General features: G+C 39.8%; 1 long non-coding RNA gene across 11 annotated transcripts; it reads right to left on the bottom strand.

The window, feature by feature from the left end:
- Positions 1-35909: 35909 nt before the first annotated feature.
- On the bottom strand, positions 35910-64852 carry LOC111882183 (uncharacterized). 11 transcript variants are annotated; one of them, XR_008230137.1, is made up of 9 exons: positions 64410-64845; positions 64051-64104; positions 63438-63563; positions 62190-62358; positions 62014-62098; positions 61801-61920; positions 61592-61690; positions 36511-36581; positions 35910-36095 (listed from the first exon to the last, which is right to left on the bottom strand). It is a non-coding gene; the product is annotated as an uncharacterized LOC111882183 (long non-coding RNA). The 11 variants fall into 11 exon arrangements; XR_008230135.1 differs by having other exon boundaries at positions 61592-61687; positions 64410-64843; XR_008230136.1 differs by lacking the exon at positions 36511-36581 and having other exon boundaries at positions 64410-64843.
- Positions 64853-72089: the final 7237 nt, after the last annotated feature.

Genomic DNA, 72089 nt, shown 5'->3' with positions numbered 1-72089 from the left:
AGAAGTCTTGAAGAAGAAGAAGCTGTATGCTAAGTTCTCCAAATGTGATTTTTGGATTCGAGAAGTCCAATTCTTGGGTCACGTGGTCAACCAAGAAGGTATAATGGTTGATCCGGAAAAGATTGAAGCTGTGATGAAGTGGGAACAACCGAAAAGTCCCACGGAGATCCGAATATTTTAGGTTTAGCCGGGTATTACTGAAGGTTTATCCAAGGCTTTTCTTCGATCGCTAGTCCATTGACAGCTTTGATTTACAAAGGAGCTACTTATGCTTGGAGTGATAAGCATAAAGAAGCATTCGAGAAGCTAAAGAAGAAGCTATGCGAGGCACCAATTCTTTCTCTACCCGATGGGGTTGAAGACTTCGTTGTTTATAACGATGCGTATGGTGTTGGATTGAGTTGTGTCTTGACCCAAAGAGATAAGATGATTGCGTATGCATCTCGACAGCTAAAAGAGCATAAAAAGAACTACCCGACTCATGATTTGGAGTTGGCAGCGGTAGCTTTCGCTCTGAAAATATGGAGGCATTACTTCTATGGCACGAAGTGCAAACTTTTTACTGATCATAAGAGTCTCCAATATCTTTTTGGTTAGAAAGAATTGAATATGAGACAACGACGCTGGTTGGAATTACTTAAGGACTACGAGTGTGAAATACTTTACCACCCTGGCAAAGCAAATATTGTTGCTGATGCTCTCAGTCGGAAAGTTAATCTTGAAAAGAGAAGGCTAAGAGTGTTGAGAATTGAAGTTGTCTCGACTATTTTGGAAAGTATAAAGAAACCTCAAAGCAAAGCTTCTGAGAAGAATGACTGGAAGGAGGAACGTTTGGGCAAAACGTTGGTGTTCGGTGTAAACAGTCACGGACTAAAGGTGTTCCAAGATCGGATTTGGATACCTAAGACAGGAGGAGTCAGATGTCTTTTGATGGAAGAAGCTCACAAAACCATGTACTCGATTCATCCCGGTAGCACTAAAATGTATATGGATCTGAAACCCTATTACTGGTGGCCGACGATGAAGCTCGACATTGCGAAGTATGTGGCGGAGTATGTGACTTGTGCGCGAGTCAAGGCACAACATCAGAGACCATACGGGAGTTTAGAACCGTTACCTATACCTATGGGTAAGTGGGAAGACATTGCTATGGATTTTGTCACTAAACTGCCCAGAACAAAAAGTGGTCACGACATGATTTGGGTGGTCGTTGATCGATTCACTAAGAGTGCGCATTTCATAGCAGCCAATGAGAAATGGTCTATGGAAAAGCTTGCGAATTCTTACGTGAAGGAAATAGTGAGGCTTCACGGTGTTTCGTTAACGATTGTATCGGATCGTGATAGCCGTTTCACCTCACGTTTTTGGAAAAGTCTACAAGAGGAATTGGGTACCAAGTTGTGTTTAAGTACGGCTTACCATCCGCAGACTGATGGTCAGAGTGAACGGACGATACAAACACTTGAAGATATGTTAAGAGCATGTACCCTGGAATTTCTAGGTAATTGGGATGAACATTTACCATTGGTAGAATTTTCCTATAATAATAGTTTCCACTCGAGCATAAAGATGGCACCTTATCAAGCTTTGTACGGACATAAGTGTCGTACGCCGTCTTGTTGGCTTGAGGCTGGGGAAAAGCAGTTTATGGGACCAGAGATAATCCATCAAACTGCTGAAAAGTTGAAAATAATTAGGGAAAGAATGTTAGCCGCTCAGGACCGTCAAAAGAGCTATGCTGACAAAAAGCAAAGACCGATGACTTTCGAAGTTGGAGATTCGGTTTTGCTTAAAGTCTCGCCGTGGAAGGGACTTATAAGATTTGGTAAAAGGGGAAAATTGAGTTCAAGGTTTATTGGACCGTTTAAAGTTCTTCAGAGAATTGGGAACCAAGCTTACAAGCTCGAACTACCAGAAGAACTGAATGGAATTCATAACACTTTTCATGTGTGTTATTTGAGGAAGTTCACGGGAGAAGTTCCCGACATAATTCCACTTTCGGAGTTGAGAATCGATAAAAACAAAAGGTTGATTGAAGAACCAAAGGCAATCGTTGATCGAAAGACTAAGAAATTGCGACGAAAGATGGTTGAGTTAGTGCTTGTCTTATGGAAACACACGAATGGGCCAAATCTCACCTGGGAGACGGAGAGTGACATGATGGGTCGCTATCCGCATTTGTTTGTTGATGTGTGATTCCGGGGACGGAATCATTCTAAGGTGGAGAGAATTGTAACGCCCGTGTTTCTGGGCTTGCCATTTTTAGCAATGTAATACTCTAGGTTAACCTTTGTAACCTAATCTGAAATAATAAGAATGTGTTATTTGTGAATTATGTGAATTATGTGTTTATTTTCTTGATTATTATAATTTAATGAATTAAAAATAAAATGAGCGTCAAAATTTAAGTGTAAAATAAACTCGATATCTTTGCATAAAGATGTAGTGGCCGAAACGAGGTTTCCGAATATATATAGAACGCCCAAATCTGACTTCGTATGAGGAAGTTATGATTTTCTGAAGTTTTGACTTGGCAGTGTGCAACCCAAATACTCGATTTGAGATCGAGCGGTTTTTAGACAAAACAATCTAAACGAGAATCGAAGATCTCGTTGTTGGTAGCGAAACGATAAAAAGTTAGGCGAGAACGGACATTGGACGAAGAAGTTATGAATTTATAACGAAGTTTTCCTGTCCCGGACTACTAAAAATAAATAATAATAATAAATTCAAAATTAGCCGGCGGAGTCTAAACGAAAGTTGTAGAGCGTGGTCTCACCTACTCGTGGATATAAAGAACTTCGAAAACGGAGTTTGTATGAGGGAGATACGAATTTTTGAAGTTTATTAGTTTATTTATATTTAAATTTAATTCAAACTTTCGATATTATCCGAAGGGAAGTCTCCGGACTCATCCGAAGTACGCCCAGCGTACAGCGAAACGTGACGAAACCAGCACTCGAGTACCTCCGATGACGTAAGCGCTGATGATCCGAGGCGTACGCCCCGCGTAGCCTCGTACGCCCAACGTACGTTCGAGGTTCAGCCCCTATAAAAAGGCTTGCGAAGGCAGCTTCTTTCCTTTTACAACTTCTTCCTTTTCTCTCTAGATTTTGCCTCGTTTAGCGTGCTGTTTATACCCCGAAGCCCCGGTAATATTTTCGAGCCCCAAAGCAAGATCCGAAGCCCCGAGGATCCCGAAGAGCGTTATTCCGGAGCCAAAGCTCTGCCCCGCGAGGAGCCCGGTTTTTGTGAAGATCTTCCAGATCTACAGAGAGACACTACTTCTGCAAGCCGTAGTGTTGCCCGATCATCTTCTGATCAAGTGAGTGTGTAGTCATTTTCATTCCAATGCGATATTATGAATTATTTTATACGAAATACGTGTTACGTGTATACTTTGTTGATTATATGTGTGAATGTATATTCACTTTCTTTTATCTCATAAATCTGATTTATTCTCTATGAAATACGTGTTATGTGTGTATGCCTCATCTGTTATGTGGAAAAATGTATTGATCAAGCATGCTATACAGGTTTTAAACTTTGTATAAAAATGTATATTTTTATCTACTAATATGTTGGGTAGAACATGGCTAGATAATTGGTGTGTAATAAACAGATGAGAGGCCTCGGTGTTATTGGTGTTATTCCAGTCATTAAGCAGAGTATGGATGACGACCACAGACTATTCAAGACAGTCCTGTGGAACACTAGCAGGCTCATAACCTGTAGGTGTTGTGAACGACGTGTTCACCGGTTTACTCTATCCCCCTCATGGTTGCCTTTAGGATAATTATTGCTAAGGAAGCCCCTTTGAAGTAATGTCCATCCCGATGAAAATCCTAGATTAGGTCCCTTATAATAGATGTTGTTTTAGGGACGTAAAGTGAGGATAACGGGAATGGGCAATCGGGTTATTGTTGAATGTTGAATTAAATATAATTATTTATTGCGGGTTGAAAACCCTATATGCTCACCAGGCTCCCAAGTCTGACCCACTCAGTTTAATTGTATTACAGGAAGTGGCGCACGGGCATAGGATGGATGAATCATCAAGTTGTTTTGTTTTAGAAGTCTGTATATGTATATATTTGTTGAATGACTTGTAAGATTTTCGTTTATGCTTTATGATCTGTATCGGAACATGACATCCCGACTTTTGGATTATGAATTGAAATCATATTTCTTTATGAAATGTTTTGATAAAATTCTATTTTATCATGTTTTGTTTTTAGGAACAAATTCCGCATCCGTTTTTAAAATCTAAAGGATTTACTCTGAAAATGTTTATAAAGCATAAATGAAAACGGTCTTTTCTGGCCGAGATTTTGGGGATGTCACATGTAAAGCCTCCCTCAACATCAAATATCAATCTCATATTTGAAATCAGATCCTAGTCCCCATCAAACTCAGGTGGTTTCGTGTTGCTTAACTCTCAGTACCACAACGACTCACCCCCTGCGGTCTCGCAGCAGCAACGGTTGTGGTGGCTGCAGCAACAGCAGCCTCAGTGACAGAGGCATAGCCCTCATCGAAAGTCTCAATCAACGTGGTCTTGACAGACCCAAACATCTCCGAAATAGCCTCTCTGAATGTTGCGACCACTGCCGCGATAACAATCCTATGGATCTCATCATCACTGGCACCCGGCCTCTCAGAGTTGTTGGAGTCTGAACCTCAGTTAACCACCATACTAAAACACACAAGAAAATTATCAACAAACAAGCTAAAGTGAAATTACCAACAATCACACCCCTACAAGCTCTTGAGTCCCTTGTTTTCCATCCTCGAGCCGTATACGGATCCAGTGCTTCCAGTTCTATGAGCCAACTACTACCTTCCACACCAATCAGTATTTGTCTCGACTCATACCCGCAAGACCCTAAATTGAGAGGACTTCACTTCTCACATTAGCTAAGAACTAGCCTTGTAGGTTCCTTGGAATCACTACTAAGCATCTAGAAACTAACTCTAGACTACTTCACAGCACTGCTCCGCCTCCTGAGACCTCCGTTGTCCTTGCCATTTGCTTCTTGTATGCTAATTGTATATAGTATGAGTCTCAATAGACATTCGAATAAATTATTCTTCCTCAAATCCACAACCAAACAAGGAACATGAAGAAAGGCTAAATCAGGCATTCTAAGGCTATAAAATACTAACTATCTACATCTATGTAGCATACATAAGTTGTAACACTTGTTTATGTGTTATTCAGTTTTCATTATTTTTGGACTTTTAGGCTAGGACTCGACGAGTTGGGGAGCTCCAACTCATCGAGTAGAGATCATTTATGAGGACGTGGAATTTAGATCCTACTAGACGAGTTGGAAGGCCCCAACTCGATGAGTAGACACTAGAAAGGAAAACCCTAATTTTCAGGGTTTGTACCCTATTTAAAGGCCTTAAGCCTCACTTATAGCCTCCCTTAGCACCCCCTTTCTCTAGAGAAACCCTAAATGGTGTCTCATCTCCCATTTTGAGTGTGTGAGGGCTTAAGGAGTGCCTTTTTGGTGTTTATGTGGAAAAGCTTGAAGTGGTTAGCAAAAACCGAGACCATCTATTGCTTAGATCTTCTTTTATGAGAGTTTATGGCCATTATTAGCCTAGTTTGGTACTATTCTCGGTTTTGAGCATGAATTGAAGATATGGCTTTAGATCTGGACATCTCAGGGCCTTTGCGGACTTATAGTTGCCAACTTTATCAAATATTGACCCTCCTTCATGCTCTAAGTCCCTAGATTAGCCTTGATTAAGTGTTTTAGCCTTGTGAGGCCTTGCATACATGTAAAGTTTGCAACTTTACATGGTAACCACACCATAAGGAGTTGGATCTGTGGTATGTTAGTGATTATGTGGTATTCATTTGACTATCTGGTATGGGTTATGCTAGTTGTCTTTATGATACTTGCATGGAAGACCATGAGGGGAGCTCATGGCAATTGGATGTAAGACCATGTGGGGGAGCACATGGATTTTCAGGTAAAGACCATGGAGGGAGCCCATGACACTTGGATGTAAAACCATATGGGGGAGCCCATGGCTTTTTAGGTAAAGACCATAGGGGAGCCCATGACACTTGGATGTAAGACCACGTGGGGGAGCCCATGGCATCATGGAGTAAGACCCTGGGAGGAGCCCACGACATCGTTATTGATAAGTTATTAAATAAACTTGTTGATCGATTAGATCTTTGTAATAGGTAGTGCGAAGAACAGAAAACAGTAAACAAGACAAGATTGAATCACAATGTGTCCAATGATTAGATCGAATAATCCACAGCAAAGCTCGACTAAGAACTTCCGCTGTAGAGGATTTAGGGTTACAAGAACGATAATAATAAACTTCTGAATAATGTTCTGATCTATCGTTACTATCGTTAACCTAAGATGCATGCAAGCACCTATATTTATAATAAACCCTACTATACTCACGGATGGACAGGCCCATACCGGAGATACAAAAACAGACTAACAACCGAGCCCAATAGACGCAACACTTAATACAAAATACGACCCAACAATCTCCCCCTTTGCGTCAAATTGGAGCGAGACTACTTCTTCTTCGGGCCAGCAGCGGGAGTCTTCTTTACAGTATCAAACAGACGTGTGATAAGAGCGAGAATAGTCTGTCTGAACCGAATGTACCATTGTATCATGTCATCGAATTACTTGACATCATCCGCTGAGTTTTGCTTGCATCTGTGGATGATCCCCAAAACATGCTCTAAGCAGGAAGTAGTGTACAGATGTTTGTCAGCCAAGGCAAAAAGACATTTATGTCCTTCGTTTCTGGTGAACATGACTGAATTCCTTCTTGAGTCAATTCTACCCATCTGCATTTGGTTCAGATCACTGGCAGAGCCAACAGGAGATATTTTTGGTTTCTTCTTAAATACGCTTGCTATCTCCTGATCCATCAGCGCAACTTCCATGATGTAGCACACCAGCATCCTCTTGAGATGGTCGATGATCGGACCATATTCAGCTTTGTTGGTGAGAAGGATGTTGTGCAATATTATCCAATCATGGGGATTGAGGTTCGGAAGATCTGCAAGAGAAATGGCATGTTCGGTTTTGGCAGATCCCCGAAGTACCTTGAACCGAATGTTAATGAAGTTCCTTTCAGTATACGGCTTCAAGACCCGAACGTTGATAATCTTCTGAGCGCTCCAAGTCTGAAACTGAGGTTGAGCAGCCTTTAGATAGAAATCGATTAAGTCCCGATCAACCTGTGGATGAGGATGAGGGAACTCTGCAACGTTGGAGAAGGCATGAAAGATGAACGCCTTTCGGGTCAGTGGCATGTCAAACTGAGAGTCAACTGTATTGGAACAATCAAAAGAGATTACAGGTTCCAGCCACAAGATACTCGGTGTGTCGATGGCTTCTTTTATCATCCTCTCAAGGGTCCAGGCAGGAAAAAGAGTTTTCCTACTCTCAAGAAGGTCGTGGGCTTCCTTCTGTTTTCATTCAGCTTCTTCAGCCTCTTTTGCCACACGAGCACTGACATCAGCCTCATTGCGTCGACTTCTGCGCTTCAACAAGTCGGCAATTGTTTCTTTGTCTTCTTCCTCTTCTTCCTCAGCAATATTTTTGCCTTTGTCTTTCACACCTGAACCAGAGGCTTGGCCTACTGGAGGAGGTTCGGTAGTGTGAGTTGCCTTTGAGGAATGAGGTGGTTGGGATACAGATTCCTTCTCTCCCCCTTGTTTCGGAATGGACACGAAATCAAGTAGCCCTTCGATTTTGCTTAGCAGGGCAAGGGCAGGAGCGAGCTTCTCTGCAAGGGTACGCCTCACAGAATAGTTAAGGATAGGATCATGTGCTTCGAAGATGTTTGAGATGGCTGAGTGGACATCCGAAACACACGTCTTTATCACCTCCCTTTCGGACCGAAGAGAGTCAATCTCCTGTTGAGAATGGGAGAGTTGAACACTCTTGACCTTCAGAGCAGTGGTCTTCTTGGCTAGAACATCCATCAAAGAATTCTCAGCAGCTAAATCTTCTTGTAGCTTTGATAGACGCTCGTCAATGGTTGCACGAAATGCTGAGTTGTCGTCAGAAAGCGTTTGACGAAAGGAAGCGAAGGACTTCAACTCAGTTGAGACAGACGTTGTCAACTGTTGAACAATTGGTTCCAACGTAGTCTTTGCAGCATTTGCACTCTCTTGTAAAGACTTTAACAGGGAAGAGGCATCAGAAAATAGTTTATCAACTTTTTCGGTCGCAGCCTGACAGGCTTTTGTTGAGGCGTCGATGGCGGAGGTTGCAGAAGCAATGGAATCTTGCTGAGCCTTAGAGAAAACGTCAACAATCTTCTGAACTGCATCTTCAAAAAGGGATGACTGAGAAGTGGAAGATGAGGCGATGAGTAAATCAACTTTGTCATGGAGCTCCTTGAGATGTCGTTTTGTGATAGGAGCGTCGTCATCGTCATCACTCTGTATTTGAAACGGACTATAGTAAACCGAGTCAAACGTCATATGTTCCCCGCCAAGGAATGATTCTTCACCCTCTGAAACATGACCAGGAGAAGGTGGTGGCGGTGAAGCTGGTGGAGCTGAAGTATGGGTAGGTTCAGGTTGGGTTGTTTCGGGTATAGGTGTAGGTTCGGATGCTTTTGTAGTTTCGGGTGCTGGGGTGGTTTCGGGTGCATCAGTATGAACCCCCGTATCAGATACGTTGGCTCTAACATCTGCAGTGGATGTTGTGGTTGCTTCGGTGAATATTGGTGTTGGTATGGGGATGGAAGGGGGTGGTATTGAAGTAGTGGAAGTTATGGGGGAATAGAAATAGGAATGGTTTTAGGTGGAGAGTTAATGGGAGAAGTAGAGGCATGAACTTTTGGGGTAGGAGATCTGGGTGGAGTGTTGCCTCGTGGAGAGACATCAAAATCCGAACTCTCACCCTCAGACTCGCTTGAGGAGGAAGCGATGATCAGCTTTCGCTTCGGCTGAGTTTTTCTCCTCTTCTGCTGTGGAGGCAGAGCAGACTTGGTTGGTTTCCTCTTCTTTGGAGAAGGGCCTTTAGCCCCTTTCGCCACCTATTTCCCCTTGTCAGCCTTCTTGCCTCTTGGAGCATGCTTGTCGGCGTCATGAATAGACTTCAACATCTCCGGAGTAAGATCCCTCGGACCAGAACGCTTGAATCCTTTGTACATCTGGATAATCCGGCTATCAGCAGGAACATCTCCATACATAGTTTCCGGAATTGAACCGTTGAATGGAAACTTTGAAGCGTCCGAGACAATGATCTTCGTGGTATGGAATGTACCAATCGAAGACATTGGAGCACCAGCGACAATGGGGACATGGTACTTGTCCATCACCCATTTTGTGATCAAGGTCCAGAACCTAGCGTATGAAATTTCAGAATGTCTAGATGTAGAGGAGAGACTCTAGATGAGTTGTTGCCACAGAACAGACCCATAATCCATGTTGATGCCATTGTAGACACCATACATTATTGACAAAAATAACCGACTGGCACCATCAGATCCAGCGCTTCTTTCAAAAAGCCCTTTGAATAGAACAGTGAACATCCCGTTCCACTGTGGCGGTAGGCACGACTTTTTAAACTTCGCGACTGAAGTAAGCACCTCCGTATAACCCATGTTGTAAAACATGTTGAACAAATGCCCCATTGGAATCGTTTCAGGATTAACCCTCGAGGAATCAGGTTCAAACCCTAACAACGAGCAAAATCTTTGCTTTGAAATCGAGGCCTTGTGCTGAAAAATATCAAAGAAGATTTTGTCAACGACCTTGTCGTAGTGAGTAGTCGCAAAGATCTGCGACAAGAACTCCATCGGAACGGATTCAGCTCTTGTAATTGCAGGAGCAATCGGCGAAAACTTCAAACACTCAATAAAGGGGAACATGAAGGCATCGTAAACATGAGGGGATAAATCGATGATTAGGCTTTGTTGTGGGCGAATGGGCAGTATGTGGGATGTTGCGTGAACAGAAGATGAATCTGCCATTGCTTGAAGAGAGTTGAGAAGATGATGAACAGGAAAGTATTAAGGAATTTTTGCTCTCTGGGAATTTTAATTGTGGTAAAGAGGTAAATGAAGGATTATGTGGCCTTTTATACTGGGGATTTAAGAGAGAGAAAGATCTTCCCAAATCTTCAATTGAAAATCGAAGAGTTTTCCGGAGTTGACTGATGCGTGACAGTTGGGGTAGCCGATGATCACGCATGAGAGAGAGTGTCAGATCCCAAATAACACACCTCCCATCAAGCGCCATTTGGATATGAACCGTTTCAGATTCACACGCGCCCCTTCAGCGCCATTTGGAGATGAGACGGTTCCAATTCGCACGCTTTCCCTTTTGCGCCGTTTGAAATCAAATCGATTAGACTCCCGCCTGAGTCAGCATGTCTTCATCTTATCCCTTTAAATTGTAACGGCATCTTTTGAAAAATACTGCCACGTGGATTAAAATCAACCACAGCCTTTAATCGACTGCCAATCCAAGTAAAATGCCTTGTAATTAAGAGAACCTGAATTTTGGAAAATCAAAGATTTTCGTGCTTAGGGTGTAAAAGAAAAGAAATAAAGCAAAAGTTTTTGGGAAAATATGTGATGTCAATTAAGACACGAAACAAATGATCCCGGACACGAATCTCTTCCTTCAAAGTCAAGAGAGACCTTAAAGTGTTAGTGTGGTTTCCCGTTGAATAACGATCAAACACTTATTAAGAAGTGTTGAAAGGCTTCTTTTAACTAGGCTTATTAAGGTGGCTATCGCTTTGATTCAAAATTCATAATCTTGATATAAGACAGAAATCAAACGAAGTACTTGTGAGACCGGTGTAGTCTTTTGAACAAGTAGGTTGGAGATAATTTAATTTGGCTAGGACATTTTTTAAAAAAAAATCTCAACAAAAATTTAAAACTGGATCCCAAGGGAAGAAATGTTATAGGTGTTAACAATTTCATAGGAATCACACAAAAGAAAATTTTGAGATTTCAATGAGGTACGTACATCAATTCATTAGTGAAAACTAGAGCAAATTAATTGTTCACCGTCAATTCGTATTGGGTATTGAATTTTGGGTTTCACTTAGATCGTAGTGACAGGAAACTAAGATCATAAACACAGAAATTGTGTGACCATAAACCTCAGTGGTAATTTCTGAGAGTCTCAAGGGTTACTGTTGTGAAACGAAAGTGATGGAGAAATGCAATTTAGATGGTGTAAGAAAACAAAGTACCTCTGCTGTGAAAAACTGGACCAAGCAGAAAACTCTTATCTCATGTGAGAAGAGAGTTAGGTAGCTCATGATTAGAATAAATAAGGAAGCCTAATTGGGAAGACAAGGTTTGTTTATACCAAGTCAGTAAGGCCTATTATTCAGAATCAGGTGAGGCTTTGGACACATACAGCAGCATGCTTCTAGGGACACTTAGCTAATTCAATAATTTCCTCATAAACGAACACACACATAAAATTAAAGCCAAAAAGAAAATAAAGAACAAAATATTTTTGGAGTTTTTGAATTTATAAAAAATATTTTTGGAGTTTTAAATAAAAGATGAAATAAAAAATAAGACAAAAGATGAAAAAAAAATTGGAACCGAACCCGAGCGTTCGGTCTATTTCGGTTGAAAAAAAACTGTGGAACCGAACCCGAGCGTTCGGTCTATTTCGGGTAAGAAAAATTTTGGAACCGAACCCGAACGTTCGGTATATTTCGGTTGTCAAAGAAAATAGGTTTTAAAAAGAGAATAACTTTGATAATAAAATAAATGCAATTGGAGCAATTATACATAAGATCTACAACCAAGAAAACTACCTTTGATTGATGAGCGAAAAGCAGATTATTCAACCGAACCCGAGCGTTCGGTTCATTTTGGTACTTTAGTATAAGACCCGAACCCGAACGTTCGGTCTATTTCGCTTCTTACTTTTGAGTTTGAGAGGTAATGTTTGGTACTGACTCCGATTTCATCATACCTAGCCCTTGTAGATTTTTGTTGAACGATGCTTCAGGAAGAGCTTTGGTGAAGATGTCAGCCAGTTGATCAGTGGTTCGAACAAAATGAATTTCGACATTCCCATCTTCCACATGATCTTTAATGAAGTGATACCTCAGTGCTATGTGCTTAGTCTTCGAGTGTTGCACTGGGTTATGACAGATCCTAATTGCACTTTCTAAGTCGCATTATAGTGGGATCTTTTTCATATTGAGTCCATAATCCCGGAGTTGACTTTGGATCCAAATCACTTGAGAGGTATAGGAGGCAGCCGCGATATATTCTGCTTCAGCGGTAGACAGAGATACACATGTCTGTTTCTTTGATTGCCAACTAACCAACTTCCCATCTAGGAATTGGTAGCCTCCCGTGGTGCTTTTCATGTCTAGTCCACAACCTCCAAGGTCTGCATCTGAGTAGGCTTGAACGAAGAAGCCTGAGTTGGATGGATACCATAGGCCTAAAGAGGTAGTTCGCTTGAGATAACGAAGTATGTTCTTCACTGCAAGCATATGAGGTTCACGTGGATTCGCCTGAAATCTAGCATAGTAACAAACAGAGAACATGATATCAGGCCTGCTAGCAGTAAGATACATCAGTGAACCGATCATCTGGTGATATAGCGTAATATCAACTGCTGGCTTATCCAATGATGGAGTAAGCTTGGTGCCGAACACCATTGGAACTTTAACCATTGAATCTCCCATCATGCCAAATTTTGCAAGGAGAGTCTTCGTGTAAGCTTCCTGATTAATAAAGATGCCTTCGGGTCCCTGTCTAATGTTTAAACCAAGGAAAAAGTTAATTGGACCCATTGAGCTCATTTCAAATTTAGTCTCCATCAGCTTTCTGAATTCAGCTGTTAAGCCAGGATTCGTCGAGCCGAAGATGATATCATCGACATAAATTTGAACGATCATAAGGTGGTTACCTTCCTTCTTACGAAAGAAGGTTGGGTCAACCGAACCTTGTTTGAATTTTGACATCTTTAAAAATTTTGTTACCGTTTCATACCAGGCCCTCGGAGCTTGTTTCAGTCCATATACGGCTTTGTCCAAAATGTAACAGTGATTGGGGTACCTTTCATTGACAAATCCAGGAGGTTGCTTCACGTACACGGTTTCTTCAAGTTCTTCATTTAGAAATGCGCACTTGACATCCATTTGGTAGACCTCAAAGTTTTTGTGTGCAGCATAGGCAAGAAACATTTTAATGGATTCCAGCCTAGCAACAGGAGCGAAAGTTTCTTCATAGTCGATTCCTTCCTCCTAATGGTATCCTTTCACTACCAGACGGGCTTTGTTTCGTATCACGTTGCCTTCCTTGTCCATTTTATTTCTGAAGACCCATTTGAGACCAACAACTGAGGCATCTGGAGGAGTTGAAATGAGACGCCAAACTTTATTCCTTTCGAATTCATTCAGTTCATCTTGCATAGCTTGAACCCAATCGGAGTGATCAAGAGCAGTGTTAACTGTCTTTGGTTCAACTTTTGAGACGAAGGAGTTAAACATACAGAATTCTACTTTTGAAAATAAAGAAGTTTGTTTTGCCTTTAGTTGTGATCGGGTCAGGACCTTTTCAGAGACATTACCGACAACCTGAGAAACAAGATGATCTCTGGTCCATTTGACAAGAGGAGGGTAATTTGGATCATAAGATGGATCCAATTCAGCGTTTACCATCTCTTCTAGTTCAGATTGACTATCATAGTCGTAACACATATTTGCATTCTCCCCCTCGACAGATAAGCTTTCAGGTGTGTCTTGAGTTTCTGGAGCTATAGGAGTTTCGTGCGGTGTTGAGCTTTCGGGTACCACTGGACTTTCGGGTGCAGATGAGCTTTCGGGAGCAGCTGGAGAATAGTTCTCCCCCTCAACATGTGAGCTTGCCTGTGATGACGAAGATGTGCCCTCCCCCTCAACTGAAGTATCGTGCTGTGGAGGGTCGTCAGAACTTGATCCTCCTTCATTCATTCTCTTTGCAGTATCTTCGATGAGTTGCTTCAGATGATCTACTTTGTTGTCTGCTGCACTCGCTTCTGAGAGAGTTGCCTTCTCTGGTTCATCAAATAACTCGACGAACTTCTTAAATAGGTTTGCAATCGAGGCTGTGACTTGGCCTGTGTGAGAAAAGATTTCTCCAACTGTGTCTTCTTTGGCCTTAAGCTTTTTGACATAGCTATCATCAAAAGTCACATAATATGTTTCTTCTATTTTCCTCGAGCGCTTCTTTAATACCCTGTAGGCTTTAGAAGTGAGAGAATAGCCCAGAAATATCCCTTCATCGGCTTTGACATCGAACTTGTTACGATGTTCTTTAGAATTGAAGATGAAGCACCGTGAGCCAAATACATGGAAAAATTTGACATTTGGCTTCCTGTTGTTGATGATCTCATAAGGAGTGAAAGTGAATCGCTTATTGAGATATGACCTGTTCTGCGTAAAACAAGCAGCAGCAATAGCATCAGCCCAAAAATATAAAGGTAAAGAAGCAAAACTTAGCATGCTTCGGGCCGCCTCACACAAAGATCGGTTTCGTCTTTCGACAATCCCGTTTTGTTGAGGAGTGTAGGGAGCTGAGAAGTTATGACTGGTTCCTTTGTCGGCTAAGAATTCTTCGAATTCTTTATTTTTGAACTATAGACAATTATCGCTCCTGATGTTGCGAACGACTTTCTTTAGCTGTACTTCAATCTGCTTGATAAACGTCTTCAGCTTGAGAGTTGCTTCAGATTTGTGCTTCAGAAAGAACACCCATGTAAAACGCGAGAAATCATCAACGATGACAAGAATATACTTGCTACCGCCGATGCTTTCGATAGATGATGGACCACACAAGTCAATGTGAATTAACTCTAATGGTTCAACAACTTTAGTGTTTACAATCGATGGGTGACTTTGACAACTCTGCTTTCCCATTTCACACCCAGCACATAAATGTTCTCGATCGAATTTGAGCAATGGAAGACCTCGAACATGACCACCTGTGACAAGTTTGTTGATATCCTTGAAGTTGAGGTGAGAGAGCCTTCGGTGCCACAGCCAGCTTTTGTTAGATTGTGCTTTGGATAACAGGCAGATAGCTGGATTCCCTTTGATGGGTTTGAGGTTCAGGGGAAACATTTCGCCTTTGCGCTCTGATTTGAGAATGACTCTTTTCGTTTTCTTCTCAATTATTTCCGAACCCTCATCATCGAATGAAACCTTGAGACCGGTACCTCCAACAAGCTGAGATACACTGATGAGGTTGTGCTGTAGTCCTTCAACGTATGCAACCTTCCTAATCATAAAATCACCATTTGTAATCATTCCATAGCCTTTTATGGTGCCGAAGGAGTTGTTCCCGAACTTGACATTTCCACCGTTTGAAAGAGACCTAAACTCTGTCAGCTCTTCCTTCCTTCCTGTCATGTGACGTGAGCAGCCACTGTCAATGTACCATTCTTCGTCAAACTGCTCGTCACTAATAACCTGCAAAAATTAAGCAGATTTAGGAACCCAAAGTTTCTTGGGTCCACGTGAGCCTTTCACAGGAACAGGAATAGTAAGAGAGATGTCAACAAGATATGTTCTTTTTATTAACGTTGTTTCATCTTTCTTTTTAATGGTGAAAACCTTAATTTTATTGGGATTTGTTTCTTTCGGTTTGGATTCTGGTTTAGGTATTTGGACTCTGGGATTATTTTGATTTGTTTCAACTGATGAAAACTTTGATTTTCCTTTCATATATGTTGATGATTTAGGTTTTTGAGTGCGAACAAAGTTGAATTTAGAAAGAGGTTGAGAGGAATTAGAAGAAGAAGAACGAGAGAAGTTAGACTGAGATGATTTCTTGGCTTGAGATTCTAAGTGACCCTTTTGTTTTTTATCATTAGTGGGACCGAACCTAGATCTTTGGTCTCTTTTGCTCTCGGAACCGAACCTCTGCTTTCGGTAGATAGTGTTTTCTGAACCGAACCTTTGCTTTCGGTTGTCAAATTTTTCAGAACCGAACATATCCTTTCGGTTGTTTTGACCTTCATAACCGAACCTCTCTCTTCGGTTATTATGACTTTCTTGTGACCTAACAGTGTTTTTCTCTGACTTTAAATTTCTGTCATGATAAGAGAAATGGGCATTTTGAGATTGCCAGAACTGTTTTCTTTCAGAGAGCTTCTTCTTGTATCTCTGATTCCTTTGCTGTTTCTGATTTCTCACCTGCTTCGGCTGACGATGGATATTCGCTTTTTGTTTTTGCTTTCTGTCAGTTGATTCACTTTGAACTGATGATGTGTCGCTTGAAGGAGTGACTTCTTTTGCAGAAACTCATTTTTCTTCAGGAACATCTTTTGTACCACTAATACTCGGCACGTCGAAGCTATCAGGTTTGTTTAAAGGTTCTGGCACATATCTGCCTTTGGTTTTCCATGAAGTCCTTTCTGACAGACCAACTGTTTCGTCAGCATTGTCGATAGGAGCAGACCAGAAAAACTCATCACAACCATCAGCATTATCTTCGTTTACAATAGCTGTGAGTTCAGCTGTCTGATGTTCTGTTACGCCTGTGACTTTATACACCTAATTTGGAGTTGTTCTCACTTTTTGGTATACAACAACCTTTTCTTCAAGGATCGGGGACTTTTGTTGGGACAAACGAGCAAACTCCACAGAATTTTCTAAAATAAGATTTTTGTGGTTTTTTGGTTCGCTCTTGACAAACTTTGAACAGTCAACTGTGTCTTCAACAGAAATTTCACTCATATCATCGTCCTCATTGAGCTCAGATGCATTTTCAACATCAATTTTATTTTCTGAGCACAGGTTGGCATTTAATGAGTCAAACTTTTGTATGGTTTCGGTTCTTAGTTTAAGTTTATCATTTTTATCCAAAAGATTTTTCAGCATGTCTTTATGGTCCTTGGACTTTATGAAAGATTCGATTTTGTCTAGACCATACATATATGTCGGATTAACATCCTCAGACGAAACAACACTTTCACAGTTATATGCTTCAGCGTCAATTTCATCCTTCTTAAACTCAAGGAAGGGCAAAATCATGCGATGAATTTTCTGCCCTATTTCACAGTTCAAATGAAGTTGAGTGATATTAGTGTAAAGACGCTTAGCAATTAGACAAAAGGCATTTCTCTGTTTTAAAAGTTTTAAATTGTCTCTTTGTAAATAAATGTTTTCATCCTTGGATTTGATTAACTCCGACTCCTTTAGCTCGATCCACATCCTCCTTTCCTCACTCTTTGAAGATACCCTGCTTATTTGGTCAGTTAGGTTAGAATTGGTGACCTGTGTTTGAGTTAAACTGCTGTCTAGATGAGAGATTCTTGAATTAACATTTTTTAATTCCTTTTCATATGAACTTTATGGGACTTTGAATGAAACAAAAACTGATTGTACCTTCTTGATTAATTCATCAAGCTCGTTAAACTGCACGCTGAGAGGTTTTGCTGTGAAGCACAAGTCCTCTCGCTCCTTTGTGTCTTCATTCCCACCATCTGTGTTGTATCCCCTCATCTGAGACACGTCTGATACCATTAAACACTTTCCACCGCTCCCTTCACCTTTTGCAACATAGGCCTTTCCATGAGATGGCTTCCTGACTTCATCGTCCTCAGAATCGGTTGACTAGACCTCCACGCCACCGAACTAATCATCCGCTACCGAACCCTGCACAATTAAAGCATTCATAGAGGGGTTAGCAGTGGATTTCTTTCTTTTGATCTCTTCCAACTTTTTCAACAGCACAGTTTCTTCGTCTTTCTCCTCATCCTTTTCTGCCATTTTCTTGAGAACACAATCTTTGGCATAGTGGTTCTTTCCTCCACAATAATAGCAGCTCACACCCGAATATCCTTTAGCTTTCGGTTCCTTCTTTGGTTCTTCTGCCTTTGGTTCTTCCCTAACTTTTTCAGAACTGTAACTTCCCTGCCAATTTTGGTTCTTATTTGTAGGGAACCTTTTCTTGATGAACCTCTTTGGGTTTGAGACCATCATTGCATAGTCTTCAGAGGTAAGGTCATAATCCTCTAGGTTGAGGTCTTCATCTTCCATCACAGCTTTGCTTTTGGACAGAAGGGCCAATGATCCCAAGCTTGAAACCACATTTTTCTCCTGTAACACAATCTTTTCTTGGGATTTAAAAATCCCTACCAGTTTCGCCAAAGAGTAAGATTTGAATTGCTCATGCGCTTTAACAGTGGACACAACCGCTCTCCACTCAGATCTGAGACCGTTTAAAAATGTAACATTTTGTTCAATCAACTTCCTTTCAATATCATGTTTAATCATCTTACTAAGAAGATGATTGAAGCGATCGAACGTTTGAGTTACAGTTTCTTCAGGACTCTGCTTGAATTCACCAAATTCGGACAAAAGCAAGGTTTGAATGGAATGCTCGAGATCTTCATCCGTAGAATATAACTCTCGCAGCCTATCCGATATTTCTTTGGCAGTGCTGCATGAACTCACCAGCCTGAAAGTGTAAGATTGAAGAGCGAATCTGATTAGTCTCAATGCTTTAATATTGCACTGAAATTTATCTTTTTCGTCTTGAGCAATATCTTTAACATCTTTCAAAAGATCATTATACTCCTTCTGAGTTTTAATAATTCTTGAAGTTGCTAAATGAGCGAATGGTCCAGATACGATTGCTTCCCAGATGAGATATCCATTGTCCTTAGATCCGATGACATAATCTTCAAAGTGATGTGCCCAGACTTCGTAATCCTGGGTGTAAAGGATGGGAATCTTTGTCGTTGATCCAATGTTGTTTGAGATGTTAATGGGATTAGATTGTGAATCGTCCATGCTTGATCGAAAAACCTGTTTAAAAGATCAGACTTATAATATATTAAATTAGGGCAACACAAATAAAATGTTGAGTTACGTCAATTATGGGATGACGGCTCAATAAATACCAGTAAATGCGGAATAACCCTAATCACAACCTTTTTCACAGAAAAGAAGTGTATGAATTACATAGCCTCCTGCTCTGATACCAATTGATAAGATATTAAATAAACTTGATGATCGATTAGATCTTTGTAACAGGTAGTGCGAAGAACTGAAAACAGTAAACAAGACAAGATTGAATCACAATGTGTCGAATGATTAGATCGAATAATCCTCAGCAGAGCTCGACTAAGAACTTCCGCTGTAGAGGATTTAGGGTTACAAGAACGATAATAATAAACTTCTGAATAATGCTCTGATCTATCGTTACTATCGTTAACCTAAGATGCATGCAAGCACCTATATTTATAATAAACCCTACTATACTCACGGATGGACAGGCCCATACCGGAGATACAAAAACAGACTAACAACCGAGCCCAATAGACGCAACACTTAATACAAAACACGACCCAACAGTTATATATTTATATGTATGGCTTATGTGATTGATATGGTTTATGTAGCTGTTATAGCTGATATGGATTATATGGTTATATGGATTTTGTGCGGTATGCTCTGGGGAACTCACTAAGCTTTGTGCTTACAATTTTGTTTATGGTTTTAGGTATCATCGGTTTTGAAAGGAAGGGCCCGACTTGATCGTAGTGCATACACCTATGTTTTCCGCATTATGTGATTTTGGGAAGTAACTCTGATAAATGTTTTAATTAAGCAATGTTTTTGAATGGTTGGATTATGTAACAACTGTATTTTAATATAATAAAATGAAATTTTTACCCTGTATTTTTGGGTCGTTACAAGTTGGTATCAGAGCCTTAGCCTTGGTTTGAGGGATTTGGTATACCTTCGAGTGTGACTGAACTCAAACTAAGGAGCTGTAGAGTTTTCAAAAGGAAAAATGCTTTCAAGGAAAAAGTTTTCTAAGACAAGAGAGGGTGTGGTGCATGCAATCAACGAGCTCAAGTAAGTTTCCCCATAATACCTGTGTGTGTTATCTGTTATGACATGATTTATGAATATGAGAATCGCATAGTAGTTAGAGCTAGGAGAGACGCCTTATATGTTGTATGAGCTGGTAGACTTGCATGTTAGTGCTGAGCAGTTAGCGATAGATTGGCCTAGTATGTGATGTTTGTAGCCTTAGGGATACTGGATACCATGCTAGAATGAGAATGATTATTGGCATTGATAATTGCTAAGTGTGTGTTTTGAAAATTGTATACGGTTAGGAACTTATAGTGTTAGAATAGCTGACTTGGCTCGTTTCCTGTTCTTTGTACAGTTTGCATGCATAAGGCAGTCGACAGTGAGGGTGGATGTGGACAGCATGATTTGTGGTATGTGGGCCGAATGTTATATGATAGTTTGTGGGTTGGATATTACCGTAGGGTAACCTAGGATGAGATTAGTGACAGGAGTCACCTGATTGCGAATTGTATGTGTGGATAGAATTGCTTGATTGGAGTATGTTGGTTAGTTTTTCATTGTCTGAATGTTGCTTGCTTTGTGCTTTGTATGACTCTTAGCAATGTGAGTTAGCTACTAAGTGAATATGCTAAGTCACATGTAGCACATGATGGATAATCCCAGAGTGATGGACTTGACCATATTGCGCAGCTCTTGTATGGGCCCAACCGTACTAGGGATGAGTCATTTACTTGAAGGATTATCTGATCTCTGCTACATTTGGCTATATTCATGAGGTAGGTAGTTGACATTAATAGGAGTCTTTTAGCAGCTGAGGACTGGGTGGGTTGGGAACCTAGGAGAGCCTAGGATATGCTCCAGTGAGTTACTGGGGTGGTTCAGTGAGGTTGGGAACCTAGGGGAAGCCTAGGAGGTGCTTCGGTAGATATCGTGTTGCTGTTTAGCGGACATTAAGTATATTAGTGGAGTAAGTGACTTAGAGGATTCAGGAGGATTGCTGAGGAAAGTATGGATAGGTGTGGAAGGTAGTATTGGGCCCGTACTACTGAAAGCACAGGATCCATACTCGAATCAGTGAGAGTCATGGAGGATCTGAGAAGCCTAAGGGAAGGGAATTCTTGATTATGCTTGGATCGTGGGGATAGATGCTTTGTAGAATAAGGATGAGTACACATGGGAAGGATCAGGGTTTGGTCCCGGCTCCGGTGGTGAGCCCGTTAGTAGAAGGATTTCCAAGATTTTTTAGTTCGCCTTGGATCTCTTGTATCAGGAGGCAAGGATTGATTGAGCGATTTATTGCACTTTTAGGATTGGAAACCATGTCTTGGGGGTAGCTAATACCCCAGTTTAGAGTAGAGGTTGCTCCAACTATTGCAGTTCAGCCATTTACGATTGAGCTGGTGAGTGGGTCAAGGTGCGAGAACATGAATGATGCAGGTCCCAGAGCTGAGGGAAGAAGATCAATTTTGAGTACCTCGATAAGAGGTTCAGATCATGTAAATTTAGTGGCGGATCTCGGGAAGAGACCCAAGAGTTCGGATCAGCTGTTGAGAGGCCAGCAGGGTCGGATTCAGTGCAACACTTGTGGGAAATTGTGAGATGGAGATTGTCGTTCCAGGGGTCTAGGCTGCTGCAAGTGCGGCATGGTTGGTCGTAACCGTACGGATTTCCCACAAGAGGAAAGCCCGTTATATTTTCGTTATGATCAGGTGGGCTACAAGGAGGTCGATTGTCTGGTGATCGAGGAAGAGCGGTGGGTGCACCTGCTCCGGCAATTTTGAGGATCGCCGATAGACAAGAGGGTAGGGCAGAAGCCCCAGCAAAGAAGGGCCATAATTCGCAGAATCAGACAGGAGAGATCTAAACTTCATCAGGAAAGGTTACGGGGTAGGTACGCTTTTGCTTTCTTTCCGGCCTTACCTTTATATGGTTGTTGTTAACTTGCATCAAAGTGAGTGAGCATATCGTGGAGTTATTACCTTTGTTTGTGGTCGACTTATATATATATATATATATATATATATATATATATATATATATATATATATATATATATATATATATATATGTGTGTGTGTGTGTGTGTGTGTATACATATATATTCAGGAAGAGTTATATGTCATCTGCGTATCATGGACCTTTGGTGGAGTAGCACAAGGTCGTCTCCTTACACACACATATTTTCCAGTATTAGAATGTCATTTTGGCTTTTTTCAGGGCTGGTTCAAGGGCTTGTACGAGGGAGTTATGGCTAGGACTCAGTAACCTTAGTAACTATGCTTGGAAGGGTTTTTGAGGTTGCCGAAGGAAGAGAGAGTTGTTGTTGAAGTTTTTATTGGAGCATCCAACCTTTGGACTGCGACATCTAAGTGTAATATTAGTTTGAGCATCTGTAGTCATTGGCGTTTTTGGGATTCAAGAAGTATTAGTTGGTTTTCAGGAATTGTGACTGGTTTTGGTAGGCACCGGTCTTCAACAGATTGATCATTGGAATGAAAGAAGGATTAGGAATCCTTCAATTTTCTTGTGCCAAGCAGACTTAGTTGAATCTAAGTGGGGGAGAACTGTTTAGATATTCAGTACAAAAGCGAGTGTGAAGTTAGGATGTGTTTCACATCCCCATCGGGGGAGGGAAGGCGGCCTTAGGGGTTGACTAAATATAGGACGTTGCGGGACAGGAGTTCGGGAAACTCCCCAATATTTGGATCGCATCTTCTTGATGTCCGATAGCAGACTTTGGGGAAAAGGGACCAGTTCGGGTTCTAGTCAGTATGTGAGTTCAGTTTAGGAGGATAGACCGTGTGGGTGCTCAACGTTGAGAAGCATTCGATTGGTAGATAAACGATAGGGCCAAGGGCGGCGGTCATGTAGTTAGGTTGAAAGTGTTGTAAAACTACGAGGGAGCCATAGCATTCACTAATGGTCAGTTAGGGTGAAAGTGTTGTAAGACTACGGGGATCCATAGCATTCGCTAATGTTCAGTTAAGGTGAAAGTGTTGTAAGACTGCGAGGGAGCCGTAGCATTCACTAGCAATCGGATAGTGTGGGAAGTGTTGTAAGACTGTGGGGGAGCCATAGCATTCACTAGCAGCCGGATAGAGTGGGAAGTGTTGTAAAACTGCAGGATAGTCGTAGCATTCATGAATTCTTGCAGATGATTTAGGCTAGAGTAGGCCAGTTTGTGAGGTTGTGGGAAATCCACAGCTTAATTAGACTCAGGACCGGAGGTATTGGTTCGACTAGTTATCCGTAGGCAAGCCCGGATGGTTATGGGAATCTAGGATGGAACTGGTAGAGACTGTTGAGTCAAGGGTTGGATCTTGAGTTGCAGGATCATGTGGATAAGTAGTATGTGACACAGTAAGGCTACGGCTAGGTAGTTCTAATACTTGACCTCTTGGGAACCTGGTGATTGGACCGGGTGTAAGACTAGTAGTCTCGGGGATCGGCTAAGGGTATATATTTATCGGTCAAGTAGGGGATATCAGAAGTTATGATGCATTATGAAAATGTAGATTAGTGGTTCTCGGGGCAGGAGCGGGGTATTGCTTCATTTTGAGGAAGATCCTGAATTGGAATATGCACATATTCAGTGCAGGACTTCGTTTCAGTGAAATGGGAATTAGGGGTATCTATATGCCAAGGGAGACAGTTGCGAGGTCCAAGTGTAATGGATGGGATTAGTTGATGGCAGCTCGAGTTATTGTGATGTGCCCTGGTTGAGTCTTAGTTGAGAAAGAGCCACAACGTACTTGAAGTGAGGAAAAGAGGGGTCGATAGTAACCAAGGGCAATGTAAGACAATAGTAATTCTGGTAGCAGTCACTTTCGTTTTGGATTCTGGGGCGACAGATAGCCAGGATATTATTATCAGATGCATCAGAAGGATTGCTGGGGCCATTAGTGGCGGTATGGCTAGGGCAGATATTGTAAGACGAGGTTTCTTTCAGAAGTCATGTAGGGTGGATGTGAAGTTTTTAGTCGGCTCAACAACCGGACATAAAACCGATGTTCCGAATGTAGGTGTTCGGCACCCGATTATGGTAGGTTAATTCATTCAGTTGGTAACACCAAGATAATCAGGGTCGGAGAGAGTATGGCGGTTGGGTCCTATTGCCTTTGGAAAGGCCAGTGAATGATCGAGGTGGTGGTTGTATCTTTCTGGACATCAGGTGTCGGTATTCATTGGGTTCAGAACGAGTTGCCGACTATTGGTAAGAGTTGGATAATCAAGTTCCATCATGGTTGAAATGCCCTAAGGGCTTCGACTTGAGGGGTGACACCCGGTTCGGAAAGAAGAGCTGAAGGCCAGGTATTGTGATTAGGTCAGAATTTGGCCCGGTTGGGCAAGGCGATACATTGTGTAGGACTGTTGCAGAAACGCAGACTGATTTATAGTGCATTATGTATCAGCCACGAAAGTCTTTGGACAACGACTCCGTTGTGTTCGATATTCAGGAAAATGCGCACCCAGATCATAGGAGGAAGTTAGTACTAGTTATCGAATAGAAAATGCAGGCCATGAGGAAGTAAGGTACCAAGATTAGTAAAGGGAAATGGGAATCATCAGTCGGGTCATAGTAGTTAATGGAAGTTATGGGCGTGGCTCGTGAGCAGTGGACGGAGGAGGAGATGAGGAAGTATTAACCAGACCCTGTGCATCATCAGGCTTCAAGGACGAAGTCTAGTTCAAGTGGGGGAGATTTCTAACGCTTGTTTTACGTGTTATTCATTTTTCAGCATTTTTGGACTTTTGGGCTAGGGCTCGACGAGTTGGAGAGCTCCAACTCGTCAAGTAGAGATCATTTATGAGGACGCAGGATTTAGATCCTACTCGAGGAGTTGGAAGGCCTCGACCCAACGAGTAGACATTGGAAAGGAAAACCCTAATTTTCAGGGTTTGTACCCTATTTAAAGACCTTAAGCCTCACTTGTAGCCTCCCTTATCGTTCCCTTTGTCCAGAGAAACCCTAAATCGTGTCTCATCTCCCATTTTGAGTGTGTGAGGGCTTAAGGAGTGCCTTTTTGGTGTTTATGTGGAAAAGATTGAAGTGGTTGGTGTATAGCTGAAGGGAGAGGATGAAGATTCGGGGTTTACTCTGTTGTGGCAACTATTTTAAGGTGTAAAGTCGATCCCTTGACCATCTATTACTTAGACCTTCTTTTATGAGAGTTTATGGCCATTATTAGCCTATTTTGGTACCATTCTTGGTTTTTTGCATGAATTGAAGATATGGATTTAGATCTAGACATCTCAGGGCCTTTGGGGACTTACAGTTGCCAACTTTATCAAGTCTTGGCCCTCCTTCATGCTCTAAGTCCCTAGAAAAGCCTTGATTAAGTGTTTTAGCCTTGTGAGGCCTTGCATGCATGTAAAGTTTGCAACTTTACGTGGTAACTACACCATAAGGGGTTCGATCTGTGATTTGGAGCCTTGGATTCCACTGGAAAAGGACTAAATACAAAAAGGATTGAAGGGACTCGACGAGTGGCTTAGCCGACTCAACAAGTCGGGTCGGGTTTACCTGTTTTTGAGATTCTGAGTGGTTTGGGTGAAGGATTAGGGTTTTCGGTCTACATGAGTTTTTGGTCTTCTGGAAATTAAGGAACTCGACGAGTTACTCAGGTAACTCGGAGAGTTGATGAACTAGTCAGGTAACTCGGCGAGTTGTTAGACGCACTCAACGAGTTGGGGTCAACATGGACTATTGACCTTGACTGTTGACTTTGACTTTGACCTTTGACTCTGGGTAAATTGGTTCAAAGGAGTGCTTGAAGTAAACCAATTCTAATGAAGGAGATTATGAGATTAGAGTAAGGCTCGTAAGGAGTTGGGGCCCAATTTGGAAAATTAGGCCATTGATGAATTTATGGACATCATAGTGTTGGGATTTTGTTTTGGGCTTGGGCCTTAGTTTTGGATAATACTAGGCTAAGGGTAGAATGGTTATTTTACCCCGATTATGGATTAAGGATTATTGCATGGAATCCAATTGCTAATTGGGTAGAATGATTGGTATTCACAGCTCGGGAAGTGGACAGGGCAGCAGCTAAGGATTTCATTCGGGAAGCTTCTGCATTCTAGGTGAGTCTCCTCGCCATGACAATGGTTCTATGGCACCAAGGTCGGCCCATAAAATTAGTTTTAATGTTTATTGTAAATTCACTACTGATATGTCTGGTATGCATGCATATGTGGTATGCTAGTGATTATGTGGTATGCTATTTGACTATGTGGTATGTGTTATGCTAGTTGTCTTTATGATACTGCATGGAAGACCATGAGGGGAGCCCATGGCACTTGGATGTAAGACCATGTGGGGGAGCCCATGGATTTCTAGGTAAAGACCATGGAGGGAGCCCATGACACTTGGATGTAAAACCATATGGGGGAGCCCATGGCTTTTCAGGTAAAGACCATAGGGGAGCCCATGACATTTGGATGTAAGACCATATGGGGGAGCCCATGGCTTTCCAGCTAAATACCATGGGAGAATCCCATGGCATTTAGGTGTAAGACCATGTGGGGGAGCCCATGGCATCCTAGAGTAAGACCCTGGGAGGAGTCCACGGCATCGTTATATGTTTATATGTATGGCTTATGTGGTTGATATGGTTTATGCAGTTGTTATAGTTGATATAGATTATATGGTTATGTGGATTTTACGGGGTATGCTCTGGGGAACTCACTAAGCTTCGTGCTTATAGTTTTGTTTATGATTTTAGGTATCATCAGTTTTGAAAGGAAGGGCCCGACTTGATCGCAACGTACACACCCATGTTTTCCGCATTATGTGATTTTGGGAAGTAACTCTGATAAATGTTTTAATTAAGCAATGTTTTTGAATGGTTGGATTATGTAACAATTCTATTTTACTATAATAAAAATGAAATTTTTACCCTTGATTTTTGGGTCATTACACAAGTAAATAGTAAAGACAGGTTCAATCTCACAAGAATGAACTCCTAGGCTAAGGAATAACAAATCAGGTAACATTTGACACTAACTCTAGAAGATTCCTTAGCCTATCACTAGCTAGCATGTAATTCTATCATCTCATAATATAATAATATCTACTCTGCACTACTCAAAATATAAATTGAGGTATTTTAGGAACCTACCGCTCGGGCACTATCGATTATACACACTACTTCTCTGGGTTTTTGTCATGTAAAAGTCTCCATTTCTTGTTACATTCTTAAAATGTTCAGATCCTTAGTTTGAGTTTGGAATCACCTAGAAGTTCATCCAAATCCCTCAAACCAGGGCTCTGATACTAAATTGTAACAAATCAAATTTCAAACCATTTTTTTAAGTTACCAAATCAGGATTTCACAAAACAAGTTTTCAAGTACATATTTATTCAAAACATTCTTTTTCACAATATCAGTGTTCACATCCATCCTAGCAGCAAACATCCCACTGAGTGTGTACAATCAAACCTTTTCTTTCCCGCGGTCCTCAGAAGTACTTACTACAGATAATCAACAACTGTAAGTACAAAGCTTAGTGAGTCCCTAAAATACCACATATTGTACAACATAAAATAGACAACTATGAGTTATCAGCAATCCTGGGGACTATCAACTGTCCCAATGAGCTAATACAACGCCCGATGGGTGAGAATAAGTGAGGAGACTCACCTGATACTAATGACATGAAAAACCTAGCACCCGAACTGTTGCATCAAGACTCCGCCTAGTCAAAAAAATAATTAACCTTAATTCAAAATTAAGGCCCAAAACCATTCACGAGTCCAAAACCCCATGACCAAAACCTACTAAGGGCAAAAGGACCATTTTGCCCTTCCCTAGGTCCAAAAACCCGAAACTTTGACCAAAGGTCAAATTCAACAAAAGTCAACACATGACGAGTACATTGGGCATACCACACCTTATGCTACACCTACAACCGGGTTAACTCATGTCAGGGGAAACTCAGACTACGGTGCGCGTAGTCAGGATTACGCACGACATACTCCCCAGATCTCCAAATCCACCAATAAATGTCTTAATCTGTTAATACAATCAAAACAACTATAGATCTGACTAATTTAAAGCTTCTTATTCCATAAAGACGTGGGCTTTAAGCCATTACACAGCTAGGAGAGGCTTAAACATGATTTTACCCATTATGTCTACTATACTCATGCATTAGTCAAAAAGGAAGATCAAGCAAGCATTTTTATCCATCTAGATGACTTAACATGCATGAAAGAACAACTTAAACCCTCTAGAGATCCCCAAACTCAAAAAGTTACAAACATGGGGACTTAGCTCATAAATGTTAAACTAAATAGATCTAGAAAAACACTAGCGAAGGTATAAGCTTGATACCTAAAAATAATGCACAAAGGAGGCAAGTTTCTGGATCTTCAAGCTTGCTAGAACCTTCTTCTTCTTCTCTAACCCCCTTCTTCAACTACAAGAGCCAAGAACACTCAAAACTTGCAATAACACACACACACACAAGATTAGGGTTTATGGGAGAGTTGGAGGCTGATAAGAGTGGTTAGAAATGAATCCATAATGTTCTTTATATAGGGATTACTTCAAATATTAGGGGTTTTCACATGAGCTAGTACTCCCAACGTACTATGGGTACACCCAACGTACTAGATGGCCCTCCGCATTAATGCATGATGCATGAGTATGATGTGCATACTCATGCATACGCCCCGTGTACAACTCTTTTGTCAACTTTTCTCATTTAGGGACCAACTTCAACATTTTTTCAAAGTATTTATAGAATAATAAACGTACCTTATTTCGGGATGTTACAACTTAGGTCATGTTAAAAGGAAAATTTAAGGTGTTAGCCAAAGCTTTTTCCAAAATCATTAGTCGTCCAATTTTAACAAGTGAGTGCATAGTTACTTTCATTTTACACATAGATATGAGGTATTTATATAATTAACTGCTATATATGCCTATTATTTATGATTAAGACTTTATGTGTTAGATGAAACTATATGAGTTGTTTTAATTTAACCTTATATGTATTTTTAAACTCATAATATGTGGGGTAGTGAAAGGTGAAGACAGATAAAAATAATAATGAGTGGCTATGAATTTTATAGTACTATTAGACTAGCAATTTAGCCAACTAGTAGGGTATTGATGATGACCAGAGACTATTCTAGAGAATTCAGGTCAAACATGGACATACTTGCAACATGTAGATGTTTATAATCCATACATTAGCAGGTTTACAACTTGTAGGTGTTAATCAATTATACATGGGAAGATATACAACATGTAGATGTTAATGAATTATATGGGAACAGGTCTACGACTTGTAAGCATTGATAAATAATATGTGGACAAGTATTGATAAATATTATGCAGACAGGTCTATGATCTGTAGGTGTTACTGAACTATAGACGGACAGGTCCCCTGACCTATAAATGTTAAAGAATGTCATACAAATATGATTACAAAATATTGGTGTAAATGAGTTATTCATGCGGGTACTCTGATCACCCCAGGGTTGTCTTATTAGCACATATTGTTAAAGAATCCCTGAAGCAATATTATTTACTCAGAGATCCTCTAGGATAGATCCATTGATATCATCGGTTTAGGATCAGGAAGTGAGAATAACGAGAATGGGTAATGAGGTATATAGTTAGATGCAAATTATATAATAAAAAGTAAATAATTATAATATTGTGGGTTGAAAACCCTATGTACTCACCAGGTTTTCTGACCTGACGTACTTAATTTCTTTGTATCATAGGTAGTGGTACGAAGGTATATGATGTTTCGATCTGATGAGAGATTCAAGGAAATATAGGCCATTAGATGTTGTAAGGCTAGCAATGAGTATGTTTATGCTTATGTTCTAGTATCATTTATTGCATACCAAGTTTTTAATAAATGAATAAAAAAACATTTTTTCAGAAATACTTGTACGAGAAAATTTTTTAATCATAAATAAAATTTGTTTTATAATAAGCCTAAATAAAAAGGTCTTTTCTGACCGTGAAAATGTGGATGTCACAATGGAATCATTAATATGATGCTTCCAAGAAGTCTTGGTGAATTTAGAAGCATTTCGTATGTTTGATCAGGTGAAAGAGATATTCCTAAGATAAAATGTTATTTGGTTAGATCCAGTTCAAACAAATGAATAATGCAAGGCTGACAACAGTCACCTTGTGTTCTCTAGGAGGACCCAAGTTTAAGGAAAGGGTACCTCTTTGCCTATGAAATCCACAAATGCTTATAGAGATAAATTTTGTTTCTATTATAGAGAAACATGACACTGGAAGAAGAACTGGCCCTCATATCTAAGCAAGTTTGGCCAGACCAATCATTCAGTTATCTACTACATAGAACCTATATCTTTCGTTTAAGTCAGGTACTTGATAATTAATGTTAATCTAATATGTGTAAATGTTTACATATATTCAAGAAGAGTAAGCATCTGAGCACAAGCAAGTTGCAACTTGACTTTTGGAGTTTAGTTTATTATATATCCATAGACAATAAAGTACTTGTATTATAAAATAGTGTTTATTTTGGAGCAATATATTTTTAATTTAGCCTATCTTCATATATATATATATATATATATATATATATATATATATATATATATATATATATATATATATATATGCCTGAGTTAACTGATTAGATAATTGATTATTCATTTAACTCGTTTTTCATAACGATCACCTTCGTATTCTCTAATGATTAAATTTGGTTTTTTGAGAACTAGATCTCTTAATGGAGTTATAATGTGAATATCAATGTTTTCTAAATAAATAAGTTCTAGGTGCAAACAATTTTCGCTTAAATTTGATTTGAATCAAACTTATATATGACACTGTTATCTTTATTATATAATTGAAATACACATAATCTAACTTCAAAAAATAAATTTTTGAAAGCAAGTAATATAGTTTATTTGACATATGTGAATCTTATTTATATATAAAAGATTCCTATTGATATTTTCACTAAAATATAGATAAAATAATTATGAAGGAGCTAATGAATTTTATTAAATGAAATACACTATGACTTATGAGTTCCATTCTAATGAATGTCTAGATTTAGTACAAGATACCCAATCAACTTTATTAACAACTATAGTCGTTGTAATTATATTTTAACTGTTAAAAGATAACTGTGAAACCTTTGTTGATATTTTCAAATACAAAGTTACGACACAATTCAGTAGTACCATCTAAAGCCATAGAAATCATAAAGGATAATCTAAACCATACTAGATATGGTTTAGTTTCTAATTGTTAGAAATTATATTCCTTTATTCTTTTGGGATTATGCCTTAATCACTATTATTTTTATCCTGAATACACACACCAACGAAGAAGTAGAGAAAACATTTTAGAAGAGTTGGTATGGAAATGCTCCATCTATATTTTACTTAATGTTTTGAGAATTTGAAGGCTATGTTAGACTAAAGTTTCTAGACCTAAAATATACTAAATATATATTTGTAGAATATTCTAAAAGGTTAGTCAGACCTATTAATAAATCCATTCTTTTAAGCTACCCATGAATAGTCACACTTGAGCAGTAAGACTTTGTTATTCTAGAAATAGGAATTATTTGTGTTTAGTAATTTAATATTGGAACATTATAACAACAACTATCATATAGTTTTGATACATTAGGATATGATCATTACTTTAATACTTGTTGTGTGTTCTATGATAACATGTTTAGTACATGAATAATCTAATTATTCTAAAAGTTCGGTCGGTTATAGTTCTCAGAGCAATTATGACGTAAGACTAATGTAAATTGGATTAGTTGACTCTTATAAGATGAAAGTATGCAAGTGGCTGTAACCAAGATTCATAGGTACTTGTCAAAGAACTTCTATTGAATAGTCTTACCACAAGATCACATCATGCATCACTTTCTTAAGGGATACTTGATAAAGGGTACTATCTTCGTATATAAGATTCATATAGGGACTTAAATGTAAAGAACACTATATTTTGACATGGTTAAATGTTGATCCTTAACCAAGCAGTTATAAATGCTATTTTCAAGTGTGGTGTGAAATATCCAAGAGGCTTATGCAGTTATGATTAGATTTTTTTCCCTCAGATGTGTTGAGGGTTAGTCATCTGGCATGCGTTAACCATAATTAAACACTAAATGAGATTAATTGTGATCCAATACTCGTGTGCAATAGGATGTCCGTAACAAAGATGTAACTGATAAACTAAACTTATATATCAATTTCAACTGAGAGCTTTTTGGAATTGTATGTTGATGAATGGCATTCTTCTTCGTATGTTATTGGGGGAAGTGAAATATTGTTAGACGTTCACCACTGTCTATATCAATCTATGATGAGTCTTATGCAAGTGGGAGATTGAAAGATCTTTATTCCCAGGAGTCATTAGAAAACGATATTTGTTAATGAAATATGATATTGTAGGGTCACACCTAATAGCAGTTTACTATTAATTTATTATTTATTAAGTAATTTGATTATCAATAAATATAACCAACACTGGTATTTAATTGGAAAATATTATCTTATAAAAATAGTATTTTACCAACATATTAGGAATTATTGTTTCTAAGAATTAATAACAAAAGAGAACAAAACTAGTTATATTCATAAGGTATGCATATATATGTTGTGTACAAATTAATTGGACATTTTGAGTAACCATTTAGTTTCAGTGTAACTACTTGTTAGGTGGTAATGTAAAAGACACTCAACTTTGACTCTAGGGAGACTCGAAGCCATGAACTCCTTTAAGTGGTTTGAATTCAAGTATAGGCTATCATATTAACTCCCATGTTTTCCCTTTTGGTCCATGCTTTGACTAGATAAAAGTATGGGGCTTTAGTACTTGTCTTTTGTCTCTTGGTATATACTGGAGAGTAAAGATCAAAATGGAGCTAGTTTTTGATAACTTCTTTCTCTCTTTTTTCTTCCTAAAATCCGAGGCCTTTAAGAGTCTCTCCCTTCTCCAAGTCTTGGAAGTTTTTTTGTAAAGATTAGACTCTTATAAGTTGCTTCTCTTTATGGTTCATTTGGAATGAACTCTTAAAGATTAAGAACAACTTATATATAAGTGAAGACTAGCTTGTTTTAATAGTTTATTATTACTTGGTGGATACTTCTAGAGAAGCTCTTCTTTGAGTCGTTTTTCTTCTTCGTCAACTTCCAATCTCTCTTGAGAATCAATGCTTTTAAAGGTTGTAAAATTTTTCCTTCTATGGTTCATTTAGTCTTTATATGATTGAAAAATGATCTTTGGTGGATTAAAAAGAGTTTTAAGTTTATTCTATTTTTAATGTTTTCGTTGTTGTTTTTAGCGTTTTTGAGAAGACGATTTTGAATAAAATTTCATTCCGATTATCTCCGTATTATTTTTTTCGACTATCCTTGACTTATTTTTTCGTTTGGTTTATTCTCGTACTTTTTATTCAGATTGTCCTTCTGTTATTTTTCCGTTCGGACTATCATTGTATTACTTTTTAGTTCGAAGTGTTTGGTGTTATCATTTTATAACGATTTTCATAGCCGTTCAATAAAACTCACACACAAACACAAATATAATTGTTCATAATTTTTTTAAACAAAAACAAAAAAAATAAGACATGGTTTGTTCAAATGAAAAAAAATAATACATGATTAGCCCGAACTAAAAAAATAACACAAGCATGGTCGGAAAGAAAAAATAACTTAGTGATAGACGGGACAAGAAAATAATATATGGATAGTTCGGACAAAAAAATAACATATAGATAATCTGACCGAAAAAAAAATAACACAATGATAGTCCGAATGAAAAAAGATAACACAATGGTAGTCGGAACGCTACACAATGATACTCATAATTCTTTTAGTGAATAATTATAGAAACTATCATTCGTAAAAATAAAGATACAAGTATATATATATATATATATATATATATATATATATATATATATATATATATATATACATATATATATATATATAACAGCCCGGATTCCCAGGTATTATTTATTCTTATAATTTTTGGTGATTTGTGAGGAGACTCGGCGAGTTGGAGCTCAAACTCGCCGAGTATGATCGCGGTTTGGGCACGGGTTCGCGTCCGGACTCGGGGAGTCCAAAAGGTGGACTCAGCGAGTCCACGCTGTTTAATGAAACCCTAAGTTCCAGGGTATGAGACCTATTTAAAGGGGCTTATGGTCGTTATTTGCGGCCACCAACCCCAGAGAGAACCTTAAAGAGTCTTTGAGCGTTTTGTGAGAGAGAAGAGGAAGATCCTTGACTATTTGTGGGTGTTTTGCATATAGAAGAGGATCAAGGCAAGAGGAGACCAAAGAAGCTGCCAATCCAGTGATTCCTAAGCTCAGAGACTTCATTTGAGGTAACCATTCGTTCCTTTCTCAGTCCTTGGTGTAAATCTTAGAGTTAGGGTTTCTTTGTGGAATGATCCATGGAGTAATTGGCCTCTTCTTTTGTTGGTGCTTTAGATCTGGACCCAAAGAGGTCCAGAGACTCTTTTCCCTCAAGATTTATGAGTGTTAATGGAGGCCATGAGCTTAGAATAGCATTCTAGAGACCATATCATCAAATAAGGCCTTTGGACCTTTGCATGAGCACCAAGACTGTAACTTTACATGATGTATGTGCTTGGAAGGACTGGATCTATGAGTTATTGGAACGGATCTGACCTCAGGAGTGAGTTTGAGTTTATGCATGGCATAGACTCGCCGAGTCCGAAGAACAGACTCGGCGAGTAGCATGAAGATTGTCCATAACCACTCAGCGAGTGGTCTTGCTGAGTTAAGGGGTTGACTCAGTGAGTCAGGGAGAGTTAGAGAGATTTGACGGGTGGATTGAGTCAAGCTGGAACTCGCCGAGTTGTTCTTGAGACTCGGCGAGTTGAGTCGTGGTGGCCCCGCGATTCATGCCAGGTGGAACTCGTCGATTCAGGGAAGTACTCGACGTGTCAAGAGAGGATCCTAGGGAGTCAGTGAACACGTATAGACTCGTCGAGTCGCTCTAGTGCACTCGCCGAGTCCGGTCAAAGTTGACCGTTGACCGTTGACCAGAGTTGACCAGTGTTGACTTGATAGGGGTAGTCAACCTTAGTTGTGAAAGTGTTAATTAGAGATATATTGTGTTATAGGAGGATTATAGCTCGGGGGATCGAGCGCGAGTGATTTTCGGAATTTGCGAGTCATCGAGATACGCGAGGTGAGTCTTCTCACTATACTTTACATTGAGTAGGTAATCAGAGTTATGTGACAAAGTATTTGTTTGCTATATGTATGTTATGTGCTGTACTGCATTATTCTATGTGATTTATGTTGTGCATGTTTATAGAGTTGGAACCGGAAGGTTCACAGAGTTAGAACCAGAGGGTTCACAGAGTAGGGTCCACGGACCCACAGAGTTATAGCCTCGAGTGGCTAATATGTGTTATGTGTGGTATTTTGGGGAACTCACTAAGCTTTGTGCTTACAGTGTTGGTGTTATTTGTTTCAGGTACTAGTGATGACCGTGGGAAGACGCCGGCTTGATCAGTACACACACACGGGATTTTTATGTTATCAGGTCTTGGGAATTTTATATAGCATGGATTGAGTTCCAAACATTAATGTTTTTATGAATGTTAAATGATTTGTGTTTTTATAAAATGCGAAAAATTGTTTTGAAATTTACAGTGTTACCAGTTGGTATCAGAGCCTTGGTTTGAGGGATTCGAGTACACCTTCGGGCGTATTTGAACTCAAACTGAGGATTTGAGAAGTATTTTCAAAAAGAGTAAAAGATTTTTGGAAGAACGCAGAGCAGAGTTGTGTGTACGATCAGTCAACGCCCGAACGGTGATTTCCCAAAATACCCTCATGTTATGTGATATTGATATTGATATGATGTATTCTCATGCTAGAGTAGGCTAGGTACTCTTATTAGGACTAGAGTGGCCTGATTTGTGATGCCTTAGTCTAGGGAGAGGTGAGCTGTTATGAGATGCTTGAGAGTGAGTAGGTAGCAGCGACGGGCTTATGAGAGATCTGTTAGCGAGTGGACTATGCATAAGAGTGTGACACCCAATTTTTTTTTTTTTGCAAAAATTTTAAACTTTTAAAACCCATCTTAAATTAAATTAAAACAACTGAAATAGTCATAACATAATCCATCAACTTAATAACCATATAAAATAAGTGCGGAAGTAATAATAATAATAAGGTCCCAACAAAATAACTAGTAGCGATGTCCCGATGCTCCATGTCAAGCCTTAGCCTCTTTAATCTTAACACCTGAAAAGTTATAAGGGAAAAACGTAAGCACGAAGCTTAGTGAATTCAAACACAGACATTGTACTAACATTCATATTTACTAGCCCTAATCCATTTTCCAAGTATAATGATAAAGACAAAGAACGAATCAATGTCTATATTACGAGAAGGACTTGTAGGTTTGAACCGCACCGGGAAGATCCCGTATCATTTGGCCCTAATCACCGCACCTCACGAAGAGTATTACGTTGGTGATCTTACCTACCCACCGCACCGGTAAATCCGTATCCTTTGGTGGTGTCCCCATATCCATAATTAGTTACATACAGTGCACATGTACGAATTAAAACAATACTTATATAGTATAAATTCAAATAATCACACACGAGCTAACTAGCAAACACAATCATCAATACAAAGGTGTGAGAGAACTCACCTTGAGTGAGTATTAAGGATGGCTAACAATCAAATAATGCTACCAAGCTTGAGCAAACTTCAAAACCTCGCCTAAGAAGGACTAAAGGTTAGAAACGAGAAGTAATGAAGCTATGAGTTGAGAAAAGAGTAATCACAGCAAGGTCTCTAAAACAGACCTGCTGTTCAAAACTGATTTACTCCAAAATCTAAAACAGAAACATAGTTTTAACTAAATTTTATAGGAAACTATGATTGCTCAGGATTCCATAACTATAAAGAACTCATTCTAACTCCAAAAGATGAATTAAATATGAATTTTACAAAATGGTGTATCACTTCTGTCTCCAACAATACAGTCAAGTGATGTTGGCCAATTCTACCCAACTTGTGAGTAGAATTCGTCCAAAAGAAAATTAAGAGAAGTAAAGGACATACAAGTGAAAGTCTCAGAGTTGGAATTGAATGAAAAGCATCTCTCAAACTCCAGATATAAAATTCACATTGTGGACAATCACAGCACTAGCAAAAGCTGGTGACTGCCCACTGACCTGGAGTGTGGATCCATTCTAACCAATTTATAATTGGAAATAACACCCCATATTCTCCAGATCTTAAATTCATAATATAAGGAACATATAGAAACTTGGAATCACTCTGGATCCTTTTCCAAGCCTTAGAAATGATGAAAACAAAATGACATATCAGAACAGACCCGGATCAGACCTAACAGCAAAGATGCCATTCTTTCACATAGATAAAGCCCTTATCAGTGAGGTTGGCCTTCTTAAGAAAGTTATCCAACTCAATTTGTGAACTTTTGGAACTGGTTTGGGGTCCGTTTGAGTTCTAGAGCTCCAGATATGATTTTTACAAAATGACTACAGATCTGATGGAAAACAGAATCGTAGCCACCAGTGATTCCTTTTTGGCTTATCCATCCTTCTCCTTTTGAAACACATTTTAAGATGTGTTCATCATCCCAATTCAGTCCCCATGATAATGGTGGTACTAAAAAGGGTTAGGGATCATTAGGATTTCATTTAGCCTCAAGGATGTAATAATAATCAACATGAAAATAAACATAAGCACATAAAATCATCATTCTCCCTTTTAGGGTTTCCATGATCTTTTGCCACATGTAATCCCCTAGATCCATCATCCACCATATATGGGGTGAAGATAGGATCTTGAGATGATGTATAACATACAATTACAAATAAAATAAGAAGGAGAAGAGGTGAAGATGAAATCATAAAACTAGAACAAGGTTATGAATCAAGTTGTAAGAAAGGATAAGGAGGTTCATACCAATACGAATCAAGGCTGGAAATGAACAAGAATTAAGCTCCAAACAGCCCCTTGGCTGCTCTTGATCCCAAAGAGAGAGAAAGGGACGATTTTTGAGAGAGAGGGAGGGTTTAGAGTGTTTTCCTTGTGTGTGTTCCAAATGATTCAATTTACACATTAAGTACTATTAACTAGATGGACATTGCAAATAGGCCCATAGCCCATGGACTTCAAAAAGGAGTTTACAAGATGATCAAAAGAGTCCAATAACATAAGAAATCAGACATTGGTTAAATAAATTAACCCAAGGTTACAAGGATAATTAAATTAAAATAACCAAACGTACCGAGAAAACCCGGGGCGTTACAGATAGAGTACTTGGAATTTGGGATCTGAAAAGGAGGACTTGGGGTGTATTCTGTTACGGTGCAGACAGTAGTATTGGGCTCGTACTACTGAAAGCACCGGAGCGGTGTACAGCCCAAGTAGGAATCTTTGGAAAACCAAGGATCAAGGAGGAATGAGTTGTCGAGTGTGAGTATGCTTGAATGGATTCTAATTTATCGTATGTTGTATTTCAGAGGTAGATCATGGTGAGGACACGTCTTATGCCTGAGAGGAGTGGGGCCGGTGATGAGGAGATCCGCCGGATCATCCATGAGGAGGTGGCTGCGGCCATCAGGGCAGAGATACCAGAGATGTTCGGGTCTATTAAGACCACGTTGATTGAGACTTTCGATGAGCGTTATGCTGCTCTTTCTGAGGCTGCTGTTGCAGCGGCCACCGTAGCTATTGCTGCCGCGAGGCCGTAGGGTGGTGATGTGTTGTTGTTCCGAGAGTTTAGCAACACAAAACCGCTAGGTTTTGATGGGGACCAGGACCTGGTGGCAGCTATGAGATGGATTTCTGACATAGATGGGTGTTTCTTCACTTGCTCATCTCCTGAGCATTTGAGATACGGTTCGCGCTGAACCAGCTTCGCTTGGGAGCGAAGGACTGGTGGAAGTTTGTGACGGCGCACTTTACGCCTGCTGAGCTTACGGTAGTGACCTGGGAGAGGTTCACTGCCATGTTCCGAGATGAGTACGTTCCCCAGGTGGAGAGGGAGTGTTTGGCCCAGGAGTTTCTGACCCTCAAGTAGGGTACTGAGTCTGTTACGGTGATTACCAGGATGTTCCATGAGAGGGAGATGTTCTGCCCTAAGCACGTGTCCACTGAGCAGGCACGTATGAGCCAATATTTGAGTATCTTGAGGCGAGACATTCGGGAGTTCGTGGCGAACTCCTCGTACCGGACATTTTCCGAGCTTCAGGCAAATGCCCGGAAGAGGGAGATTGAGCTAGAGACTCAGGCCAGGGAGGAGGCGGAGTCTCAGGGGAAGGATCGGCGACCGACGCAGTCTCAGCCAACAGCCAAGCCGGCCAAGCTCGCTGATCCCAAATCAGGGAGCCAGAAGAGCCGCACTTGTGGGAAGTGCGGCAAGGTTCATGATGGAGTCTGTAGAGCGGGATCTTTCTACAAGTGTGGCAAGGAGGGGCATATGGCCAAGGACTGCCCCAAGGGATTTGCGGTGTGTTTCCACTGCAACCAGACCGGACACCGGAAGGCAGAGTGTCCGCAATTGCGAGGATCATCTCAGGGAGCACCTCAGGGATCTGCCCCTGCCGCCATCAGAGCTACCGAGAGTCGGCCAGTGAAGGCCGAGGCGCCGAGGGCACGAGGGAGAGCTTTTCAGTTGACCGCGGAAGAGGTCTGCGCAGCGCCCGATATCGTGGCTGGTATGTATTCTTTCGTTTATTTATCTTAATGTTGAGATATTATGCTTATATTATGTTATGCGTAGGTACTTTTCTTGTGAATTTTGTACCTGCCTTGGTGTTATTTGACTCGAGTGCGAGTCGGTCTTTTGTATCTTTGGCTTTTAGTTAGCATATCAGTGTTGGTCGTGAGGCATTGAGTCGGCCTCTGAGAGTTTCCATAGCTGACGAGAGGGTGTTATATGCCACGGAGGTTCTCCGAGGGTGTGTATTCGAGATTTTCGGTGTTGAGTTCCTGATTGATTTGGTTCCCATTGCGATGGGTGATGTTTGTGTCATTGTGGGCATGGACTGGTTGAGCAGATTCGGTGTGGTTATCGACTGCGAGCGATAGCTGGTGACCAGACAAGACCCTAGTGGGGGAGTTCTTACGGTGTACGGCGAGGGTACACGTTCTGGATCAACGTTTTGTTCGGCCGCTAGGGCGAGGCAGTGTCTACAGCAGGGCTGTAAGGGTTTTGTGGTGTATGTGATGGATACGCGGGTGGATTCCGAGAGACCGAGGACAGTTGAGGAGGTTCCGATAGTGCGTGAGTTCCCGGATGTATTTCCTGAGGAGTTGTCGGGTGTGCCTCCTGTGAGGCAAGTGTAGTTCAGTATCGATTTGGTTCTGGGGGTCGCGCCTATCGCTAAGGTGCCTTATCGCCTTGCACCTCCAGAGATGAAAGAGTTATCCTCGCAGCTTCAGGAGCTGCTGGGGAAGGGGTTTATTCGGCCGAGCAGCTCGCCGTTGGGAGCGCCTATCCTGTTTGTCAAAAAGAAGGATGGTTCACACCGGATGTGCATTGATTACCGGGAGTTGAACAAGCTGACAGTCAAAAACCGTTACCCGTTGCCGAGGATCGACGATTTGTTCGATCAGTTACAGGGAGCATCTTGGTTCTCCAAGATTGATTTGAGGTCTGGATATCATCAGGTGAGGGTTTGAGATGAGGACGTCCAGAAGACAACGTTCAGGACGCGTTATGGGCATTAAGAGTTTGTGGTGATGCCTTTCGGGCTCACCAATGCCCCTGTAGTGTTCATGGATCTCATGAACCGAGTGTGCAGGCCGATGCTGGATCGGTCGGTGATTGTATTCATCGATGACATTTTGGTATATTCGAGATCTAGAGAGCAGCATGAGGAGCATTTGAGGGAGATCCTCGGAGTTCTGAGATCGGAGAGGCTTTATGCCAAATTCTTCAAGTGTGATATCTAGTTGCGAGAGGTCCAGCTCCTGGGTCATCTCGTTAACCAGAAAGGGATATTGGTCGACCCGGCCAAAGTTGAGGCGGTGATGAGTTGGGAGGTGCCGAGGTCACCTTCCGAGATCTGGAGTTTCTTAGGGTTGGTGGGTTATTATCAGAGATTTATCAAGTATTTCTCTAAAATCGCAGTGCCACTCACCAGGTTGACCCGGAAGAGTATCGCTTTTTCATGGGGCCCCGAGCAGCAGGCCTCCTTTGAGACGCTTCGCCAAAGGTTATGCGAAGCCCCGGTGATAGCCCTCCTGGAAGGGATGGAGGACTTTGTGGTATACTGTGATGCATCGATTTTTGGGTTGGGGGCGGTGCTGATGCAGAGAGGGCATGTGATAGCATATGCATCGAGGCAGCTGAAGCCTCATGATACGAGATATCCCACCCATGATCTAGAATTAGGGGCAGTGTTGTTCGCCCTCAAGATTTGGCATCACTACATGTATGGGGTTCGGTGTATGATATACACGGACCATAAGAGTTTGAAGTATTTGATGGATCAGCCCAACCTAAATATGTGACAGAGAAAGTGGTTGGATGTGGTCAAGGATTATGATTGTGCGATCCTGTACCACCCAGGCAAGGCTAATGTTGTAGCCGATGCACTGAGCCGCAGGGCGGAGAGCACCCCGCTGCGGGATGAATGTGTGAGATTGACCGTGATAGCTCCAGTGTTGGATGCCATTCGTGGGGCACAGGCCGAGTCTGTGTAACCTGAGATGCAGAAGAAAGAGCGAGTGGTTGGATTGATTTCAGAGTTCGTTACCGATGGTAGGGGGCTTCTGACTTTCCAGGGGTGTATCTGGGTGCCGTTTGTGGGAGGAACACATACCATTTTGATGGAAGAAGCTCATCGGTCGAAATTTTTGATCCATCCTAGGGCCACTAGGATGTATTTGGACCTGAGGAGGGAGTATTGGTGGCCCTATATGAAGAGGGATGTTGCATGATTTGTTGAGAGGTGCTTAACTTGCAGTAGGGTTAAAGCCGAGCACCAGAGACCGCATGGTAAGTTGCTGCCGTTGGAGGTTCCCGAATGGAAGTGGGAACAGATCACCATGGATTTTATCACCAAATTGCAAAGGACTGCCAGGGGAGTTGATGCAATTTGGGTGATTGTGGACAGGTTGACGAAGAGCGCTCACTTTCTTGCTATCAACGAGAGTTCTTCCGCAGAGAAGTTAGCAGAGATGCATGTGAGGGAAGTGGCATCTCGGCATGGGGTACCGATATCGATTGTCTCAGACCGGGATGTACGTTTCACTTCCAGATTCTGGAAGACGTTTCATGAGGAGTTGGGTACTAGACTGCATTTTAGTACCGCATATCACCCCCAGACGGACGGGCAGAGTGAGCGGACGATTCAGATGTTCGAGGACATGCTCCGGGCATGTGTGCTGGATTTTGGGGGGAGTTGGGATACGTACTTTCCCTTGGCGGAGTTTTCCTACAACAACAGCCATCATTCGAGCATTAGTATGCCGCGCTTTGAGCTGTTGTATGGGAGGAGGTGTCGGACCCCCATTTGTTGGGGAGAGGTTGGACAGCGTGTGATGGGCAGTACAGAGATCGTGCTTCAGATGACAGAGCAGATCCAGCAGGTCAGACAGAGGTTGTTGATCGCTCAGAGTCGTCAGAAGAGTTATGCAGACAGACGCCGGTCCGAGCTTGAGTTTCTGGTCGGCAACCTTGTACTCTTGAAGGTCTCTCCTTGGAAAGGAGTGATTCGATTCAGGAAGAGGGGCAAGTTGGGACCCCGATATATTGGTCCATTCCGAGTGATCGCGAAGGTAGGCCGGGTAGCCTATCGTTTGGATTTGCCAGCAGAGTTGGGGTAGATTCACGACACTTTCCATGTGTCGCAACTGCGGAAGTGTATAGCCGATGAGTCGGCAGTGGATCCATTAGAGGATATTCAAGTGGATGTAAGCCTGAATTATGCTGAGAGACCAGTGGCAATCAGAGATCGGAAAATAAAGGTTCTGAGGAACAAGGAGGTACCCTTGGTTTTGGTTCAGTGGCAGCATCGGAAGGGGTCCAAGATGACTTGGGAGCCGGAGCATGAGATGCGTGAGCAGCATCCAGAGTTATTTGCAGAGCGAGACTTCGAGGGCGAAGTCTAGTTCTAGTGGGGGAGAATTGTAACAGCCCGGATTCCCAGGTATTATTTATTCTTATAATTTTTGGTGATTTGTGAGGAGACTCGGCGAGTTGGAGCTCAAACTCGCCGAGTATGATCGCGGTTTGGGCAAGGGTTCGCGTCCGGACTCGGCGAGTCCAAAAGGTGGACTCGGCGAGTCCATGTTGTTTAATGAAGCCCTAATTTCCAAGGTATGAGACCTATTTAAAGGGGCTTATGGTCGTCATTTGCGGCCACCAACCCCAGAGAGAACCCTAAAGAGTCTTTGAGCGTTTTGTTGGAGAGAAGAGGAAGATCCTTGACTATTTATGGGTGTTTTTGCTTATAGAAGAGCATCAAGGCAAGAGGAGACCAAAGAAGGTGCTAATCCAGTGATTCCTGATCTCAGAGACTTCATTTGAGGTAACCGTTCGTTCCTTTTTCAGTCCTTGGTGTAAATCTTAGAGTTAGGGTTTCTTTGTGGAATGATCCATGGAGTAATTGGCCTCTTCTTGTGTTGGTGCTTTAGATCTGGACCCAAAGAGGTCCAGAGACTCTTTTCCCTCAAGCTTTATGAGTGTTAATGGCGGCCATGAGCTTAGAATAGCATTCTAGAGACCATATCATCAAATAAGGCCTTTGGACCTTTGCATGAGCACCAAGATTGTAACTTTACGTGATGTATGTGCTTGGAAGGACTGGATCTATGAGTTATTGGAACGGATCTGACCTCCGGAGTGAGTTTGAGTTCATGCATGTCATAGACTCGCCAAGTCCGAAGAACAGACTCGGCGAGTAGCATGAAGATTGTCCATAACCACTCAGCGAGTGGTCTTGCCGAGTTAAGGGGTTGACTCAGTGAGTCAGGGAGAGTCAGAGAGGGTTGACGGGTGGACTGAGTCAAGCTGGAACTCGCCGAGTTGTTCTTGAGACTCGGCGAGTTGATTCGTGGTGGCCCCGCGATTTATGCCAGGTGGAACTCGTCGAGTCAGGGAAGTACTCGACGTGTCAAGAGAGGATCCTAGGGAGTCAGTGAACACGTATAGACTCGCCAAGTCGCTCTAGTGCACTCGCCGAGTCCGGTCAAAGTTGACCGTTGACCGTTGACCAGAGTTGACCAGTGTTGACTTGATAGGGGAAGTCAACCTTAGCTCGGGGGATCGAGCGCGAGTGATTTCCGGAATTTGCGAGTTATCGAGATACGCGAGGTGAGTCTTCTCACTATACTTTACCTTGAGTAGGTAATCAGAGTTATGTGACAGAGTATTTGTATGCTATATGTATGTTATGTGTTGTACTTCATTTTCTATGTGATTTATGTTGTGCATGTTATAGAGTTGGAACCGGAAGGTTCACAGAGTTAGAACCAGAGGGTTCACAGAGTAGGGTCCACGGACCCACAGAGTTATAGCCGTGAGTGGCTAATATGTGTTATGCGTGGTATTTTGGGGAACTCACTAAGCTTTGTGCTTACAGTGTTGGTGTCATTTGTTTCAAGTACTAGTGATGACCGGGGGAAGGTACTGGCTTGATCAGTACACACACACGGGATTTTTATGTTATCAGATCATGGGAATTTTATATAGCATGGATTGAGTTTCAAACATTAATGTTTTATGAATGCTAAATGATTTGTGTTTTATAAAATGCGAAAAATTGTTTTGAAATTTATGGTGTTACAAGCAGAAGGAGTTGGAGCTGGTTAAATCTAGGGATGAAATATCTATTTGCAGAGAGACAATCTTAAATTGTTAAAACAGAGGAATGATTTTTGTTTAATTGCAAAAAGACTTTATACTAACAATACTCAGCTGCATTTAGACTGTGAAATAGGCCAGAAGATACATCGCATGATTTTTCCCTTCCTTGAGTTAAAGGAGGATGCAATCGATGCCGAAGCATACAACTGTGAAAGTGTTGTATCTTCAGATGATGTAAATCCCACTTATATGTATGGTCTTGAAAAAATTGAATCTTTTATAAAGTCCAAAGACCATAAGGACATGCTTAAAAATCTTTTGGATGAAAATGATAAGTTGAAACTCAGACCCGAAACTATACAAAAATTTGACTCATTGAGTACCAAATTATGTTCAGAAAATAAAATTCATGTTGAAAATGCATCTGAACTTAATGAGGACGATGACATGAGTGAAATCTCTGTAAAGGATGAGGTTGACTGTTCAGAGTTAATTAGGAGCGAACCTGAAAACCACAAAAACTTGATTTCTGAAAATTCTGTGGAATTCGCTCGTCTGTCCAAAAATAAGTCCCCAATCCTTAATGAAAAGGCCGTTGTATACCAAAAAGTTAGAACCACTCCCAATCAGGTTTATAAGGTCACAGGAGTAACCGAACATTAGAGAGCCGAACTCACTGCATTGGTGAACGAAGATAATGCAGATGGTAGTGATGAGTTTTTCATGTCTGCACCGATAGACAACGCAGATGAAACGGTTGGTTTGTCGGAGCGCACATCTTGGAAGGCCAAAGGTACATATGTGGCAGAACCACTAAATAAACCTACCAACTTTGACGTGCCCAGTTCCAGTGGCACAAAAGAGGTTCCAGAGGAATATGTCTCCTCAACAAGCGAAACCTCTTCCATGAAAAGTGAACCTGTTGCTCAGAAGCCGAAACAGAAGGCAAATATTCACAGACAACCGAAACAAGTGAAAAATCAAAAGCAACAGAGAAATCTGAGATACAAGAAAAATCTCTCAGAGCAAAAGTAATTTTGGCGCTCCCAAAATCCTCACTATACTCACTTTGATAGAAACTCCAAGCCAAAAGGAGAAGAAAATAAGAGTAAAAGGAGCTTCAGTCCATTGGATCAAAAGAACTAGAAGAAGACTTTCGGGCCACAGGAAGAACAAAATCGGAAGGATAGGTTCGGTCCCGAAAGTAACAACAACCGAAAGGCTGGTTTCGGTCCACCAAACAACAACAGACAAAGACCAGAGTTCAGCCCATCAAGCTTTTACAGCAGAAGACCCAGTTTCAGTCCAGCAACTCATAACAACCGAAAATCCAGTTTCGGTCCATCAACAAACAGCAACCGAAGGTCCAGGTTCGGTCCATCAAATGGTCCCAACCGAAAGGGTCATTTCGAACCTCAAGTCAGGAAAGATTCTCATTCTAACTTCTATTCCTCTAATTCTTCTCGTTCTCATTCTTCTTCTAAGCCTAATTCTCGTCCTACACCAAGCTCACAATCGACGAAGGATTTAAAAGGAAAAAGGAAGATTTCCTCAGCAGATGAAGACCGAAAGCAAGCTAAAGTCCAAACTCCCAAACCTGAATCCGAAATAACTGCATCAAACTCCAATAAAATCAAAGTGTTTACTATTAAGAGGAAAGATGAAACAACCTTAATAAAACGAACATATCTTGTTGATGTTTCTCTTACTATTCCTGTTTCTGTAAAAGGCTCACGAGGACCCAAGAAACTTTGGGTTCCTAAATCTGCTTAATTTTTGCAGGTTATAAGTGACGAGCAGTTTGACGAAGAATGGTACATAGACAGTGGCAGCTGAGGTCACATGACAGGAAGGAAGGAAGAGCTAAGGGAGTTTCGATCACTTCAAAACGGTGGCAATGTCAAGTCTGGTAACAACTCTTATGGAACGATAAAGGGTTATGGGATGATAACCAATGGAGACTTTACAATCAGCGATTTAATTAATCAATCGAAATATTTCATTTTATCGGGAATTTTTGGTTGTTCTTCGCCTTACCGAGTTGATAAAATCTACACCGGAAAAAGTCCTTCCCATCCTTTTTCGGTACGGACACGGTTAGAGATCCAATCAGAATAATCCAAGGTCCTAATTCAGCGGGCTGCTTTTTCCTTTTTTCTTTGAAAAGCACCAAGCCAATAAAATCTGCCTCTTGTGCTCTAAAAGGCCTCTCTATGCTTCTCGACTTTACCGATCTTTCTGACATTCCATATAAGGACCTTAATGTGGAACTATTGTTGTTTTTACATTCCCTTCGCACCTTAATGTAGAGGGATTGCAGCATAACCTCATCAGTGCATTTCAATTGGTGGGAGGTACAAGTCTCAAAGTCTCGTTCGATGATGAAGGTTTAGAGATAATAGAGAAGAAATCCAACAAAGTTATTCTCAAGTCTGAACGAAAAGGTGAAATGTTCTCTCTGAATCTCAGACCAATCAAAGGGAATCCAACCATATGTCTTTTGTCCAAAGCCCATTCAGACGAAAGTTGGTTGTGGCACCGAAGGCTCTCACATCTCAACTTCAAAGACATCAACAAGCTAGTCACCGGTGGTCATGTTCGGGGACTTCCACTGCTTAAGTTCGATCGAGAACACTAATGTGCTACATGTGAAATGGGGAAACAAAGTCGCCAAAGTCACCCAACAATCATAAACACCAAATTTGTTGAACCACTTGAGTTGCTTCACATCGACTTATGTGGTCCATCATCAATCGAGAGCATTGGCGGTAACAAGTACATCCTTGTTATTGTTGATGACTTCTCACGATTTACTTGGGTATTCTTTCTAAATCACAAATCTGAGGCGACTCCCAAGCTGAAGATCTTTATCAAGCAAGTCGAAGTGCAACTGAGAAAAGTCGTTTGAAACATTAGGAGCGACAATGGACTGGAATTCAAGAACAAAGAATTCAAAGATTTCTTAGCAGAAAAAGGCACCCGTCACAATTTCTCAGCCCCCTATACACCTCAACAAAACGGAATTGTCGAAAGGCGAAACCGATCCCTATGTGAGGCGGCTAGAACCATGCTGAGTTTTGCCTCACTTCCTCTATATTTCTGGCCGGATGCCATTGTTGCAGCTTGTTTCACTCAAAATAGATCTTATCTCAACAAGAGCTTCTCTCTCACCCCTTATGAGATTATTAACAATAGGAAGCCGAATGTCAGGTTCTTTCACGTGTTCAGTTCAAGGTGCTTCATCTTCAATTCCAAAGAACATCGCAACAAGTTTGATGTCAAAGCTGATGAAGGTATCTTTATGGGATATTCTCTTACTTCAAAGGCATATAGGGTTTTGAATAAGCGTTCTAAAAGAATTGAAGAAACCTATTATGTTACTTTCGATAATAATACATCAAGAAGTTGAAGTCTACCGAAGAAGCAATTGGAGATATTTTCTCTCAAACAGGTCAATTCACAGCCTCAATCGCCAATTTCTTTGACCAGTTCATGGATTTATTTGATGAACCTGAGAAAGCCACTCATTCTGAAGCCACGAAAGCAGACAACAAGATTGATCACCTTAAAAAGATTGTTGAAGATACAACCAACCAAATGGGAGAAGAAGAACCAGTTCGAAACGAACCTCCCCAGAGCGGTACTTCGGTCGAGAGGGAGAATCAATTTTCTTCAAATCAACAGGACTCACATATCCAGGGGGAGAATCCAATCTTTGATGGACCCGAAAGTCCTGTAGCACCCGAAAGCCAAGTTGTACTCGAAAGTTCTGAAGCACCCGAAAGCCAAGTTGCACCCGAAAGTCCTGTAGCAACCGAAAGTCCAGATCAACCCGAAAGCCCAGTCGAAGAAAGATTTTTTGGTTCACATCCAAATGGTTCATCATCTGTCGAGGGGGAGAACTCGAATATGCTCTATGATGATGATATTCAATCAGAGTTGGATGAAATGGTAAATGCTGAATTGGATCCATCCTATGATCCAAATTATCCTGCTCTCACCAAATGGACCAGAGATCATCTTGTATCTCAAATAGTGGGTGATGCATTATAAAAGGTTCTAACTCGATCACAACTGAAGGCGAAGCAAATTGCTTTATTCTCCAAAGTAGAATTCTGCATGTATAATTCTTTCATCTCCAAAATAGAGCCGAAGACCGTCAATATTGCTCTCGATCATTCTGATTGGGTTCAGGAAATGCAAGACGAACTTAATGAGTTTGAAAGAAATACGGTCTGGAGACTCATTCCAACACCAAAAGATGCCTCAGTTGTCGGTCTCAAATGGGTGTTCAGAAACAAAATGGACAAGGAGGGAAATGTAATCCGGATTAAGGCTTGGCTAGTGGTGAAAGGATATTGCCAGGAAGAAGGAATCGATTATGAAGAGACATTCGCTCCGGTAGCAAGGCTGGAATCCGTTCAAATATTTCTTGCCTATGCTGCACAAATTTTTTTTGAGGTTTACCAGATGGATGTGAAGTGTGCGTTTCTGAATGGCGAACTTGAAGAAACTGTGTGCGTGGAGCAACCTCCTTGTTTTGTAAATGAAAAGCATCCAGATCACTGCTACATCTTAGATAAGGTTGTTTATGGTCTGAAACAAGCACCTAGGGCATGGTATGAAACATTAACTAAGTTTTTAAAGATGTCTAAATTCAAACAAGGTTCGGTTGACCCAACCTTCTTTCGTAAAAAGGAAGGTAACCACCTTAAGATCGTTCAAATCTATGTCGATGATATCATCTTTGGCTCAACAAATCCTAGCCTAACAGATGAATTCATAAAGTTGATGGAGACTAAATTTGAAATGAGCTCAATGGGTCCGATTAACTTTTTCCTTGGTTTAAATATTAGACAGGGACCCGATGGCATCTTTATCAACCAGGAAGCATATACAAAGACTCTCCTTGCTAAATTTGGCATGACGGGAGACTCCAATGTCAAAGTCCCTATGGCGTTCGGCACCAAGCTCACACCATCTTTGGAAAAACCGGCTGTCGACATAACACTTTATCACCAAATGATTGGTTCCCTGATGTACCTCACAGCTAGCAGGCCCGATATAATGTTTTCAGTGTGCTATTGTGCCAGGTTTCAAGCAACTCCTCGTGAACCACACATGTTGGCAGTAAGAATATATTCTGGTATTTGAAGCGACCCACCTCTCTCGGTCTCTGGTATCCCTCAAACTCAGGTTTCTTCGTTCAAGCCTACTCAGATGCAGACCTAGGAGGATGTGGTCTAGAACGAAAAATCACTACAGGAGGATGTCAATTCCTCGACGGGAAGTTAGTGAGCTGGAAATCTAAGAAACAAACATGTGTTTCTCTGTCTACAGCCGAAGCAGAGTACATTGCAGCTGCCTCTTGCACATCTCAAGTGATTTGGATCCAAAGCCAACTTCGGGATTATGGACTCAATATGAAAATGATCCCACCATATTGCGACTCAGAAAGTGCAATTAGGATTTGTCATAACCCAGTGCAACATTCCAAGACCAAGCATATAGCACTGAGGTATCACTTTATTAAGGATCATGTGGAAGATGGAAACGTAGAAATTCACTTTGTTCAAACCAATTATCAGTTGGCCAACATCTTCACCAAAGCCCTTCCTGAAGCAAGTTTTAATAAAATCCTACAAGGCTTAGGTATGATGGAATTGGAGTCAGTACCAAAAACACCTTCTCAAAACTAAAAGTTGGAAGCGAAATGAACCGAACGTTCGGTCTATTTCGGGCTCGGTTCACACGAGAACCAAAATGAACCAAACTCTCGGTCTATTTCGGGTTCGGTCCCACTACACTTGTTTTCGCTTATCTCAAAAGGTGATGTCTTTGGTTGTATACTTTTGTACAATTGTTTTCTAAAATTCAAAATTCCAAAAATATATTTTTTAAGGAACCGAAATGAACCGAGCGTTCGGTCCATTTCTGGTTCGGTTCAAAAAAAAATTGGTTTGTTTTGTTTTTCTCTTTTCAAAAATATCGAAAATTTCAAAAATATTTTCTTTCTTTTGTCTCTACTTCTGTTTATGTTAACAGTTTCTGGTATATCGATGGGGCAGGTATCATTCACACACTTTATACTTGCTAAGTGTCCTTAGAAGCATGCTACTGCATGTTGTCCAAAGCCTCAACTGATTTTGAATAGAGCCTTATTGATTGGGTATATACGAACCTTGTCTTCCCAATTAGGCTGCCATATTTATTCTAATCATGAGCTACCTTACTATTTTCTCATATGAGTTAAGAGTTTTCTGCTTGGTCACTATTTTAATAGCAGAGGTACTTTGGTTTCCTTACACCACCTCAAACATTTTTCTCTATCATATTCGCTTCACACATATAACCCTTGAGACTCTCAGAAATTACCACTGAGGTTTATGGTTACACAATCTCTGTGTTTGTGATCTTAACTTCGTGTCACAACGTGCTAAGGGAAACCCACAATTCAATACCCACTATGCATTAATGGTGAACAATTAAATTTGCTCTAACTTTCACTCATGAATTAACGAATCCACCCAAGTGGTTGTACCATGAAATCTTTATTTTTCTTTTTGTGTGATTCTTATGAAATTGTTACATACCATAACATTTCTTCCCTTAGAATCCAGTTTTAAATTTTCTTGAGATTGCACACCAAGCATTTCCAACAAGTCACTAAAGTACCGTCCAAACCTACTTGTTCAACAGCCCTCATTGGTCTCACAAGTACTTCATTCGGTTTCTATCTTATGTCAAGATCTGAAATTCTGAACTGAAGCGAAAGCCACCCCTCTAAGCCTCATTAAAAGATGCCTTTCATCACTTCTTGATAAGTTATAAAACAAACTTGAAGATCGATTAGATCTTTGTAACAGGTATTACGATGAACACAAAGCAATTAATACGACAAGAATGGATCAAAATATGTCGAATGATTAGATCAAATAATCCTCAGCAGAGCTCGACTAAGAACTTCCGATGTAGAGGATTTAGGGTTACAAGAACGATAATAAACTTCTGAATAATGCTCTGATCAATCTGTTCTATCGTTACTATCGTATCTCTAAGATGCATGCAAGCACCTATATTTATAATAAACCCTACTATACTCACGGATGGACAGGCCCATACCGGAGATACAAAAACGGACTAACTAACGAGCCCAATAGACGCAACATACAAAACACGACCCAACAATCTCCCACTTTGCGTCAAATTGGAGCGAGACTACTTCTTCTTCTTGCTTGGGCTAGCAGCGGGAACTTTCTTCGTGGTATCAAACAGACGAGAGATTAGCGCAAGAATCGTCTGTCTGAACCAAACGTACCAATGTATCATGTCATCGAAGTACTTGACATCATCCGCTGTGTTTTGCTTGCATCTGTGGATGATCCCCAAAACATGCTCTAAGCAAGTAGTAGTGTATAGATGTTTGTCAGCCAAGGCAAAAAGACATTTCTGTCATTCGTTCCTGGTGAACATGACCGAATTCCTTCTCAAGTCAATTTTCCCCATCTGCATTTGGTTGAGATCACTGGCTGAGCCAACAGGAGATATTGTTGGTTTCTTCTTAAATACGCTCGCTATCTCCTGATACATCAGCACAACTTCCATGATGTAGCACATGAGCATCCTCTTGAAATGGTCAATAATTGGACCGTATTCAGCTTCATTGGTTAGAAGGATATTGTGCAAGATTATCCAATCATGGGGATTAAGGTTCGGAAGATCTGCAAGAGAAATGGCATGTTCGGTTTTGGCAGATCCCCGAAGTATCTTGAACCAAATGTTGATGAAGTTCCCTTCACTGTACGCCTTCAAGACCCGAACGTTTACAATTTTCTGAGCGCTCCAAGTCTGATATTGAGGTTGAGCAGCCTTCAGCTAAAAATTGATCAAGTCCCGATCAACCTGTGGATGAGGATGAGGGAACTCTGAAACGTTGGCAAAGGCGTGAAAGATGAACGCCTTTCGGGTCAGAGGCATGTCGAATTAAGAGTCGACAGTGTTGGAACAATCAAGTGAGATTATAGGTTCCAGCCACAAGATACTCGGAGTGTCAATGGCTTCTTTTATCATCCTCTCGAGAGTCCAGGCAGGAAAAAGAGTTTTCCTACTCTCAAGAAGGTTGTGGGCTTCCTTCTGTTTTCTTTCTGCTTCTTCAGCTTCTCTAGCCACACGAGCACTGATATCAGCATCATCATTTCGACTTTTTCGCTTTAACAAATTAGCGATAGTCTCTTGGTCTTCATCTTCGTCCTCCTCAGCAATCTTCTTGCCTTTATCTTTCACACCAGAACCGGAGGCTTGGCCTACTGGAGGAGGTTCGGTGGTGTGAGTTGCCTTTGAGGAAGGAGGTGGTTGAGACATTGACTCCTTCTCTCCCCCTTGTTTCGAAATGGACACGAAATCAAGTAGCCCTTCGATTTTGCTTAGCAGGGAAAGGGCGGGAGCGAGCTTCTCTGCAAGGGTACGCCTCACGGAGTAGTTTAGAATGAGATCATGTGCTTCGAGGATGTTGGAGATGGCAGAGTGGACATCCGAAACACACGACTTTATCACCTCCCTTTCGGACCGAAGAGAGTCAACCTCCTGTTGAGAGTTGGAGAGTTGAACACTCTTGACCTTCAGAGCGGTGGTCTTCCTGGATAGAACATCCACGAGAGAGTTCTCGGAAGCCAAATCTTCTTGTAGCTTCGAGAGACGCTCGTCAATGGTTGCGCGAAATGCTGAGTTGTCGTCTGAAAGCGTTTGATGAAATGAAGCGAAGGACTTCAACTCAGTGGAGACAGACGTTGTCAACAGTTGAACAATTGGTTCCAACGTAGTCTTAGCAACATTTGCACTCTCCTGTAAAGACTTTAACAGGGCAGAGGCATCAGAAAATAGTTTATCGACTTTTTCGGTCGCAGCCTGACAGGCTTTTGTTAAGGCGTCGATGGCGGAGGTTGCAGAAGCAATGGAATCTTGCTGAACCTTGGAGAAAGCATCAACAATCTTCTGAACTGCATCTTCAGAAAGGGATGACTGAGAGGTGGAAGAGGAGGCGATGAGCAAGTCAATCTTGTCATGGAGCTCCTTGAGATGTCGCTTGGTTACTAGAGCGTCGTCGTCGTCATCACTCTGCACTTGAAACGGACTATAGTAGACCGAGTCAAACATCATATCCTCTCCGCCAAGGAGTGGTTCTTCTCCCTCTGAAGCATGATCAGGAGAAGGTGGTGGTGATGAAGCTGGTGGTGCAGTAGTATGGGTAGGTTCGGGTTGGGTTGTTTCGGGTGCTGGAGTGGTTTCGGGTGCATCAGTATGAACCCCCGTATCAGATACGTTGGCTCTAACATCTGCAGTGGATGTTGTGGTTGTGTCGGTGAATATTGGTTGTGGTATTGGGATTGAAGTGGGTGGTATTGAAGTAGTGGAAGTTATGGGGGGAATAGAAAAAGGAATGGTTTTAGGTGGAGAGAGAATTGGAGATGTAGAGGCATGAACTTCTGGGGTAGGAGATCTGGGTGGAGTGTTGCCTCGTGGAGAGTCGTCAGAATCCGAACTCTCACCCTCAGACTCGCTTGAGGAGGAAGCGATGATCAACTTTCGCTTCGGCTGAGTTTTTCGTCGCTTTTGCTGCGGAGACTGAGCAGCCTTGGTTGGTTTCCTCTTCTTTGGAGATGGGCCTTTAGCTCCTTTTGCCACCTGTTTCCCCTTATCAGCCTTCTTGCCTCTTGGAGCAGGCTTGTCGGCGTCATGAATGGACTTCAACATCTCCGGAGTGAGATCCCTCGGACCAGAACGCTTGAATTCTTTGTATGTCCTGATAATTCGACTATCAGCAGGAACATCGCCATACATAGTTTCCGGAATGGAACCGTTGAACGGAAACTTGGAAACGTCCGAGACAATGATCTTCGTGGTATGGAATGTACCAATCGAAGACATTAGAGCACCAGCGACAATGGGGACGTGGTACTTGTCCATCACCCATTTCGTGATCAGAGTCCAGAACCTAGCGTATGAAATCTCTGAATGTCTGGAGGTAGAGGAGAGACTCTGGATAAGTTGTTGCCATAGAACAGACTCATAATCTACGTTTATGCCATTGTAGATACCACACATTATTAACAGAAATAACCGACTGGCACCATCAGATCCAGCACTTCTTTCAGATAACCCTTTGAATAGAATAGTGAACATCCCGTTCCACTGTGGAGGTAGGCACGACTTCTTGAACTTCGTGACTGTAGTAAGCACCTCCGTATAACCCATGTTATAAAACATGTTGAACAAGTGCCCCATTGGAATCGTTTCAGGGTTAACCCTCGTAGAATCAGGTTCAAACCCTAACAGCGAGCAAAACCTTTGCTTTGAAATTGATGCCTTGTGCTGAAAAACATCAAAGAAGATTCTGTCAACGACCTTGTCATAATGAGCAGTCGCAAAGATTTGCGACAAGAACTCCATCGGAACAGATTCAGCTCTTGTAAGTGCAGGAGCGATCGGAGAAAACTTCAAGCACTCGATAATGGGGAACATGAAGGCATCGTAAGCATGAGGGGTTAAATCAATGATGAGGCTTTGTTGTGGGCGAATGGGCAGTATGTGGGATGTTGTGTGAACAGAAGATGAATCTGTCATTGCTTGAAGACAGTGGAGAAGATGATGAACAGGGAAGTATGAAGGAATTTTTGCTCTCTGGGAATTTTAATTATGGTAAAGAGGTAAATAAAGGATTATGTTGCCTTTTATACTGGGGTTTTAGGAGAGAGAAAGATCTTCCCAAATCTTCGATTGAAAATCAAAGGGTTTTTCGGAGTTGACTGATGCGTGACAGTTGGGGTTGCCGATGATCACGCGTGAGATAGAATGACAGACCCCTAAGAACACGCCTCCCATCATGTGCCGTTTGGATATGAACCGGTTCAAATTCACATGCGCCCCTCTGCGCCATTTGGAGATGAGACGGTTCCGATTCGCATGCTTTCCCTTTTTGCGCCGTTTGAAATCAAATCGATTAGACTCCCGCCTGAGTCAGCAAGTCGTCACCTTATCCCTTTAAATTGTAACGACATCTTTTGAAGAATACTCCCACGTGGATTAAAATCAACCACAGCCTTTAATCAACCATTAATCCAATGAAAATGCCTGTAATTAATAGAACCTGGATTTTGGAAAAGCAAAGATTTTCGTGCTAAGGGTGTAAAAGAAAAAAAATAAAGCAATACTTTTAGGGAAAAATGTGATGTCAATAAAGGCACGAAATTAATGATCCCGGGCACGAATCTCTTTCTTCAAAGTTAAGAGAGACCTTAAAGTGTTTATGTGGTTTCCCTTTGAATAACGATCAAACACTTATTAAGAAGTATTGAAAGGCTTCTTTTAATTAGGCTTAGTAGGGTGGCTTTTGCTTCGATTCAACATTCCTAATCTTGATATAAGATAGAAAGTGAACGAAGTACTTGTGAGACCGGTGTAGTCTGTTGAACAAGTAGGTTCGGAATAATTTAAATTGGCTAGGAATATAAAATCTCAAAAAAAATTAAAACTGGATCCCAAGGGAAGAAATGTTATTGGTTGTAACAATTTCATAGGAATCACACAAAAGAAAATTTTGAGATTTCATGAAGATACGTCCGTCAATTCAATAGTGAAAACTAGAGCAAATTAATTGTTCACCTTCAATTTGTATTGGGTATTGAATTGTGGGTTTCACTTAGCTCGTAGTGGCACGAAACTAAGATCATGAACACAGTAATTGTGTAACCATAAACCTCGGTGGTAATTTCTGAGAGTCTCAAGGGTTACGTTTGTGAAACGAGTGTGATGGAGAAATGTAACGTAGATGGTGTAAGAAATCAAAGTACCTCTGCTGTGAAAAATAGGACCAAGCAGAAAACTCTTATCTCATGTGAGAAGAGAGTTAGGTAGCTCATGATTAGAATAAATGTGATAACCATTGAATCTCCCATCATGCCAAATTTTGCAAGGAGAGTCTTCGTGTAAGCTTCCTGATTAATAAAGATGCCTTCGGGTCCCTGTCTAATGTTTAAACCAAGGAAAAAGTTAATTGGACCCATTGAGCTCATTTCAAATTTAGTCTCCATCAGCTTTCTGAATTCAGCTGTTAAGCCAGGATTCGTCGAGCCGAAGATGATATCATCGACTTAAATTTGAACAATCATAAGGTGGTTACCTTCCTTCTTACGAAAGAAGGTTGGGTCAACCGAACCTTGTTTGAATTTGGACATCTTTAAAAACTTGGTTAGCTATTCATACCAGGCTCTCGGAGCTTGTTTCAGTCCATATACGGCTTTGTCCAAAATGTAACAATGATTGGGGTACCTTTCATTTACGAATCCAGGAGGTTGCTCCACGTACACTGTTTCTTCAAGTTCTTCATTTAGAAATGCGCACTTGACATCCATTTGGTAGCCCTCAAAGTTTTTGTGTGCAGCATAGGCAAGAAATATTCTAACAGAATCCAGCCTAGCTACAGGAGCAAAAGTTTCCTCATAGTCGATTCCTTCCTCCTGACAGTATCCTTTCACCACCAGACGTGCTTTGTTTCGTATTACGTTTCTTCAAGTTCTTCATTTGGATTGATTTCAGAGTTCGTTACCGATGGTCGGGGGCTTATGACATTCCAGGGGCGTATCTGGGTGCCGTTTGTGGGAGGAACGCGTACCATTTTGATGGAAGAGGCTCATCGGTCGAAATTTTCGATCCATCCTGGGGCCACTAAGATGTATTTGGACCTGAGGAAGGAGTATTGGTGTCCCTGTATGAAGAGGGATGTTGCGTGGTTTGTTGAGAGGTGCTTGACCTGCCGTAGGGTTAAGGCCGAGTACCAGAGACCGCATGGTAATTTGCAGCCGTTGGAGGTTCCCGAATGGAAGTGGGAACAGATCACCATGGATTTTATCACCAAATTGCCAAGGACTGCCAGGGGAGTTGATGCAATTTGGGTGATTGTGGACAGGTTGACGAAGAGCGCTCACTTTCTTGCTATCAGCGAGAGTTCTTCCGCAGAGAAGTTAGCAGAGATGTACGTGACGGAAGTGGTATCTCGGCATGGGGTGCCGATCTCGATTATCTTAGACTGGGATGTACGTTTCACTTCCAGATTCTGGAAGAAGTTTCATGAGGAATTGGGTACTAGGCTGCATTTTAGTACCGCATATCACCCCTAGACGAACGGGCAGAGTGAGCGGACGATTCAGACGCTCGAGGACATGCTCAGGGCATGTGTGTTGGATTTCAGGGGAAGTTGGGATACGTACTTACCCTTGGCAGAGTTTTCCTACAACAACAGCCATCATTCGAGCATTTGTATGCCGCCCTTTGAGCTGTTGTATGGGAGGAGGTGTCGAACCCCCATTTATTGGGGAGAGGTTGGTCAACGTGTGATGGGCAGTACAGAGATCGTGCTTCAGACGACGGAGCAGATCCAGCAGGTCAGACAGAGGTTGTTGACCGCTCAGAGTCGTCAGAAGAGTTATGCAGACAGACGTCGGTCCGAGCTTGAGTTTCAGGTCGGCAACCTTGTACTCCTGAAGGTCTCTCCCTAGAAAGGAGTGATTCGGTTCAGGAAGAGGGGAAAGTTGGGGCCCCGATATATTGGTCCATTCCGAGTGATCACGAGGGTAGGCCGGGTAGCCTATCGTTTGGATTTGCCAGCAGTGTTGGGGCAGATCCACGACACTTTCCATGTGTCGCAACTGCGGAAGTGTATAGCCGATGAGTCGGCAGTGGTTCCATTAGAGGATATTCAGGTGGATGCGAGCCTGAATTATGCTGAGAGACCAGTGGCAATCAGAGATTGCAATATCAAGGTTCTAAGGAACAAGGAGGTACCCTTGGTTTTGGTTCAGTGGCAGCATCGGAAGGGGTCCGAGGTGACTTGGGAGCCGGAGCGTGAGATGCATGAGCAGCATCCGGAGTTATTTGCAGAGCGAGACTTCGAGGGCGAAGTCTAGTTCTAGTGGGTGAGAATTGTAACAGCCCGGATTCCCAGGTATTATTTATTCTTATAATTTTTGGTGATTTGTGAGGAGACTCGGCGAGTTGGAGCTCAAACTCGCCGAGTATGATCGCGGTTTGGGCACGGGTTCGCGTCCGGACTCGGGGAGTCCAAAAGGTGGACTCAGCGAGTCCACGCTGTTTAATGAAACCCTAAGTTCCAGGGTATGAGACCTATTTAAAGGGGCTTATGGCCGTTATTTGCGGCCACCAACCCCAGAGAGAACCCTAAAGAGTCTTTGAGCGTTTTGTGAGAGAGAAGAGGAAGATCCTTGACTATTTGTGGGTGTTTTGCATATAGAAGAGGATCAAGGCAAGAGGAGACCAAAGAAGCTGCCAATCCAGTGATTCCTAAGCTCAGAGACTTCATTTGAGGTAACCATTCGTTCCTTTCTCAGTCCTTGGTGTAAATCTTAGAGTTAGGGTTTCTTTGTGGAATGATCCATGGAGTAATTGGCCTCTTCTTTTGTTGGTGCTTTAGATCTGGACCCAAAGAGGTCCAGAGACTCTTTTCCCTCAAGATTTATGAGTGTTAATGGAGGCCATGAGCTTAGAATAGCATTCTAGAGACCATATCATCAAATAAGGCCTTTGGACCTTTGCATGAGCACCAAGACTGTAACTTTACATGATGTATGTGCTTGGAAGGACTGGATCTATGAGTTATTGGAACGGATCTGACCTCAGGAGTGAGTTTGAGTTTATGCATGGCATAGACTCGCCGAGTCCGAAGAACAGACTCGGCGAGTAGCATGAAGATTGTACATAACCACTCAATGAGTGGTCTTGCCGAGTTAAGGGGTTGACTCAGTGAGTCGGGGAGAGTCAGAGAGAGTTGACGGGTGGATTGAGTCAAGCTGGAACTCGCCGAGTTGTTCTTGAGACTCGGCGAGTTGAGTCGTGGTGGCCCTGCGATTCATGCCAGGTGGAACTCGTCGAGTCAGGGAAGTACTCGACGTGTCAAGAGAGGATCCTAGGGAGTCAGTGAACACGTATAGACTCGTCGAGTGGCTCTAGTGCACTCGCCGAGTCCGGTCAAAGTTGACCGTTGACCGTTGACCGTTGATAGATAAATTAATATTCAAACTGATACACAAAAATTTGAAAGCAATTGAGATATTTTGATATTTGTTAGTTTCAAATAAAAGACCACAAAGGGCAAATTAGGGCTATTTTTCAATAAAAAAAAATAAAGAACAACAATCAAATATATATTATTGATATATTTTGATAAGTATATGATATTTATTGATGTATTGATTGAAAAAAGTTCAAGATCTACCATATTGAATACTATGGACAATGACCTATGGAAGAATGAGTGAAAGGAGCCATATTGCATTTACCTATTGTTATCGCCTATTAGTGGTCATATATGTTTTGAAGACATTTACACCGTCAATAATATAAACACCATACTATTTGTGCAAAAGAACTAATCTCCCTCTATAAACAAATTTCTGAAAAAACTATTGACATCCGTCGCCTGACGCGGGTAAACAGCTAGTGTATATATATATATATATATATATATATATATATATATATATATATATATATATATATATATATATATATATATATACTAAAACACAAATAATTAAAAACTAATAATAATAATAATAATAATACAAAAAAAGACAAAAGGAACAAAAGAAATAAAATCAAATCAAAATAAAAAATCAAATCAAAATGTGTTTATTTAACTCAAATCAGGAGGGGTTTAATTTTTGTCAAATCAGGGAGTACGCAAATTAACGCCCTAAGTTTAACATCGATAAATGAGGTACCACATTTTATAATATTTTTTATCTGCATGTTACCATTTTTCTTTCATTCTCCTCTCTCTATATAAAACAAATAAGTAATTATACCTTACCTATTACACTTTTGTTTTGTTTTTCTAACTATATAATAATAATAATAATAATAATAATAATAATAATAACAATTAGAAAAGGAACCCCCGCTATGCGGGGGTTAGAAGATTTCGCATGGATTGGGGGGTTTGATCTGTGTCATTCTATAACCCGTCTATTTACAAACGTATAATAACCAAATATGTTCTAGTATGCTATAAAATAATGAATGTACATTGCTATTTCTTAATTTCATTAATTGTGCATACCCTTGATTTCTGTAAATAAACATAAAAAACACAACATCAATTTAAAGAAAGAATATAGAGTTGTCTAAGTTTTTTTTCCAATAAGATAAGTTTACTTATATTGATTTACTAAATCTTTACAAAAACAAAACTCATAAATTATTATAAGCTTATTGATCAAATACACAAAAATGATAATTAGATAGCTAAATATGACATTCCTTATACCTTAGAAATGAAAATTAGGAAATATAAATAGGGAACAATGATATTTCATACTATCATTTCAATAAATGATTTAACCAAATCTTCCGAAATACAACAATGTTTTCTATATAAAGTGAGGGCAAAGAGGTAATTCATGAGGCCATGAAAAAAAAATTAAGTATTGAACGGAAATTTACATATCGAATAAACTTTTTGTTTTTAAAAATTTTTAAAATGGGGGAAAAAGGTGGGAGAAAGAAATACCAAAAACGATATATACAGCTTCGTGTACCAGTTTGCAGTATTAATTGGAAAAACAGTAGAAGAAATAATATCACATAAGCATTTCAAATTATGTACATGTTTATTAGATAGAGCATATTACCTCCATTTCTTTCTATAACAATGTTTCACTTTCTATTTATTTTCTTATTAGGGGTCTAATTTGAAAAGACCTAATTTTTAATGTAACATATTGAGTAATAGTCACACAGGCCTTAAAAGTTGTTGTTGCAGCAACCGTTGTGGTGGTGGCTATAGGGATTAACATGTATCAGTTCCATTAATCCTCAAAATATATATATAATAAAAACATGTATGCTGCCAATTGCGAAAGCTTACCTGAAGATGAAGCAGTGGAGAACGATAATTGCTGCAACTTTCATAACCCATGACAGAGGATTCCACATGAACACTAAAAACTTCCAAGAACTTGCTCTGCTGAAAATTATAATTTTCAATCAATCCAAAATCATCTTAACTGACATTTACATTTTATAAAGCTTAAAACCCTGAAAAAAAACAAAAAAAAAAAAAAAGAAATAATCAACCTTCTTCTCTTCAAGTTAGTTGTACCCAAAAATTTCTAATCTCTTTTCAGCATCCTCTGATGATTACCCGTCTTTAGAACATCTCAAATTTTCATAAACTTCCTCAATTGGAATCATTTCCTATAATCCAAATTTAGATTCGTTATCAAACTGTAGAAATAATTCACCTTCCTTTTAAGTTAAAAAATAACAAAGCTATTCTGTAAAATTCACCATTAACATCAAAAATTAACTCTTAGCAAATCAACTGCTTCCATCTTCACAGCTTCCATGATATCATCCGTCTCCCCCATAGTCTCTTTCATCATTATGATGATTCAAATTAAAAAAAAAAAAAAAAAAAAAAAAAAAAAAAAAAAAAAAAAAAACCTATAATGGTACAGACTTACCAGAAGGAGAAAATGTTGAAAACAAAATTCATTCTGTCGTGTGATCCAACACTTGCTTAATTTCATTTTCAGCTGTATATTTTCCATTTTTTTCTCATAGAGGTTCACCAATTTGCAAGGCTATAATTGCTAAGCAGGGTAAAGATCGCATACCAACATGTTGAAAGACCTATATAGCATACATTAAATTCAAAATTGTAAATTTCTACCAAGTAGTTTGCTTTCACGGAAAACAACTCCAGGTTGAACGAACTCAAATGGAACTGTTATGACTGCATACAAATTTCATCTCAATTTAAATGAAAACGTATATCTGATTTGTATATGAAGATGAAGATGTTATAAAAACACCTTGAATACAAAGACTCTCAGGAACCCATAACCAAATTCTTGATTGAATACTTGAAATCAATCATAAATTTGAAATTGAAAATTACCTGATCCAAAAATACAAATTACAAACCCTCAATGTCGGTAAAGAACAATGAGAAACTGGAAAAAATCCATTGGACAGAAAAGAAATGGAGCAAGAGAAAAACACATAGCAACGGAGACCAAGATAAAACAGCCAACTAAAATAAAAATTGTTTCGCTTGGCTCAAAAGTTGTTACTGTTTGTAAGCATAAATTAGAGGAAAAACCAAAAATAAAAGAAACATTTAGTAATGGAATTATAAAAACTACTTTTGTCAACTCAAACTCTTTTTCTTCTACCTCCATCTTCCCAGCTTCTATTTTACTTTTATTAAGAATAGAGTTGAGTATACTTGATGAGATTATATGATTAAACCACAAAAATTCTTATGATTTTAATGATCATTTTCTCAAGATATATATGAATTGATATGGTTGAGAAATAGATCTGATGCTTGTTTCTCATCGGCTACTTCCACATGATAGATACAATTCTACCAAAAAATCTAATATCAAAAAACCATCAAACCATATGCTAAATCCCATTAAAATTTGACTTGGAAGCTACACGAAAATCCAACAACATGTTCCATATGAGGCAAGGGTAAAAAGGTAATTCATGGAACCATAGAGAAAAATGATGAATCCTTATACTGGAAATGGGGCTGATGTATCTTCATCATCTTTCACAGCATACAAATCATATATGCACTCATCCTTGGATGCTGTTTACTTATCATTGATTTCAAAAAGACAAAATTATTAAAAAAAAAAAGAAAAAAGAAAATTGAGTTGTATAACGATCAATATAAAAGCAAAAACAAAAGGTAGGACCTTTTTTTGTCATTTGATTGTCGATTTCAGATTCAATATCTTCTGTTGCACTTGGAATGGACTCCCGTAGTAGGGGCAATAAAGTGGGAAATATCCTTTCATCATCCTCATCTTTGCATTATGATGCTAGTTATACGTAATGGGAGGTAACATCAGTAGAAAAATAAATGATAGAAGCATCATTTCAGTAATAACATGTCCAGATAAAAATTAAGATCATAGCAAGCTGGTAAAGATGCAGAAAAACACTTGGTTTCTGATTATGCATCATATATATCTACACATGACAGTAAAAGGGATAAAATACAGGAACCGACGATGGTCTCCAGAGAAAATCTATAATACCCTAAATTCCATGGCAATTCCCTTTGATTCAGCAAACCTAGATGTCATCCTTGCTTCAACTGTAGACTAATTCCACATTATTTATGGAATAAAATCCCTAAATAAAGTTACATACAGCTATACCAAGTTGATTTTGTGGAGATAAGGGAGAGAATACGGATTTAGGGCTTCGAGGCAGCACCCGTAAAAATCTCTACTATTATCATATCAGAGTCGACGAAGAAGCGTGAAACAACACAAATAAAATGAAAGAGAATAAAGAAATTACCTTAAAGTGGCTTCGTTGACGACAAACGAAACGGGATAATTTCTAGGTCTTACACTACAAGAAGAAAAATTAACAAAAAAACAACGAATCATTCAACTACAACTATTAGAATAAGTAATTCAAATACAGAAGACGAATTGAGAAATTATCATTGCTTCACGTATTTTCAAATCGATTACATATACAACTAAAATCATAATCACCTTCAACAATAGCTTTATACACTATTCAATGAACGACATCTCAGAAAACACAGATTAATTAACCAATACTTCGAAGAAGCTGATGAAATTGAAATCCAAATAGAAAAAGATTAAAGGGTTATTGAAATGAAATTGGAGGATCATCAGTATACCTACCAATAAACCTAGAAGAGGAATGATTAAGATGAAGTGAAGCAGATACGCAGGGCCGGAGGAAAAAGCTTGATGTTCCAAATGAGAGCTGAGCACAGCGCGAACCATCGACAAGACCAAGATGATCGAAGTGTTGATGGAATTTGGAACAGAGATAAAAGCCACACGGTGGAGAAAGAAGATGAGAAAGAAAGAGAAATATCCTTAGATTGACACGTCCGTTCCATAAAAAAAAAAGAAACTAACAACCTTCAGCCACGTTGACAAGAATGGGAAAAATTTACAAAATAACCCCTGCAAATCAAACACATCTGCCAGATGTTCAAACTTAAGGGACCAATTCTGCCAACTATATGGGCAGTTTAATGTTCTTTTTTTTCACAATCTTAATATATATATATTAATAACAAGATACTTCATTAATTAAAAGAATTCATACTAGAAAAAATATAAATAAGAAAAAAAAACATAATTGAAACATAGTAGAATTTCATGGCGCCTAATCATTGTTGCTTATGATTTCATCATAATTCTCGCCCGAATCATCTATAAACATGTTTGATTCGTCATTTGTATCGTCGATAAACTCGTACTCAAAATCAGCGACAATGGCATTCACTTGAGCATTGAAGACATGTTCCAACAAATCAGCACGAAGGTTGTGGTGTCTATCTCGGTCGTATAATTCCGTTTTGTTCGCCATGTACTTCGATGTACCAATATCCACTCATTCAAATGTTGGTTAATTCTTATTTTCATTGTAGTGACCACTCGTTTTTCCCTCGTTTTCTATAATCATATTATGCAATATGATCCATGCATACATCATGCTAATTATTCTTTTCGCTCGAAACTGAGTCTCTGTCAATGTCTCTTTAGAACGTCTCTTTAGAACACCAAAGGCTAGCTTGATATCTTTTCTAGTTGATTTTTGGGCTGACTTAATCTTTATTCGTTTTTAATCGTTTGGACATGAAAATGATTTCACAAATGTAGCTACCTCAAGATATATCCTTTCAGTAACGTACTACTCGTGTTTATATGATGTCTTATTTTATTTAAACGGAACATCATATGATTTTCCAAGGTAAATATTGTTGAATATCGGTGATTCGTCTAAAATATTTATGTCGTTGTTGGAACCCGTTGCACCAAAATATGTGTGACAAATCCAAAGATCATAGGATGCCACTTCTTCTAAAATTATTGTTGCTTTTTTCTGATCATCCTGGATAATTTTACCACTACATGCATTAGGACACATTGACCACCCCCAATGCAAACGATCAATACTACCAAGCGTTTACTGACAGGGGATAATCACATCATTAGTAAACATGTATAAACATTCCTATTTAGTTTGCTTTGCCATCCTAAAATACTCATCCCATGAGTCTGATTCTGTGTCGAATACTAGTTGACAAATTATAGTTGTACATTTTTGAATTGTATAGAAACCTTTCTCGCCTCTTACATCAATCTTTTGTTAAAAATATGAAAATCGATTTCTCACATCTTAAAGCATTCATAGAAATAAATATTTTTTTCATCTCGAAGCGACGTCTGAATTTCTCAATATAGGCATCATTGTCAAAGTAATCATTCACAAGGTAGTTGTGTCTGACCTCACGATTTCTCTATAAAGGAGGTTTTCTAATTTTTGAACGAGATATAACATTTCATTTTCTTGTCGACAAGAAGTGTTTTTGTTATAATGTTCCCGATAAACGTCGATTCGTGTAACACCACTGTATCCGGCGAAGTGGATGATGATTAAGAAATTTCTGAATATAAATATAAAGAATATAAGTGTTTGATATATATTTTGTGGTTTGAAATGTAAAGTGTGAATATTTATTAATAGAGAAAATTTGAAAATTTTCGTTGAATAACGGTTATAAAGGAAGCAACACAGCAACACAATGTGCAGGATAGTGGACTTACCACGCTAACGCACAATTGGGTGGTTTCGTGTTCACCACACCACTATGGTGACATGTCACCTACCACAGTGTGCGGTTTGGTGTCACCGTAACTACTCATTTAGGCTAGATCTTTAACGGATGAATAATAATAATACCAAAGTTTAAAAACTAATTATTTAAATAATATTTTTTGATAATTTAACAAGAAAACTTTTGATTTAAATATGGTACTTCTTGTAGACGTTTGTAAGACCATATAGGGCAATGCATGTTCAAGAAGATAAAAGTTAGACGGCAATGCATGTTCATGATGATAAATGATACATGTTTTCTATTAAAGTAATAATGCACACTAATTGCTTTCAAATATAAATAAATACAAGTAGAATTAACAAAACAAATACTTTGAATATAAATATATAGCCAAATGCATTATATTTTTATAGAATTCAATAGAATTCAATTTTTATCATTATTTTTGTATATTTATTATTAATTTTCTAAATGCGTTATATTTTTGGAACACTAAAACAAATGAGTCTGTTAATATTATAATGTTTATTGGGTGTTTTTGGAAATATAGAAAATTTAATTAAATATCAAATATAAATTAAATATAATACAATATAGTTTTATTATAGTACATATATGATCGATATTGCCTATGTCATTGGATGTACAATATTAGACAAGTTGTAAACAATTTGAGGGGATTGATCTCAAGAAAAATATAATGTTGTGTGTGAAAACTGGATCATAATGGTTGGGATGAGAATGTCCTTAGAGAATGGTCGAAAAAAAATACTCATTTTGCTCAAGAGAATGCTCCTTAGATGGGAGAAAACCCCCTTAGCAAAATAATTTTAAGTCGTTTGGTGACTAGATACTTTGAGAATGTGCTCCAGTCAGCGAATGCGCCCCTGATTAACAAATATGCTCCAAGCTCTTATCGAATGTGCTACTTAGCTTCTAAATGCTCTCCAATTCTTGTAGAATGCACTTTAGGTTTGTTTAATGCGTCCATGGCCTTGTAAATGTGTTGTTTTTTGTTGACTTCGCTTATAACCTTCAAGGATGTGCTGATATGGTCCATAATGTGCACCATGCATGGAGAATGTTCTCAAAGGTGCACGGCAGGTGGCCATGCACGTCTCTTAAAGTTGAAGATTTTAGAAGTAGTTGCATGACGTCATTAATGTGCTCCCATCAGCAAATGCACCCTTGATTAACAAACGTGCTCCAAGATCTTCTTGAATGTGCTACTTACCTTCTAAATGCTCTTCAATTCCTATACAATGCGCTCCAACTTTGTTGAATATGCCCATGGCCTTGTAACGGTGTTGTTTGTTTCTGAATTCGCTTCAGACCTTCAAGATGCGCTGATATGGTCCATAATATGCTCCATGCATGGAGAATGTTCTCAAAGGTGCATGACAGGTGGCCATGCACATCTCTTAAAGTTGAAGATTTTAGAATTAGTTGCATGACGTCATTATCCAAATGTGATCTAGTCAGAAAATGCGCCCTTGATTAACAAATGTGCTCCAAGCTCTTATCGAATGTGCTACTTAACTTCTAAATGCTCTCCAATTCTTGTAGAATGCGCTCCAAGTTTTTTGAATGCACCCATGGCCTTGTAAAGGTGTTGTTTGTTGTTGAATTCACTTTTGGCCTTCAAGGATGCGTTGATAGGGTCCATAATGTGCTCCATGCATGGAGAATATTCTCAAAGGTGCATGGCAGGTGGCTATGCACGTCTCTTAAAGTTGAAGATTTTAGAAGTAGTTGCATGATGTCACTAAATTATTCCATTTTAGGCATAATTTTGGATGATTCTGGCCGATCAAAATTAGGGTATCTCTATGCTTTCATATAAATAGGCACACATATCCATCAACGTTTGATGTGCAAGATACCTTGTGTGTGCACAAATTTTAAAATAGCAATCATTGTGAGGTTGGAAGAATATCCTTTGGAGTAGTTTGTCAGCAAAAGAGATTTCTTTGGTTTGAGAGCTCAAGTGTGGTGCAACATTTTTTTGTGAGTGATTGTAATTTTTCTTGAGAGATTAATAAAATCCTCTCTCTTGTTTTCCTAAAGATGTAGGTCATATTAATGAACCACGTTACATATTGTGTTAAGTTTTATAATTTTTTATTACTATTTTTAGAAGTTTATTTCACGTGTTTTATTGAAATCGTTTATCATTTATCGTTGTCTGAAGTTACTTAACATGCTTTATGATGAAGATGGGAAAGTTAAGATTGAAAAATTCGAAGGTCACATTTTCATATCTTGAAGAATGAAAATTGAAGACTATCTCTACTAAAACAGATTACATGATCCAACGGCTGGAAAAAAACCTAAAGAAATGAAGCAGGAGGAGTGTAACTTATTAGATCGTCCGACACATGGAGTGATAATGTTGTCCTTGGCAAATAATGTAGCTTTACAACATTTTCAATGAGAAGATTACCTATAATATGATAAATACACTATCAAATATATATGAAAAACCTTCAAAAACGAATAAGGTTTTCTTGATAAGGTATTTGGTTAATCTAAATATGAAAGAGTGTAGCTCAATGACCGATCATGTTCATGAGTTAAGTTTAATCATCTTAAGGTTGATTTCAGTAGATATTGGATTTTATAATGTAGTTTGGGCATTGCTACTATTATCATCATTTCCTATTAGTTGATTTGGTATAGTGAAAATAGTCAACAATTCATATGGTAGTGCTAATCTGACATTCGAAGTAACTCACGATTTAATCCTTGGTGAGGATTTGTGTAGATTAACTATCAGAGAAGCTTCCATTACTATCCTAAGTACTAAATACATAGAAATATGGTCCCACAAAGGGGGCAAGGATAGAGGAAGATCAAAGTTGAGAAAGAAAGGTGGTCATATCAACATGAGGGATGTTACCCGTTGGAACTACAAAGAGAGTGGTCATTTCATAAATCAATGCCTAAAGCCTCTTGTAGAAAAAAAAAAAGAAAAAAAAAAGAGATGAAAATGACAGCAAATAATGACGGAGATGCACTCATTTGTGAAGTCGAAAACTCAATAGAATAATGGGTTTAAACATACCACAATACCCCTAAGAGACTCACTTACTTTCTTTTAGAAAGGGAACTTCCCTAACGAGGGTTTCTGGGCCAACTTTCGTTTATCTACTAATTCCTCGATGCGAACATAAGGCTATGCATCATGCCCTGGAGTCACTGCAGACGAACCTCCATGGCCACAGGGGCTAAGTAGTGCCAAGATTTGAACATGGGTCAATAGGTCATCCACCATATCTTCCACATGTCTTCGCAAGTCACCACAACCCAAGTGGTTACCATTTAAGTTGAAGGCTTACTTACTTTCTTTTTCTCATTTTGCTTGTTATAACCATATATGGAAGTTTTGGGAATAATCAGAGGTCAAAGCCTAAGGGATTAAGATTTAAAATCATTTTTAAACATAACATACCACTACATGGACGTGTAACTATTTCCTTGGAAATTACACACTCATGTAACACACGTTACACCTATATAATTTGAGTTTTTACTCTTAAGGCAATGTACTTTGCTCCTCTTACTCCCAAAATCTACCAAAATTCACCAATGAGTCTAAATAACTTATATAATAATTAATAACATTATTTTATCATAATTAAGTCCTTTATTACTCATGAATTAATAGTTAAGACATTACACGTTCACAAGATCTATATGGAAGCTCAAATAAACATTAAACATCAATATTGGCCCAAAAACTCTTAATATCTTCCAACTTCACCAATAAATATTCTAATAATTTAGTCATCACTTTATAAAATTCTAATCATCCTAATAACCCCTGGAATACTCAATTACATTTCCCAAGTTATGATTCCATTTCATTTATTTTGATCACAACACAACTAGGGTGTTGTGTTGTATTCAATTCCTCATTGAAGTTAAAATTTCATTTAAGTCCTTGGAAATACTCTTTTATCAATCCAAAATATTTATAAATTAACTTCATATAACTCATTTGTAAAAAAAAATCCTTACTTGAGTTCAAACTTTCTTTAATTCATATTATTACATTTGAATGGTAATTCATCATTCGAATCACCAATCCTAATTAATACTTCAATTGATCATATAATCATAGCTAGGATCAACATAAAAATTCTTGGGTTTTAGTATCATCAATACACATCAAGAAGGTAGCAGAATAATCTAAAGAGTTGCCTAAGTGTACATGCACCCTAAATTTCTTACTTGAAAGAAGAACATATTAACCTCTTGATTTCTTGCTTGAGATCTTGTGACTGCTAGTTGATGCAAAGGATGAAGGATCCAAAGTAGAATCCCTCTAATGAAGTCAGACCCACAAACTCCAAAAGCAAATAAGAAGAACCCTAGATTAAAATTATAAAGGAATCTACATCTAATGTTTGACCCTACCAATCTATTTACAGGCTATAGATAAATACTTAATGGATACAAACTCTTAGGTTTAATCCTTATCTTAACGGAAAGCTAACTTATCCTTATTTAGGATGCAATCAAAACCATCCATGCCATGCTCTTCAGGTGCTTCTAGAATATTCTATTTAATTTATTGGATAAATTCATATTAAAGACCTTTAATAAACTAAAATAGTTTATTTAATTACCAAAAATAATTTTTAATTAATTTATTAATTTCTTAATAAATTAGCAACTTATATTATCCATTTCATTAATTCTATTTATGTCATGAGACCAGCCCAAAAGGACCATACAATTATTAGAAATATTACTAAAATATTTAATGATCATGGACACCATTTCCAACACAAACTATTACCTTAAGTTATAATCAATGGCTTTAAATCCATACATGCATCTAAAAGTTAATATGCAAGCAATTAAATCACTAGTACAACTCTTACATTAAGGTTAGGGTTCATATCGACCAATTCTATTACAAGAGATGGAATTTAACAATCCATTGATTCGATGGCAACCACGTGAAAATTTGGATCAAATCAAAACATAAGTACTTAATATTGTATTAATGTTAATACAGGGTTAGAAATTCCCCAAAACTTTATCAACCCCCAAATATCACAGCTATGAATGAAGTTGTTATTTGAGTACTAATCTAGAAGTAAGAAATGATGCAATAATCTCAACAAACACTAGATTTGATCAATTAATTTCGGACTAGAAAATATTTCACAAACCCTAGATTATGAAATGAAGAGGTAAGAGGACTTTGTCTTATGAAGTTAGCAGATGGAGAGAAGTTGACTAGATCTTTACCAATTGAACTTTGAAGCTTCAATCATCATGAGAGAATAGAAATCGTGTACCACCTATTTTTTGTAGTAGGTATGATAATGAGGAGGTGTAATGTTGATTAAATGAACATGAAGTTTGTAGGAATGAAATTAGCAATAAATCTACTAAAAGGTAGAAGTCACGATGCATCAGAGTTAAAGGCATGACGTGTTTGGCCAAAAGTCAATGTAAGAACATGGTGAATGTATTTATTGAAAGCGGCACATTAATGTGTCTAGGCGGTGGACACGTGTAACAGGGATGTGATACGTAGCGAAGGAATAAGACACATGCCAAAGACACGAGATACGTGGTAGATTATAGATGCAACACATGGAAGTGACATGACCATCGTTGTGACGCGACACGTTTTCATGTAAATTGGTGAATACATGTAGAGTAAATTGGTTCCTTCAGTAGTTCCTGTAACATCGCATTTAAAATA

Source organism: Lactuca sativa, chromosome 2 (genome assembly GCF_002870075.4).
Source record: "Lactuca sativa cultivar Salinas chromosome 2, Lsat_Salinas_v11, whole genome shotgun sequence".
In the NCBI taxonomy this organism is placed as follows: Eukaryota; Viridiplantae; Streptophyta; class Magnoliopsida; order Asterales; family Asteraceae; genus Lactuca; species Lactuca sativa.
Note: the sequence above shows the minus strand (reverse complement) of the source record. Positions and strands in the feature narration are given on the sequence as shown.